This window comes from Coregonus clupeaformis, chromosome 19, assembly GCF_020615455.1.
Source record: "Coregonus clupeaformis isolate EN_2021a chromosome 19, ASM2061545v1, whole genome shotgun sequence".
NCBI lineage: Eukaryota > Metazoa > Chordata > Actinopteri > Salmoniformes > Salmonidae > Coregonus > Coregonus clupeaformis.
The window spans coordinates 40,397,200-40,466,818 of NC_059210.1; the positions used below are offsets into that span (position 1 = coordinate 40,397,200).

The window sequence follows — 69,619 nt, forward strand, 5'->3', positions numbered from 1 at the left end:
AGTTGAATGACAACAAACACTTAATTGGAGAATCCCAACTGTTGACCAACGAAGGGGCGTAGACTTCAGCTACCGACTTCGGAATGCATCGAGAACATTTTTTGTGTGCACGAACAGCCGAAATAAACCTTGCCGAAGACCAAAACAAACAAAAACAAAATGTCATCATAATATATGTACAAACTGTTCCAGATGTGTAGCATGCGGACGCCTTAAGAGCTTTGTACACCTGGATTGTACAATATTTGCACATTATTCTTTTAGAAATTCTTCAAGCTCTGTCAAGTTGGTTGTTGATCATTGCTAGACAGCCATTTTCAAGTCTTGCCATAGATTTTCAAGCTGATTTAAGTCAAAACTGTAGCTAGGCCGCTCAGGAACATTCAATGTCGTCTTGGTGAGCAACTCCAGTGTAGATTTGGCATTGTGTTTTAGGTTATTGTCCTGCTGAAAGGTGAATTTGAATCTCCCAGTGTCTGTTGGACTGAACCAGGTTTTCCTCTAGGATTTTGCCTGCTCTTAGCTCTATTCCGTTTATTTTTATCCTAAAAAACTCCCTATTCCTTGACGAAGACAAGCATACCCATAACATAATGCAGCCACAACCATGCTTGAAAATATGGAGTGGTACTCAGTGATGTGTTGTGTTGGATTTGCCCCAAACATAACGCTTTGTATTCAGGACAGAAAGTTAATTTCTTTACTTTAGTGACTTATAACAGGATGCATGTTTTGGAATATTTGTATTCTGTACAGGCTTTCTTATTTTCTCTATGTAATTTAGGTTAGTATTGTGGGGTAACTACAATGTTGTTGATCCATTCTCAGTTTTCTCTTATCACATCCATTGAACTTTAACTGTTTTAAAGTCACCATTGGCCTCAAGGTGAAATCCCTGAGCGGTTTCCTTCCTCTCCGGCAACTGAGTTAGGAAGGACGCCTGTATCTTTGTATTGACTGGATGTATTGACACCATACAAAGTGTAATTAATAACTTCAATGGGATATTCAATGTCTGCTTTTTATTATATACCAATACCAGGCATTGGAGAACCTCCCTAGTTTTGTGGTTAAATCTGTGTTTGAAATTCACTGATCGACTGAGGAACCTTACGGATAATTGTATGTGTGGGGTACAGAGATGAGGTAGTCATTCAAAAATCATGTTAAACAATATTATTGCACACAGAGTAAGTCCATGCAATTTATTATGTGACTTGTTAAGCAAATCTTTACTCCTGAACTTATTTAGGCTTGCCATAACAAAGGGGTTGAATACTTATTGACTCAAGACATTTCAGCTTTTCATTTTTAATGAATTTGTAAACATTTATAAAAACATAATTGCACTTTGACATTATGGGGTATTGTGTGTAGGCCAGTGACACACAATCTCAATTGAATCCATTTAAAATTCAGGCTGTAACAACAAGATGTGGAATAAGTCAAGGGGTGTGAATACTTTCTGAAGGCACTGTAAGTGACACATTTTAAAAACTTGTATGACTGTATTCTCATTGTTACTGTTCAACGACTGGTATTAGGTGAAACTTAACATTATGAATGTTCTGCACCTATTTGCATTTCCGTGCACACAAATCAGAATCTGGAATGTCCCACAAGCAAAAGCAGAACAATGGCTAAGAATGTAAACAAACCTGTATCTAAACAGAGGCTGTCATCACAAGCTTAGATTTACAAGAAGTTCTAATGATCAGCAGATTAAATAAATACTGTTTTTAAAAAGGTTCCTGTTTGTCATACAAGCCTTTATTTTGAATTTGCTGCCAAATGCAAGGGTGGCACTAATATCTTTTCACAGATGAGGAAGTTAAAAACATTAAGAGGAAACATTCACCTAACAGTGACATTGAAGTCCCCAACCCTGGTTGTTCACCTTCTGTCACCACAATTGTTTTGTCTTTGTTGTCCACTTAATGACCCCAGTCTATTCTGTAAGGCTGATTATCAGCTCCAGCCAAGGTGACATTCACACACAAAATGTGTTTTAAAGATATCATTTATAGAGCTAGAATAGTGTCAGATATAGCGGTATTTACTCATACCACCTTACATACACATTGCAAAGGTGTTTCATATATTAGTCTGAACCCTCCAACAGCTTATCTGCCACAACCTTTTGTGTAAAATAAATTAGATAAAGCTATTAATGTGCTATTAATATTTCCCTTTCAAAACAGTGTCAAAGCGACACATTCAGAAATGTAAGATATAGAATGACTACTACAGGGTAATATTACTTGTAAAAAGAACATGGTTTGTTCATTATGGCTATCTTTGTCTATTTGGGTCATAAGTATATTACATTTACATTTTAGTCATTTAGCAGACGCTCTTATCCAGTGCGACTTACAGTTAGTGAGTGCATACATTTTTCATACTGTAGCTAGGCCACTCAGGAACATTCAATGTCATCTTGGTGAGCAACTCCAGTGCACATTGAATAAACATAAGAGGAAGTTTAGTAGACAGCATATAACCATTTGATTCCTTACCCCTTTTTTACATCAACAAATTGGAAAATAAATGGTTTTGCAAGTATCAGGGGGCTCATGATCTCTTTTCATGATTATTAATAGGAATATTCTGAGCCCTGACAGTTTGAGCCTCCCCAAATCCCATTTTCACCTTCAGTTTCTATTTCCCTGGCTGGAGTTTTATGTGGGTCTAGACCTGACAGACTTGGTATAATGGATTAAATTAAACATAATGAAATTTCTCCTGTCAGTATTCAGTGGTGAAGGCAAATTAAAGGAAATCACAGGGAGCCAAAGGAAGGCTTTATTGATCCTTTCTTTCACTCTGGGTAATAATAGTTCCATGGCTAATTGCATTTAACGTTTTAGTCATTTAGCAGACGCTCTAATCCAGAGCAGTTAGGGTTAGGTGACTTGCTCAAGGGCACATCGACAGATGTTTCACCTAGTCGGCTCGGGGATTCGAACCAGCGACATTTCGGTTACTGGGCCAATGCTCTTAAACACTATTCTACCTGCCGCCCTGTTGTATCTCATTTGTTCTGAAACAATGACGGTTGAAATACAATGAGCTTGACATCTATATATCTTAACGCTAAAAATACAGTGGGCCTTCTATAGAGCGTGTCTATCTACTATGTCAGTACAGTAAATCATTCTACAAAGTCTGTCATTCTGACCATACTGATGCAGTAAGGCAGCAGACACTGGGAGACAAATTCACCTTTCAGCAGGACATTAACATAACACAAGGCCAATTCTACACCCGAGTTGCTTACCAAGATGACATTGAATGTTACTGAGTGGCCTACATTTTAAATGTTTTGTCATTTAGCAGATGCTCTTATCCAGAGCGACATACAGTTAGTGAGTACATAAATTTTTCATACTGGCCCCCCGTGGGAATCGAACCCACAACCTTGGTGTTGCAAGCACCATGCTCTACCAACTGAGCTACAGGAGGCCCTAGGCCTAGTTACAGTTTCGACTTAAATCAGCTTGAAAATCTATGGCAAGACTTAACAATGGCTGACTAGCAATGATCAACAATCAACTTGACAGAGCTTGAAGAATTTTTTTAAATAATAAGGGGCATATCCAGGTTTGCAAAGCTCTTAGAGACTTACCCAAAAAGACTCACAGCTGTAATAGCCACCAAAGGTGTGTTTACAAAGAATTGACTCAGGGGTGTGAATACTTATGTAAATTAGATATTTCTGTATTTCATTTACAATAATTTTGCTAAAATGTCTAAAAACATATTTTCACACCCCTGACCCATAACTGTCATTATGAGTTATTGTGTGTAGATGGGTGAGAAGAATTCAGGCTGAAACTGTATGAAGGCACTGTATGTCCCCAGTAGGTCAGGTTCAGATTGATGAATGTGTTGGACTCAGAAATGTTGCACTATCTACAGTATGACATAGTAGCTGTCCAAGGAAGAAGTATAATTCTCAGGTTTGACATGGCACTCAATGCATACGTTTATGACACCATTTGTAGAACTGGGCTACTTTCACTGACATATTTAGTGGTTCATGTCCAGTAATATGTTCAGATTCATAGGCTACCTGTTTCTGATGCCAGCCCATGCTGGATGTTTAGCTGTCCAGCTACATCTGGAAATAAGGCATAATAGCCAACACCATTGGAGCTTAGCGAATGTCTATCCCTGACTCAGTGATACGGTTGACTCCAATCACTTGTTTGATGGATTTTCCTGATCACAGAGAGGTTGGGGCAGTGAAAGCCTTCTCCCTAGAGGGGGGAGGCCGGCCTTGTAATGGTTCTCTAGGAGGGGGTGGGCTGGTTGCTCTGCTTGAGTTTGATCCTAAAACACAGGTGCAGTGTAATTCCCCCTCAGTCTCTGAATCTGATCCATCCTTTACCTTCCCGTTTCTAAATTTGGCCATATCCAAACTAGTTTTTATTATCTAATGTATAGTCATGTTGGATTTGGACCCAAGCTCTAGTCTTGCTGTACTACCATACTTGCTGTTTCTCTTTCAATCTCAGTGAAGTGAATGGTAGGCTATTTTGGCATAAATGTGAAATACTGTCTAACGTAGCCTACTATAACAGAGTATGCATCATTATTATTATTACCATTTGATAACATAGTGGTTATAGTGTTGTTATTATAGTGTAAAACAGAGTGGTGGGAGGTACGAAATGTGAAGGAGGAGCATGAATCTTAGTTATTGTGGTTTATTAAAATTAGTTGCAGTAGCTTGTGCGTAATGTCTGGAGAATAAATCCCCTGTCTAAACATTCACAAATTGCCTGAAACGGCGCGAGGTGTCGGGGGACTGAAGAGGGGTCCCAACGGCGTCATGTAGAGCTGATCATTGTCTCTCACACTTTCTAAGTATCCATTACACAACAGTGAGCGAGGAAAGGAGTCGGGCCAGAGATATCAGCAGTCCATGTGAAGCAGCAGCGGTGCCCAGAGGGCTCTTCCTCTCAACGTCAACGATAACCAACTAAACTGAGTGCAGGAATACAAGCGTAAAGATGAGAACTTCTGTTCATTATATGAGTATTTTATGAGACGTGAACGTTTATATCGGGTGAATGTTTAGTGAACGGAATGAGGAAGAATAGTTTCCAAGTGTATGAGAATCAATGAGTTGACCGGGTGCTTTATCTCAACGCGAATTATTGTGTGCAAAAAAATCACTTTGATTTCACACTCCTTATTTGAGACACCATCGAAGAAACAATGAATGGAGGTCGGCATTTTCCACCAATTTAAACAACGGTATATGCGCTACATTTTTATTACTTTGCGGCACAACACCTATTTTGGGTGGAATTTCGGAGTCGGGCTTCTTCTTCTCGCCTTTGCGCTTTCCTCCTGTTCAGCAGATTAACTTGGAGGGATCCATGCAGTCGCGAAGGTTGGTATTGGCCATTTCTCAATAGCGGACAATTCGAGTATTTACAGAGAGATATTCCAGGCTAAAATCCAATTTTATAATTTCGTGGAGGCTTCTCATAATATTTGTCAATAGGTCATTTTCTTTTTCTTTTTTCTTAAATTTTTTTGTCAGTGGACTACAGGAGACTACTTCTATTGTCAAGCGTAATGGTAATCCACATTGTGTGTTGATTACCCTTATAATACATTTGCACTGCTTTGTGTACTATAGACCATTTCTTTACATTTTTGTGGCAAAAAAACAGCAATAGCCTACATAGTAGGCCTACAGACTACAAAAGTGAACTTGCAATACAAGTTGTCCAGCTGTAATAACATGTTTTAAATGTTATTAGGCCTATAAGTATGACAATTTGTTGAATAGGGTATGGCATTGCAATACAAATAGGCTACTTGTATAGCCTAAGGTCTATGGGTTATTGTAAATTCATAATTGTCTTAATATGATTCTATTAGACAATATCGTTGGCTTCTCTTTCACATTGCTAAAATCAAACCATTTACGCATGCATTATTCAGAAAAGAATGGAATTGGAAGCCTATCAGAAAACTTCCAATGGAGCGCCTATCATATTTGTGTTATGAATAAATAAAAAAGAGAACATGGGCTTCATTATTCGCTGTGATAGAAAGGAAATGGGGTGGTAGGCCTATCAGGATTCAATGTTGATGACTGACTGACAGTTGTGGGTTACAGTTGCGCTAAACCGCCAAATAATAGACCTGTGCACAAATGTAATGACAGATCAACTTGTCCCCGCACTCATAATGCCATGTGCGTTTGTCATGATGTGAGGTTTGATATCTAGAGTTAATACAGGCGCCATCTGTTGGAAAGTGTGAAGTATCTTCACCCGGTGTCGTATAAGCCAGATCATACAGTATGTGTCTATGGGCCAGATGCATTATTAGTGTAGGCCTATCTCCCCAAAATATATAATGAAAACAACTGGAACACTGTAGTAATTTTATGAATTTAAATAGACATGTAGGTCTAGGTATTTTAAGCCTAAGGATAGGCCCTACGTTTATATTTCAAGGTCAGTGATGACTAAAATGAAATCAAAAATCATTTTGGCCAATGAGACATCCATTTGTCCTATGGGCTGATTTAGCTTGGGGTGAATTTGGCACTACAGGAGGCATTACATGGGGGCTTTATACTGTAGGTCCCAATTGACTTGTGATATTGTAGGCCTACAGTGAGATGTGATTGAATGTTCTACAAGTCTAGGCTACATGTCAGTTAGCACACTACAAGTCTAGGCTACATGTCAGTTAGCACACTACAAGTCTAGGCTACATGTCAGTTACCATACATTCTTAAATAATGCAAAACACCTCCCAGTCCTTACAGAACATAAGTGAGTATGTTAAGAAATAAAGCACTATCAATGTAATACCACTCAAGTGGCCCAACCAAATGCCTAAACACATCCATGTAGTTTCAACAAACTATGCCGTTTAATCTGGTTTAATAATCATATTAACTTATAGCCATTGCCCATGTTCTATCTCTTTCCAGACAAATAGTTAGTCTGGATGGTATTTGGGGTTTTCCAGTAGGCTAATGTCCCCAGGGTTTTTCATCAACCCCAATAGACTAGTAAAAAAAAAAAAAATCTTAATGAACATCTGCTTACTTGTTTCTCAATTTTGTGCTACTGGCTGGCATACATTTTCTTTCAATTGTGATTTCATAAAGATGTTATGTATCATGTTACTAAAAGGTCAGTGCAAAGCATCAATGTTTGCTCCAATTTAAACCACAATAGCCTTCTATGTGTTTGGATCAACTGGACGATCAAATACCAACTATTGTGTTATGGAGGTTTCATTGAGAGTGCACCAACCAGCGTAAGATATCTTACTAGCCATTTGACACAGCTAAAAGAACACGTTTTGCTTGAGTACCTTTTTTGAGGAGAAATGCTATTATCCTTTTTTGCTGTTTATCTCTATAATTTGTAATTAAATTTCAATTCTCCACAGATTGTCATGAATAACATTTGACCATAATTATGTGTAGAAGTCATTCATTTTTGTAGGGAGTTAGTTTATTTCATCTAAAGGTGTTAAAACAGGTTGCTGATGCAAACCCTAATTGTTTGCAATGACCTCCCAACTCAATATTAGGAAGGTGTTCCTAATGTTTGGTATACTCAGCGTATAATCAGTCATGTTATCAGAGATTATGAGTCTGTTAAAGAATTGTCACAAAGACATAAAACAATATGAGTCAATAATACAGTATTAGCCTAAAGGGCGTATAGGCTACATGCTTATAAGTGGTACCTTTTGACATAGCCTATTTGACATTGTCAGGTGTCAGCCATGTGTCATTTTGTGTATTTTGTACTACTTTTAGCATGGTTAGCAAGGTTAATATGTTTCATAGTGGACTATAGGCTAAGTCAAGGCACAAGAGAAGTGAGATTCACCCATGCAGGCTTACCTGCCCCAACATAATTTACGCAACATATAAATAATATTATTTAGGTTAGCATGTTATGCAGCAGCAAAGCAAAACACTTTTGTTCCCATCAAACTATTGAGGCCCAACGTGACCTATGCTATAACGAACAAGTCCACACATTGAGGTGTAATTTGACACTCAGGAGGGGCCGAAGGCTTTAACAACGGTTCCTCATTGGTCCAGTCAGTAGTGTAGACTGCACCTTCTTGACACTCCCTAAAAGGAAGATCGATTGCCAGTTTTTACTGTTTGTTGAGGAATTCGAGTGCATTGAATAGGCTCCTAGAAAGAGGGCGAAAGTTACTTCGAGATTTCGAACCAAGTACTTGATCGAGGACATGACTGCATTACGTGACTTCAGATCTAATGTAGCCTACTGCTCCGGGTTATTCAACAAGATAGACGATACGAATATCTCCTAATTCATTTTTCTTTCACTTTCTTGATTTGATTCGACCAGAGAGAGGAGAGAAGTGCGACCCCGTGCTGGATGGATGGTTATGGGGAAGGGAGCAGCAGGACCTTCGGCGCTTGAAGTCGGCAAGATCCTTGTTTTTTTTCTTTGCCTGTTTCCTTCTGGTAAGACTTTGCAGTAGTTAGAGATACTAATTAAATCATGCGTCTGTTAACTGTATTAATATGATTATTATCTAGTTATTACAACCATTGTTTTGCATTATGCTAGCCCAGTTCCACGATGATGGCAACACTGAAAATTATATATTGTTGCATTGAAATAACATTAACAGATTTCACATTCAAACATCCTTATTACAGGAACCATTTTTTTTCACACTAAACTTTTTCAAGTTTTGCAGCGCACATAGCCTGAACAACCTGCCAGATGGATGTATAGGCATATACCTACATTATTTGTTAAACAAGACATGTAGTTGAGTTTATCAACAAAATGGAAGACTGACTTTATAAGTTGCATGTCAACACTGGTAAAACATACAATGTCAGAGACATGTGGAATCGACTGAGTCGGTACGTACAGCCAATGCTTTGGCGTTTATTGTGCTCCATGTTGTGGTGTATTCGTAATTTTAAAAAATCGTTACATCGGACTTTTTTGTTTCTATTGAATCATTTTACACAGCTCAAGCCTATGCTACTCAAGCGGTAGAACCCCGTAGTTGTGTTATGTTTGGGGGGAGGGGGATAGGGTTTACGGATTTTATCCTCCTTTTCTAAAGTAACCTATGGGTACTTGCCTTTTTCTTTTTCTGCATTTATTGCGTCGGTTTAAAAAAAGTTATAATGAAAAAGTTCGGGGAATCCCTGAATCCCATGCACATAGATTTTCTCCATCCGTTTATCTTATTTTTGGTTGGATGAACAATAAGCAATTCGTAACCATGCTTAGGTTATTTATTAAAACTCCTTGAGCCCCTTCTTCCTTTTAATGAGATGCACAAAAAGCCTATCTCCATGGCCTCGTAGAACTCAATTTGCACATTTACCGATCTTTATCGGTTTCTGTTTCAAGTCATTTACCGCCAAACAAAAAAGTGATAATGCAAGTGTTAGTTGTTGTTGACGTTTATTCAAGATTAAGATTAGTTTATTGCCACTTATCAGATTTGTGATAATAAATTCGTTTTGTTGCTGGGACTGGGAGGAGGGAGTGGTGTGTGCTGTTTGGGGTTGGAATAGTTGTGGTGGAATGGTAGAGTCATAATTATTAACTGGTTAAATAAAGGTTAAATACATAAAAAATAAACTGAAAGTGTTTTATGGTCATTGGTCAATAAGTTCTGAGGGAACGTTTGGTGGAGCAAAGCTACATGTAGACTCGTCCTAAACTGAAGTTTGTTTATTAGGGTGAAGTTAGTAGCTAGGAGCTTTTGAATTATTACATGTGCTCTTTCCTATACCCCCCACCACCATCCCCATACCATGCCACCCAAAGCAACTTAAATGTCAGGTCATGTAATTTAAGTCCTGGTGAATGCTTGTTGGAAGTTGCATTACTCTTTGATTAGGGCCTTCTGCAATGGACAGGTGGATATCTTATATCCAGTTTGACCTGTGGAATGGTGAGGCCTCTCTTCTGTTCCGCTCTCTGGTTCTGGAGCTAGTTTCTCTCCTGTTGGAGATATTTGGTGGAATTTTGATTTTCGTTACACTTGAAGTAAAAGTTATTTAATGGAAATAAATGCTCAATTTGTCTCGAGACACTGAAAAAACATGGAAAAAAATCAAAGAATGCTGCAGGGCTTTTTTGGATTATAGGAGTCGAAAGACAAGCCATTGCATAGGTTATTGTTTAAGGGTTTTAAACACACAGATAAGACTGTATAACACTTGCTTTCCTTTTGTTTCTTTAGTACATTAATTGTTCAACACATTGTTTAGTGATTGGATGAACAGTCCATTGTGGGTATTGGTTTGCCATTGTTGTGTGAACTATGGTCCTAATGTTTTCTTCTCCTCTCTACAGTGAGTCTGCAGTGTAAGATCCTCAAGTGTAACTCAGAGTTTTGGGCCTCCACCTCAAGCTCTGGCCCAGAGGAGGAGTTCTGTACGGCACTGCGGGCGTACAACAACTGTGTACGCCGCACCGCACGCACTTGCAGAGGCGACCTGGCCTACCACTCAGCCCAACATGGCATAGAGGACCTCATGAGCCAACACAACTGCTCCAAGGAGGGGCCTACAACCCAGCCTCGAGCCGGGACCCCCGCTCCACCCCCACCACCACAGCTCCAGCCTGACAGCCAGGAGCGCTCTGATGGGCCGGAGCAGTGTCACTACGAACGCAGCCTTCCTCGCCATTCCTCGCCACCCAACTACACCCACTGCGGCTTCTTTGGAGACCCGCACCTCCGTACCTTCAGCGATGACTTCCAGACCTGCAAGGTGGAGGGAGCCTGGCCGCTTATCCATAACAAATACCTGTCTGTTCAGGTGACCAACACACCTGTCGTGCCTGGCTCCTCTGCTACGGCCACCAGCAAGGTGAGAGGAGCCTCTACATCTCTCTATCATATTGAATCAATGTCATATTGACTGTATGTTGGGTACAGCACAGTTACAGAGTGTCTGGTGATGCTTGACATTGCTACTGATCAAGTATTATGTGATTATTTCATTGCCACAGACTGAATCCTTGAAAAACGACTCTCTTGAAGTAATATTTTACAACTTTCCTTATCATAGAAATACCAACAGACCTTGCAAAACGTCTGATAGCACCGGTCTTCTCACCGCTGCAGAGGAGTGTAGACATGCACTATCTAAGTAGAGAACAAAAAGATACAGGTAACTGCCAAAATAAAGGAAACACTTGAGTAAAGGAGGGATACAAAGTATATTGAAAGCAGGTGCTTCAACACAGGTGTGGTTCCTGAGTTAATTAAGCAATTAACATCCCATCATGCTTAGGGTCATGTATATAAATGCTGGGCAGGCAGGCCATTATTTTGGCTACCATGGCCATTTTAGGAAAGGGAACGTTTTGTTGTTTCTCCTGAGCAAGGCTGCTACTCCTCTATTTTTCCATTTACTTACTAAAGAAAGCCCTTTCAGGGAATGGGAGAGAATATTTCTGCCTGCTTGTTTGAAACAGTGAATGGAATGTTATTGGACAAATTGTACTGTAGTGATTTATTTGTAAGAGCTCTCAAATCAAGAAATATTATGATAAGTAAGACCTTCGTATGTAAGAGGTTGTGGGCCTCTTTAATGTGGTCAGAGAAGTAGGAGCAGCCGTGGGAATGTTTCACTGTGGACTCTGGTTAATGTTTGGATCAGTTCCATCGCAGACCAATAGGCAATACACAGAACAATTGTTGGGATCATGATAAGGTTTACAAATGATATGCCAGTATTATACTCGCAGTATAAACATCATGTGGACAGCCAAGACAAATGTTATGCCCACTTTATGTGTAGCAGTCCATACCGTAGCATTGTGTGTATGTTAGTTAGAAAATGTTGTTTTAACTAAGTGCTCAAGCCATACAAGAAACTGCAGATATTTTCTGCACATTAGTTGGCCCTGATACCTCATAAATTACCATTGTTTTGTTTCTACGGTACATTGGACGGCCTGAGGGCCGCCCCAGAAATGTATTTCACTAGAACATAAGGTGAAAACAAAGAACCCTGAGCATTTGTAGTCTGCAAAATCACGTAATATTAGGTCCACATTTGGTACGATTTTGGCAGTCGTGGTTGTGTGACCAATAGGCCTTCGTGCACTGTATCCTGACTGCAGGGTTTACACTGACATTTTGTCGTCAATCACGTAAAGAGAGAGACCAATTTTCCATCATCAGACCTAATGATGCACTTTAAGCATTCTGGCTTTTTTTTCTGTGCGCTTAAGGTAATGATATCATTACACAGCTGTACTTGGAAGCAAATTACACCACTTTTGAAGTTATTCAGTCTGGACAAAGGGAAAACAAGGCAGAAGCCTATGCCACCTGTACAAACAAGACTTCCCTGGTATAGATAGACCTGGGCATTGCTGGAGCTCTGCTTCATATGGGCTCCTGCTGCAGTGTATGGAATGGTCTGCTGTATGCACTACCTTCATTCAAGGGATGGGTTGATGAAACAGTTTGTTTCTTTATGCACATGGGGTTTTGTAGAGGTTTTTTCATGTTCTTAGATCAAGTTATCCTTCGAAAAGAGGGGTCAGTGGCAGGTAAAAAACAACTATTTTGGGAATGGGGGATTGCGGGGTGGGAGGATTGAGGGGTGGGTTGGGGGCTGGGTTGGCAGATGACTTGACTGGGTAATAACAGGGCATTTTGGTGCTAAACTTCCCCCTCCTGCCCCTGCCCCCTATTTGAGATCAGAGCCTATCGGCTGTCCCGGGGTCACTTCTGAGACAACGGCTCACTGGCGTCCTAATGAAACCATGCAAGCGGAGAAGTGACCAGCCTTAGTTAATTAGCCACAGAGCAGAGCACGCTCTCCCCTACTGGCTCAGTGCCACTCCCTGGAGCACAGTTCTGGGGTTCACAGGCAGGTTTTTCACCACTATGAATGGCTCTTCTTTGTGTCTACACACTGAGGCCCGATTTAACATGGCCTATACCCGTGTTTTCTGAGAGCGTTTACTTTGGCCTCCCCCATGTTGAGGCAGAGCTGAAATGTGACACTGAACTGGGGTGGTGGGGTAGATGGGTCTGCATTACACAAACTACTGGTGTTCTTAATGCCAAAGCACAAAGATTCCCCTCTGTCATTTGTGTAGCCCTACCACTAACTCTTGTCCACATAAACATTTAAATATAGAGAATCCATACCGTTTTTTTATTATTCAACTGCTGTTCAATGATTTAATAATTTGATATCTATATGTACCTTGCTATTTTCATCCTCAAAAGGCCTGACACATATTGAAACATATTGGCTATTGTTGTGCTGACTGCTAATTCTAATCTTCTCCTCTCTCTCTCTCTCGGTACAGTTGACAATCATCTTCAAGAACTTCCAGGAGTGTGTGGACCAGAAGATGTACCACGCGGAGACAGACGAGCTGCCTGCGGCGTTTGCCGACGGCTCCAAGAATGGTGGAGACCGCCACGGGGCCAACACGCTGCGCATCGTGGAGAAGGTGTCTGGGCAGCATGTGGAGATCCACGCACGCTACATCGGGACAACCATCGTGGTCCGGCAGGTGGGCCGATACCTGACCTTTGCTGTGCGGATGCCAGAGGAAGTAGTGAACTCTGTAGAAGACCGAGACAACCAGGACCTGTACCTTTGCCTGCACGGCTGCCCCGCCAACCAGCGCATCGACTTCAGGACATTCAGGGACCGTGCAGTGGAGGGCCACGGCCCAGGCAAGAGCAGGATGGGCAGCCAGCCCCATGGGTTTACGTATCAGGCTGCCATGGCCAAGTGTAAAGAGCGCCTCCCAGTGGAGGACCTGTACTTCCAGTCTTGTGTGTTCGACCTGTTTTCCTCTGGGGACATCAACTTCACCATGGCTGCCTACTATGCTTTTGAGGACGTGAAAATGCTCCACTCCAACAAGGACAAATACCACATTTTTGAAAAGGATGCATTCGGGAGTAATGCAGCGCCAAGGGGATCAGATTTGTTCTCGCTAGTCCTCCTCAACTGTCTGGCTGTGTTGTTGTGGATTGAGTGCTGCTGGGTTCATCTATAGTCCCCTGCCAACATTATCCTCATTATGCTAGCTGTCAGTGGGTGTGAAACAGTGCTCTCACCGTGTCATACTTCACCTCTACTGCTCTGTTCTCAGTGGCTGGTGGTCAGTCCAGACAGCAGGGCCGTCCATACCTCTGAGGGGACACAGCAGCCCATGTGCAATCAAACTCATCCCAGCCCATGGTCTCATTGTTGTCATCATGTGTTGACTTACATCTGGTGGAGAGATGAGCTCTCTGCTCCCACCTATCATTGCGTTCATTCAGCTGGTTTAAGGACTAGTCCTTTGATTAAAGGAGCAGTGGTGAGAGAGGAGAGCCCAGGAGCCCCAGCACTTTGGATATCCACCTGGGATTAATTCCTACATTCCCACTGGGACTGCATGGGAAGCAAGACGAGATGATCTCTTGCAGAAAGAAGAGTTTGCTGATCGCCTCTCCTCACTGGTGCCAAGCCAGTGGAGCTCTCTGTGGCTCATGGGTCTGGGCTAGAGGACATGACAGGGGCTTTTGTTAACTTCTGTCCAGAAGGAGCTCACTGTTTGATGAGCTTCCAGCTTTGGAAAAGCCTGAGCTTTTTGGAGAAAGCGCTCGGCCAAAAGGATGTCAGAGCAGCGAGTGACAGTCTAGTCTGCTGTGGAGGTTAATAGGTCATAACGCCAGGTCTTTTGTAAGATTGTGTGTGTGTGTGTGTGGTTGTGCCCCTCTGTGGTTTAGTGTGTCAGCCAGAACGGGCTGTCTTGAATATTGGCGTTTAAAGTGTTAATTATGATAAATGTATTTTTGTATAGGGTGTAATTAAGATGTTAATAAGAAAACAAGCCCTTTACAAACTTTACCAAGGGCACACATAATGCAGAAACCCAGATCACGTTTACAGAGTATATCTTATCCCTTCATTCAACCGATCAACCAACCAACATGTACCATGGCCAGGAAATTGATTTCTACAGGTCGTTTGTGAATGATTTGTCACTTTTTATAGGCAGTCAACAGTTCCCCGCAGATGTAGGTATCATGGCCATGTATTTGGTTTGAGAAATATATAGTCTTTCTGACCACTCTGTAGAGAGCAGAGAGTAGGTCCTGTATCAGAGGAGGTTGGTGGGAGGAGCCATAGGAGGACGGGCTCATTGTAATGGCTGGAATGGAATAGCTGTCAAATCCAAAAGTGGCACCGGGCGTTATACCTATTGTGGACATTGCCATTGGATGCGCCGAGTCGCATTAGTAGAAATCCTATGCAGCTGTTACAAGTTTGAACACTGGCATGTGTGATGTAATCTACACCTTGATTAGGCTATTCTCATAATTTTTATATAGCCTACACTTTCTCGTTCTTAATATGTAACGCTGGTGGAGGGGTGTGGCTTTGTGACAAAACACCAGCTATGCAGTGTCGGCTAGCGCGGTTTAATGGTTGATCTGATTTAATCTAGGCCTAAGTATTTGAACTTTTGATTGTGTAGAACGCTGGAAGGTGCTAAATGAACTTAGTGGATAGACTTATTCAGAGCATTATATGGCAAATAAGCTGTCAGTTTAAGGTTTTGAATTGTACCTTTTGCGATATGCAGGACCCGTGTGACGTGCATGCATCTACAGTACCATTTTGATTTGTTGTAGTTTCCCTATTGCATTGTTTCTGTTCATAGTAATAATTTCATTCACTAGTAAGCCTAAATCTTGAGGAGGCTTAGGTACTAATACTCAGAAGGCCTGCTATATATGAACAAGACATTTAACCTAAATTCTGGTTTGATCTTGATTTTCATTATTTGTTGTATAACCAAGTAAAGCTCAAAGGATAAAACCTTGTCAGACGATTTGCTTCATTTTCCCCCCTTCTATTTCATCTCGGTAGAATATATTTAGATTTTACCCTCATCTATCCAACATCTTAACAAGGTAATATATCCCTACACTGAAGTGTTTGGCAGGCCTAACTACTGCTATGGGAGCATGTACTGGTGCAGTTTGTTCTTAGTCTGACAAAAAAAGTTGATCAAATAAACAAACATGATTGTAACATTGAATCATGTTTTTATAGATGTAATTTGTATTATGAGTTTGCTATATGGTTCTACATGTGTAATGTGAGATTGTATATACGTTTGTGAGTTTGTAAAATATTGTATTTTATCTGTGTTGAATATATCACTACAGTTTTGAATATGAGAAAGGGTTTGGTGAATGTGACCTTTTTATTTTAAAATAATTTTATGAAAACGGGCCTAGTGTTCAGCTATCTATCAATGGCAGGGATCCTATCCTGGTTACTGTAGTTTCAGAGCATTCTGTTGCTTGCTCAGGAGCAGACACAAGTTAACCTGGATTCCATCCAGGCGGATATCTAAAAAGGGAATACAATAAAGTTTTTTTTTTTTTGGTGTTCATGTTTTTAATTTTAAAGCACTTTATGTTCTCTTCACTTAGCTCTTACTTGGTTTGAACTTGATTGTGAATAGAGGTTGTCAGATTTGTAACGGTAGAAAATATGGCATTAAAACACTTGGCCGAATGGCAGAAGCCAGAAAGATCAAACTGTGTTTGTATGTAGGACAAAAGCGGTGCCACCCACCAACTGTTTATATTGTAAATTATTTATTAAATAAAAGATAAGTGTCTCGTTAACTTTGTGGGTGATGTCTCTATCTTGTGGTAAACCTCTTACTTTGTTTCATAGTGATAATGAAACATTAACCAATGATGAGCATTTTTTAAAATCTGGATTCCCAGTGGCGAGGTTGGGTTAGGGTACTTGATTTGCTTCGTTACACTGCCACCTGGTGTAAGCATTGTGTAAGGGTATGATTAAGTGATAATGCCCGAGCAGCTGGTGTTTTAAGGATATATTGGCACGGGTGTTGTTCGTCGAGGGCCGGCAAACCGTGCCAATATATCCTCCAAACACCGGCTTCGAGGGCATTATCACTTTTATACAACGGGTTACCAACATATTCAAATAATGATTGACATATTTTCATTAAAAACGTTATTTTGATTAATGTATTCATACTATTTCATCCTTCCACAAGAGATAGTCCCGACACAAATCTAGGGTTGCTAGAGACGCGACCCAGTCGTTCAGTCTTTTTGTTCTGTATCTATAGACGAGACTCAGTCCTTCAGTCTTTTTGTTCTGTATCTATGGACGCGACCCAGTCGTTCGTTCTAAATGTTCCATTGCCATACTGGCTGGCAACGTTCTTATCCCTTGCTTGCTAGCTAGCCAACTACGGCTAATTTACAGTCACGTCAAAAAGTGCAGCCAGAATAACAGCAAAATAGCTGCATTTGCATTTGTTTAAGGTGTTTTCTAGTGACATTTATTTGGATACATCCATAACAATGAGCTAATGAGGCGCGATTTCGCCTGGCATAGTAAATGTGCTCACTCGTCAGGACACTGTTGTTCAGAGGAGCTAGCCAACAACACAGCTACAGTCACACAATCACGTGTAACTGAAGCTGGAAAGACTGCAAATTAGCTGCATTTCGTTTTACCTTTTTTCAATTAACCTTTCTTTTTGTATATATCCATAAAAATGATGCCAGATGATTCATGATTTCGACTGGCTGAGAAACACTGCCTGCCTGTCTGTCTGGTCCCGACACGTTCATTACTATGGGACAGCAGGAGATCGAATTTGAATATTGAAACAATGTTGCAAATGTCGGAGTCAGACAGCAAGGTTAATACAAATCTCCGCTGTTGAAAACGCAATGTTAGTCTAAAAGAAATGTGTGCTAATGTCTAGATGCTTTTTATAGTGGATATCAACTTTATAAATTGCCTGGCTAGGCTGATGAGACAGTGGATTGCGCAGTCAAATGGAACAGAGTAAATAGGCATTTTAATGTCACAGATTTAGCCTGTGGCAATTTGTGGAATAGACACCGGCTGGAATGCGGTTTTAACCAATCAGCATTCAGGATTATACCCACCCGTTGTATAAATACATTTAAAAACAGCCCAGACATTCTTATCATACAACACATGCATCTCTGATGAGCCATAATAATCCAGGTGGATGCTTTTAGTGATAGCCATGTATGTTGTATATATAGCATAATTGTTGCGGGGAGGATCAAGATCCCCAAAGGCAAAGACCTTTATTATAATCAGACCGTTTTAGGATGACACCCAATTATAAGTGTCAGACTGTCAATCTAAAATGTCTCAAGAAATCAGTAATTAATTTGGAAGTTTTTGCTGAGATATTAGGCGCGCAATTTCACATTTTTAGGAGTTTGGTGGAGCGATGGGGTGAGGTTGTGTTCCTCTAAGCGGGGAGGTAAGCTTGGCTTCTTGGCTTCTTCTTTATATGTGTCGAGTAAAGCTTAAACCATGCATTTAGATTGTAGGTAGGTATTGTAGGTAGTTTATCCAGGAAGTTATTGTAGGTAGTTATTGTAGGTAAGTATTGTAGTGTATTCGGCTGAGCCCGGTGAAGCACGAGGCTAGCTAGCTAACCCACTACTGGACCATTAAAGCTAACTAGTTAGCGGGTAGCAACACCGCAGCCACTGCTAGCTGGCCAACTATACCAGCTAGCAGTACTGTAGCAACTAAATACATTTAAACGGAACGATTTGATTAGTGTAAAGTTAGCTAGCTACATAGATGTCTTGGTATCAAAGACAAAGGTGTAGTATAGAGAAACTATCGAGGTTAGCTAGCCAGCTACATTTTCAAACAGTCAACACCGCAGCCACTGCTAGCTAGCCAACATTACCAGCTAGCAGTACTGTATCATTATAGTCAATGAGAATTTTGCAACGTAAGCTTCACTTTCTGAACATTCGAGATGTGTAGTCCACTTGTGTAGCTAGCATGACTGACTTTGTGCTAGCTAGCCAACGTTTAATTACTTCTGCGTTATGAAAGGAACTAGACACGGACATGAATGATCCATTGGTAGTTTGTTGTAACCAAGTATTGGTGCTAAACTGTGTGTTATTGGATACTAGCATGCTAGTTAGCTATGGCGTCATAGGATACGGTGCCCTGGGCGGTTTTCACAGAAGAATACTGTACCAAGTTAGCTAGCTGAATAAACTAAGTTAGTCTATTCCTGGAAACATTGAACTACTGTAGATTACAGCAATTATAATTTCTAAAGTGGAAGTTGGTAGAGTTGTATTTGAGTGTTTCAGTGAAAGGTTAGTGAGGGAGGCCTCGCTTCCCCAGATGTTTAGTTAATTTCATTCCGATCTCTTTTGCATTAGTGTAGCCTTTTCTGTAGCCTGTCAACTATGTGTCTGTCTATTCCTGTTCTCTCCTCTCCGCACAGGCCATACAAACGCCTCACACCGCGTGGCTGCTGCCTCTCTAACCTGGTGGTCCCTGCACGCACGACCCACGTGGAGTTCGAGGTCTCCGGCAGCCTCTGAAACTGCCGTTCTGCGGCCAACAAGGCAGAGTTCATCTCAGCCTATGCTACCCTCCAGTCCCTCGACGGAAACATGGATTACCACAAAAAACACTGCTACTCCTACTGCTCTCTCCTCGTCTGACCATGTGTTCTCACATACCCCGAGAGCATCTGGTCAGCGGGGCGGTGTCACAGGAATTCTCATCTCTCCCAAATGGACATTCTCTCTTTCTCCCCTGACCCATCTGTCTATCTCCTCATTTGAATTCCATGCTGTCACAGTCACTAGCCCATTCAAGCTTAACATCCTTATCATTTATCGCCCTCCAGGTTCCCTTGGAGAGTTCATCAATGAGCTTGATGCCTTGATACGTTCCTTTCCTGAGGATGGCTCACCCCTCACAGTTCTGGGTGACTTTAACCTCCCTATGTCTACCTTTGACTCATTTCACTCTGCCTCCTTCTTTCCACTCCTCTCCTCTTTTGACCTCACCCTCTCACCGTCTCCCCCTTCTCACAAGGCAGGCAATATGCTTGACCTCATCTTTACTAGATGCTGTTCTTCTACTAATCTCACTGCAACTCCCCTCCAAGTCTCCGACCACTACTTTGTATCATTTTCTCTCTCCTCCAACACTACTCACTCTGCCCCTACTCAGATGGTAATGCGCCGTCGCGACCTTCGCTCTCTCTCTCCCGCTACTCTCTCCTCTTCCATCCTATCATCTCTTCCCTCTGCTCAATCCTTCTCCCTCCAATCTCCTGATTCTGCCTCCTCAACCCTCCTCTTCTCCCTTTCTGCATCTTTTGACTCTCTATGTCCCCTATCCTCCCGGCCGGCTCGGACCTCCACTCCAGCTCCTTGGCTTGACGACTCATTGCGAGCTCACAGAACAGGGCTCCGGGCAGCCGAGCGGAAATGGAGGAAAACTAGACTCCCTGCCGACCAGTCATCTTTTCACTCCCTCCTCTCTACATTTTCTTCCTCTGTTTCTGCTGCTAAAGCCACTTTCTACCACTCTAAATTTCAAGCCTCTGCCTCTAACCCTAGGAAGCTCTTTGCTACCTTCTCCTCCCTGCTGAATCCTCCTCCTCCCCCTCCCTCCTCCCTCTCTGTGGATGACTTCGTCAACCATTTTGAAAAGAAGGTTGACGACATCCGATCCTCATTTATTAAGTCAAATGACACTGCTGGTCCTGCTCACACTGCCCTACCCTATGCTTTGACTTCTTTCTCCCCTCTCTCTCCAGATGAATTCTTGAGACTTGTGACGGCCGGCCGCCCAACAACCTGCCCGCTTGACCCTATCCCCTCCTCTCTTCTCCAGACCATTTCCGGAGACCTTCTCCCTTACCTCATCTCGCTCATCAACTCATCCTTGACCACTGGCTATGTCCCTTCCGTCTTCAAGAGAGCGAGAGTTGCACCCCTTATCAAAAAACCTACACTCAATACCTCCGATGTCAACAACTACAGACCAGTATCCCTTCTTTCTTTTCTTTCCAAAACTCTTGAGCGTGCCGTCTTTAGCCAACTCTCTTGCTATCTCTCTCAGAATGACCTTCTTGATCCAAACCAGTCAGGTTTCAAGACTGGTCATTCAACTGAGACTGCTCTTCTCTGTGTCACGGAGGCTCTCCGCACTGCTAAAGCTAACTCTCTCTCCTCTGCTCTCATCCTTCTAGACCTATCTGCTGCCTTTGATACTGTGAACCATCAGATCCTCCTCTCCACCCTCTCCGAGTTGGGCATCTCCGGCGCGGCTCACTCTTGGATTGACTGCCCGCTCCATGATCTCGCCATCACGGTTGACAACTCCGTTGTGTCCTCCTCATAGAGTGCAAAGAACCTTGGCGTGACCCTGGACAACACCCTGTCGTTCTCCGCTAACATCAAAGCGGTGACCCGATCCTGTAGGTTCATGCTCTACAACATTCGCAGAGTACGACCCTATTTTACACAGGAAGCGGCACAGGTCCTAATCCAGGCACTTGTCATCTCCCGTCTGGATTACTGCAACTCGCTGTTGGCTGGGCTCCCTGCCTGTGCCATTAAACCCCTACAACTCATCCAGAACGCTGCAGCCCGTCTGGTGTTCAACCTTCCCAAGTTCTCTCACGTCACCCCGCTCCTCCGCACACTCCACTGGCTTCCAGTTGAAGCCCGCATCTGCTACAAGACCATGGTGCTTGCCTACGGAGCTGTGAGGGGAACGGCACCTCCGTACCTTCAGGCTCTGATCAGTCCCTACACCCAAACGAGGGCATTGCGTTCATCCACCTCTGGCCTGCTGGCCCCCCTACCTCTGCGGAAGCACAGTTCCCGCTCAGCCCTGTCAAAACTGTTCGCTGCTCTGGCACCCCAATGGTGGAACAAGCTCCCTTATGACGCCAGGACAGCGGAGTCACTCACCACCTTCCGGAGACACTTGAAACCCCACCTCTTTAAGGAATACCTGGGATAGGATAAAAGTAATCCTTCTACCCTCCCCCTACCCCACCAGAAAAAATATTTTTTTTATATATATTGTAAAGTGGTTGTCCCACTGGCTATCATAAAGGTGAATGCACCAATTTGTAAGTCGCTCTGGATAAGAGCGTCTGCTAAATGACAAATGTAAAATGTTTGGTGAAGTATTTCTCAAGTTACATTTTTTTTGCATAAAAACGAGTCCTCTATCTCAATGACAACAGGAAGGGTGTGTTCATAAATTCAATCTGGAGTGCCAGAGTGCACCTGGGGCGTTCGTAAACTCAGAGCTTTGTCAGATTGTCCATTCGTAAATTCAGAGCATTCTGCTCTCGGAGCATTCAGAGCGCACACTGGACGCTCTTGTCGAGGAGTAGGGTTGATCCGAGCGTTCTGACCTCACAACGACAGTCAACCACCCAAGCTACCTGGCTAACATTGGCTAGCCTGCTAGCTACTTCCAGACACAAACACCTCACCTCACTCTGACCATTTTACTCGCCCTAGCAGAGCTAGTAGGGCTGTTTTCATGTTATTCAGAGCGTTGGTGACCGTGCTGCTAGCAACAATTTAATTACGCTCTTTTGCCAACGTTTACTGACACCGGCCATATTCAACTGGTGTTGATCGTTCGTAAATTCCTCAGTTATTCTGCACTTTGGCACACTCCGACCAGTGCTCTGAAATCGGGAGTAGATAGCCAGAGCGAATTTCCGAACGAACCATTAATTGAAGAATCCCTACTATTGACCAACAAAGGTATATAGACTTCGGCTACCGAAAAAAAACCTTGCCGAAGACCAAAACGAAAAATATATAATATATATACACACACACGAACTTGTCATACTATATGCACGAACTGTTCCAGATGGGCAGCATGCGGATGGACGCCTTTAGTCTTAAGACTCTACTGGATGAATAAACAACAGTGAACATACGTTTTATAATGTAGGAAAGTTTAATACATATATGTCTATAAACATATTGACAGTACATTTCACGTGGAGTGGCTTTCTCACAAATATAAATTATTTAGGCTTGTTTTTAAGAATACAGGTCCAGGGACTGTAGCGTGGAGAAAAGGAAGGTGGAGTTGGTTGGCTATTCCTTGTAACAGATCTGCCCACAGAGGACATAACATTGATTCACCTGTGTAAATAACTTTTGGGGAGTTGCAGAAGAAAATGACAAACAATATCATTTTGTTCCCACCACCAGTCTTCGCTTAACAAGCATGCCACATTACACAATCCATTGAGAAAAATCTCAAAACATGACTGTTTAATACTGCATCATCTCTGTAGTAGAGTACAGTAATGTCCATGAAGCCATCCCACTTGGCACACACACTGGTTGAATCAACGTTGTTTCCACGTCATTTCAATGAAATTAAGTTGAATTGACATCTGTGTCCAGTGGGATATACAGTATGAACATATACACAGAAATAAGGCACAAATGGAGAAGCACACCAAAACACCAGCAATCAGAAGAACCAGAGCAGGGCCAGTCTCTGGTTTGGCACTAAAACAGACTGACCAATAACAGCTTGTCATTAACCACATCCGTAAACACTCAAGAGTCCCTTAGAAAATCTACCAGTGGTTATGCAGTCGCTGGGAATCACACAACCTTTTAACTATAAAAAAATGAAAAAATGATTTCCAGAGTCTTCTCAAACATAGCTCAATACTTTTATGGGTGGAATAAACTGGTAGAGTGCAGTACTAATAGTGCAATGTAAGATGCAAAAGTACCATTCATACATAAGACAGAGAGAAATATGGTTGAAATGGCTAATTCTTTGCACATCTACAAATAAATGTTGTTAGGGATCGCATAAACATAGTCATAGTGTTCTTCTGAAGCTTTGCACAAGGAATTACCTTAAATACTGTTTATTAACATGTCCTTCTCATTAGGTCCTTAACTTATTAGTGGGTCAGTGGTTATCATAAACAAAAAAGAAAATGGCAATGATGAATGTCTTTACAGAAGAATGATTATCAACACTAATGACAAATGCTCATTAAACATTTTAAATAGTAATTTTGAGAACTTGGTACTGGCTTGACTAACTTCCTATTCGTCTTCAATTTAGACAGAAAGATGCACTTATTTTGATTTGGGGAAGAAGGTGCATCTCTCTATGAAATTATGATAGTTTCATAACCAGGTCAAGATGAATAAACATTTGAAGGTACGGATGACATCATGATCAACATTCATTTTATTATTATAATGGCATAAAGCTAAACACAAAAAATAAAAGTATTTGGGAATAATCCCATACCGCTAACATTTAAAAGGCCAAATACTTCAGACACTTTAATGTTTCCAGATCAGTCAACATCATCAACCTTTCCGGCATCGTAATCTTTCCCCACATAATAGTCCATGGGACTAACTATCCATAGGCATTCTACAGACTCAGCAATCACACTGACTGATCATCTGTCATTTCAACTAAAGAAAAAACGTTTCTTTGTGTGATACATATTTCAGGATGCTGAACTCTTTTCTACATGGGCACAGACAAAGGTCGTTACCACAGTCACACCTGGGGGAGGGGTTTGGAGAGTTTGGTGTTTTCTGGTAAACAGAGTATTTGTCAATTCCGTTTCCGACTGTGAGGGTATGTCTGGCCAAGCGAACCAGTGAGTAGCCAGCCCAGACCTGTCCTTCAGCAGCATGTGGAGTTCCCACAGTGTTCCTCACCTGGACAAAACACCTTTCCCTTCAGTGACAGGCCTCATGTCATCCTGTTGTTCCAGTTTAAATCAGCCCCAGCTGCTTTCTGCTCTGCAGTCCGCTCTGCGGTTGGCGAGCGTGAGTCCTGGGGGGACTTCTGAGCCTGTGAGGACCGTGGGTCCAGCAGGGGAGGGGGTTTGTTGTCTGGATAGGGCCGGGTGAAGTGTTCTGGCCCTGTCGGCCCCCTTTGCTCCAGCATCCTCCCCCTGAAGTCCTGGGGATGGCCTCCTCCACTCCTGAAGTCTTGGGGAGGACGGAAGTCATCGCCGCGTCTCCGCTTCGCGTCTGGATGTCTGAAGCGAGAGGGATGATGTCTTACAAAGCTTACTACTACAGAGCTACAAGCTACCACAACACTTACGGTTTTAGCATTAAATTCCAATACTGACAAATACAAATCTAGACATTATTGGTTTCGAAAGATGAGGCCTAATTGTGAGTGTTTCTCACCTGTCGTAATATGCCCGCCGGTCCCTGTGATCCTGGTCGTTGTCATACTGGTCATATGGCCTCTTCCGAGGGGAGTTGCTGCTACCGCTACGGTAACTACTAGAGCTGCTGCGGTAGGAGTCTTCACGTGGACGACGGTCGCCATAGTGATGGTCCTTATACCGATGGGCATCATATGGATGATGTCGCTCGCCTTGCCAGGACTGGTTGCTATTTCCAGGGTAGTTGTATTTACGATCTCTCTGCCAATCTCCTCGATCTGTCATCATGAGATAAAATACAGTGGGCCATGAGATATGTCGTGCTCATATCTAAAATTAGAAATCCCCACAATTGCTGCCAAGTTGTAGAGTTGCATATTTCAGATTGGATAAGACCAAATAAACAGCTCTTACCATCATTTCCAAAGTGTCTGTTGTTGGACTTGTTGTAGCCTTCTCTGTGGTGACCATGGGGGGATGTGGGAGAGGGGCGAGGCATGCCTGGATGAGACTTAGACGATGGCTGGGTGCTGGTGGAGTCTCGACTGGAACCTGACGGCTCTGCTCTGAAAGGCTTCTTCCTGCCCGACGGGTCATCCCCCTTTTTTCTATGCTCCTTCTGAAAATTAGCAAAGGACAATGGAAGGGTTAAGCAGAGGACTGAGCAAAAATATCAGATAAATGATTGGCTGACTGTACTTGTTATAAAAACCTGCGAGTTTTGATTAGTGCTGAGCGATTAGTGCTTTTTGAGGTCGGTTAGATTATTAAAAAGTAATAATAGTTTTCAGTTTCAATAAAAAATTATGAATTAAATGTATTATGAAATAATGACGTTACAATGATTTTACATTTACGTCATTTAGACATATTAATTTCAGTTAGTTGTTTAATAACCGGAAAACCCCAGAAAGGTCGGTTAAATTGCTCATCACTAGGTTTGATACTGGGAGAAAAGAGATCACCTCACCTCCTCCTCCTGAGACCGCTTCTTCTGAGCCATCTTGTACAGCTTGTGAAGCTTCCTCGCGCCGAACTCCGTGAACTTGGACACAAATATCCAGAGATTCCTGCCAAACAAAGAGAGACATCTTGGTAAGAGTTACCCTCAATATGGAGAACGATTTTAATGAAACTCAAATGGTATCAGAATTAAAAACATAGATTGACCTAAATAACCAGGGAGTAGGTTTCATAATCAAACCTTCAGTGCACATATAACTTATGGTTGAATGAGGGTTTACCGACGCCATGTTTTGACATGCTCTGGGTCGCTGTAGGCTTTAAGGCACTCAGTGATGCGGTCTCCTATCTTCAGCAGGCAGGTGCGTGTGTGTTGGAGCTGCTCCTGAACAGACAGGCCCTCGTCAGGCTTATCCAGCTGTTTCAGGGCCTTCTTCACCGGCCTCATGCGCTCCTTACACTGGATGGAGACACACACAGTTTACGAGCTCTTGGTCAAAAATGATCCATGTGTTTCAAATATCCTCAGCTGTACAGATGTAGGATCTGAATTTGATCCAGTTTGCTACTGCAGGAAAATAATCATGCAGCAACAGGAAATGTGAATTATAACTTTTGTAGGGGTTAATACATTTTTCATTAGGACAAACTTTAGAAGCCTTTTAAAAACGAAAACACACTACAAGTTTAGCCATGGTAGATTGGCCATATAACCACACCCCCTCTGGCCTTATTGCTTAAATGTAAAATGTTATTAACACCTACATTAGTCTTGTATGTAGTGAATAATATATCCTTATCCTGTCCACGTCAGTAGTGACATGGTGTAATAACTCACTATGCTGAAGGTCTCCTGGTCCAGCTCGTCATCGTCCTCTCCAATGGGAACAGGGTCACTCCCAGCAGTAATGTGGACCGGCCCCTGGGGCTTCTTCCCTTTGGCTCCTTTAGCCTGAGACACAGACAAACAGACACCACTCAGCAGGGCAACACAGATCTCCACACAAACACCTGCACAGTGACACTTCACCCTGGTGGTCCAAGAACAATCTGATAACCTAATCTGTACATCCACCTTCCAACAAAAGTTCCCCATTTGTTCAGAAACAGGAAAGGTTAGTGGGTGTGAAATTATACACTACCGCAGCACAATGCATAAAGTTCACGACTTCTAAAGTACCTTTTCTTTTTTTGTCTTGGGACGTTTTTTGTCTTTGTCCACCTCTTTCTCTTTTTTAGGAGTTCCCTGTTTTTCTTTGTTCTCTTTGTTATCCTTCTTCTTCTGTCTCTTCTTTGTGGGAGTTTTTTCTGTCCCGTCATCCTAGTTAAATAAAAAACACAGAAAGGTAAATAAGTAAACCAGTTCTGGTGGACTACAAAGACTACATCGTGTTACCATTGTGTTCTCTTTCCCGGTATTCTGTAACCAAGGGGAAATTCCCTTGTGAAAAGGCAGGTGGTTGATAGGCAGGTTGTGCTGGGTCTTTTGAGGTGACTTACCCTCACCTCCCCTTCCTCGGAGGGGTTGTCTGACAGGCGAGGGGAGGAGATGTCATTGCCCTGCTCATCTTTAGGGGCCTTGTTCTCTTTCTTCACCCGAGGCTTCCTCTTCCTCACTTTGGCCTGAGGGGGGTGAGATATGATCAGCCAAGGGGTTATGTACTCTACTGTGAAGAGACCATTCCCAGACAGAATGTAAGGTATGAAGAGCATTATTGAATGGATTTGCATATAGATATTCCAAGGGTTCAGATGCATAGGCATTCCCTATGGTCATGATAAACAGAGCAGTGAGGTCTTTGCTTACCTCCTCCTTAGTGACATCGTTACTGTCCACTTCTTTCTTCAACATCTTCAGAAGGTAGTCTGTTCTGCCCTGCAACTGCTTCCCTTGGGGTTTCTTTTCTGGGTCACCGGGGAGAATCTGGAATACAGATTTGAATACAATTTGTTACCAGAAGAATAAAAATGTTACCAGGAGCCAATCTAACACACACACAGCTTCATTGAGTTCCACAGCTATCTGAGAAATGTGTGATTCTGACATTCTGATGGTTACCTTGTCTGCAAGTTTGAGATCCGGATCTGTCTTCATCAGATCCCAGTTGCCGTAGCCATGCTCATAGACCCCCAGCAACAGTTGAGTGTCATCCTGCAGATCCCAGTCCACGTCAAAGTGAGGCACCTTCACTCTGCAGGTCAGTTGGAACCTATGGCAGGAGGAGGAGAGGTGGTCAAACCCTCTGCTACTTCTGCCCATCAAGATGATGCCCTGGTGTCTGCATCTGTTGTTACAACTTTAACCCTTTACACTCGTGGGAATTGGCCGATAGGGATACATTGAAATGTTTCTTACAGAAGAAACATGGAAATGCATAATCATGGTAGTAATTAAAAGGTTATAGTTAGGAGATTATGGTAAATTATTAGACTAAAGGTGCGGACACAACAGTTCACCTGATAAGACTGAATCCAAACATTACACTGTTGATTTTATGTTGATTTAACATTTACTGTGCTTTTAGTCGCATTTGTTGATAATGAAATCTGAAAATACTCTGCATACATTCAGTAACATGGTAAGAATATTATTAGAACATTTGGGGTAGTTGCAACTTAAAAAATGACAAGGGTTTGAGTGAGAGATCAAACGGGTCTCCAAGTGGCCACACAACTCTCCAAAGTGTGCACTTTTATGATTCAAAGAAGTCTTCATCTATAAGTTGCTTTTTTGAGCTCTCCTAGCTATGCCATTGAGGAATTAGAGCAAGCACACTTGTAGTTGTTTTGAACACAGCCCTGCAATCCAAAATCTATTATAAATCGCAATCTGGGTCACGTGGGCATCATTTGAAAGCTTGTTCTTTTGCCAAAATGACTAGCTGTATTATAAAATACGATCTTACATTGTTAAGACTTTCACAAGGAAATTCAGAGAAGCATATCGTAATTTTGGTGGGCGTAGAGTCATGAGTGCATTGACGCGTGGTCCGTGGCATATTTTCTTCACAATACAGCAAACATTCTAATCAGGACAACTCAGAGTATAACGCCATGTCATCTTTTAACTGTACATTAAACATAGTGATCATAAACGTTGACATGAGTTTTATGATATGGAAATGTGAAGTGTACATTTGGACTCACAGATGTTTGGCTTACTTGTACGGCATCAAAACCGGTATTTATTATAATCCTCAACTTCTCATCTTTCAAAATACTTTGAGTACTCTTAAATTTACAGCATTTCCCTCACTCAGACATCAAAACATTTGCTGAAGTTGCCCAATTAGCGGGAGGGATGGGAGCAACTTCTTGTCGCGTGCGGTGCTCAAGTTCAGAACAGCTGTCACTCAAAACCCATACAGAGCTGTGAAGTGGAGAACCTAAGCTCTGTCGTCACACATAGCATGTCGTCACATATAGCATATTACTGTACAGCCACTGTGTTTTGATTTACTCACTTATTATTGTCCAAATCTGCCATTTTCAACCCGTATAGGAATATTTATGTTCTGTGCATATTGTTTCACAGGCCTCAGATATACCTGCAATGGCATCTTACTTGTTTCTCTCAGCAGGATTAGCTGGCACAACTTTGTGCAGTGGCTCAAACTCCTCCTCATGCTGAATGATGGACTTGGCATTGACCTGCACTCCTGAGATCTTGATGTTTATACCTCTGCGCTTCCCAGGACCTTTGGCTAAAGGAACAGGGTATACATGAGTAAAAACATTACAACACACTTATTGTGAGCCATAATTCCCCAAAAACTGAGTCAGACAGACACACCTTCACTGGGGTTCTCTCTGAGGTGCTCTTCGTGCTCTTGGACAGCCGTCACACAACTGTTGTGGATCAGCTCTCCCAGTCTCTTCAGGTCTGCCTGAGATTTTTCCACCAGCTCAGAGTCCCGGGCAATGCACTCTAGCCTTTCAAGCGGAGCTCCAAATTTCTTGTAAGCCTTGATAAACCTGATAAAGGAAAGAGTAAAACATTAACCAAGCGTTTAATAAAACATTGAGAAATCATTCAGTCTAATGAATAAAGAGACCTACATACTGTACCTGCGGATCTCTGCATCAGTGAAACCCTCCACGTTGTTCTTGCGGGCTCTGGGCCTGCCTCTCCTCTTTGGCTTCTTGTCATCACCGCTGTCGTCAGTCTCGCTCTCAGAGCCTGAAGAGCGGTGCTTCAGCTTGGAGCCAACGTCACTGTCACTGTCGTTGGCCTGGGCCTGCAAGACACAAGACTACTTTCAGACACAACAAGCAAAACCTATTTCCTATTGAATGTAGTTCCAAGTGCCTTTTTGTGTTATGGATACTTCTGAATGCTTAAATGTTTAATGATGTGGGTTTAGTATAATATGAAATAAAATCATGATAAAATCTAATCATCAATAATTATAATTTAATCACCATATTGAATAAATTTTGAGATTACTCTTCTATGCATTTCATGAATTTAGATCATCTTCAACAGGAGAGGATATTATCTGTGTGATATAAATACCTACTGCTGCATCGCAAGGGACAGCGCTGCTATAAATCCTAATGATTCATTAAGGAAGCTTCTTATGCGGTAGATTCACACAAACAGTGGAATCACCTACACTGAGGCAGGCAGTAAAAACCTCATTACTCATGACCACCCCATCAGATCCCCCTGACTGAGAGCAGGAGAGTACACAGCTCAGCAGCGCACACACTCCCTAGGGGAGCCCCTTCACACACACAGCCAACTGTGCTGCACCATGGAGCAGTCACATCTCTCTCCAGCTCTAGAGAGGAGATTTAACGTGAGAGGTGTGTGTATGTGTTCTCTCCTGCTAACCCTTTTATTGGAGCTCCTGCTCCTGGGCAGCATGTAGACGTCCTCCATCTCCTTCTGCTTCTGCTCCTCCTCCAGCTTCCGCCTCTGGTCCTCAGGGATGATGTCGTCCCAGTCAGGCACCGTCCGCTCCACCAGGTCTGGAGCACTCTCCTCCATGTTGGAGAAGTTGGCCACCTGGAGGGACACACAGAACACATGTACTGTCTAAGACTGGGAATAGAGTGGCTAGTGTATTAGCTAGAACAGTAGCTAAAGGTTTTACTACAGGTATTGTTAAAATCAGACTCAGAGTTGGATCAACTTCTAGGTACCTTGAACTGAGAGAGAAGCTCATCTGTGGCACTTGATCCCTGGTCGCTTTCTCTGGTTTCAGCCAACCGCAAGATCTCATCAATATCCATCTCCTATGAGGGCCAATAGAGAACAGAAAGTTAAATTACAAGGAACACAACACAGACATTCTGCAAATATGGAAATATGAAAATCTATCATTCATACTCTTACATATATCGGTTTCAACTCTCTTCAGAGCACATAATCAATAGAAATGTGTGTCTCTATGTACCGTAGGTTCAGTCTCCTCTCCCTCTGCCTCTTTGAAAAGATCTTCAGCTCCAAACTTCAGGATGGCAGTCAACTCATCTTTGTTGAATGGGTTGGAACTGTGAACAGAAGTTGATGTTAAGTTAAGAATCTGAGGAACCTCATGTTTTCAGCAGTTATTAGTCAAACATAAAGATATATCCAGACTAACAGATTCCATGTTAAAGTTTCCTTACTTAGAATTTCCAGAGTTGTTATCCAGTACAGTTCGACCAGTGGTGTCCATTCTCTGAATAACAAGATGGTCCAAAACCATCTTCTTCTTGGCTCTCTCAATAATGTCTTCCTCCACAGATCCTTTTGTGACCAAGCGATAGATATTCACCTGTTCAGCGAGACAAAGGAGATTTTAAATCAAATCACATTTTATTGGTCACATACACATATTTAGCAGATGTTATTGCGGGTGTAGCAAAATGTTTGTGTCTTACTTGGAAAGTTGGCAAAGACCAACATTTCCATGACGGCTCTGCCAAAACGATTATGTGTCACAGTTTTTATTAGTTCAGTTCAAATTAGCAGAATCAATTCAGCTTGTGCTTAGCCAAGCCAGCCCTCCATACTAATCACTATGGGTCTAGTTGTGGTTACCTGTTTCTTCTGGCCAATCCTGTGAGCCCTGGCCTGAGCCTGCAGGTCGTTCTGAGGATTCCAGTCAGAGTCAAAGATGACCACAGTGTCTGCAGATGCCAGGTTGATCCCCAGCCCTCCAGCCCTGGTGGATAGCAGAAAACAGAAGTCCTGGACAGAGAGGATAAATTATTATATACAAAACTAACCACCTTACATAGTGCATCACAGCCGACCTGATGAACATCGCAAAGGAATTTAATGCTTGAAGTTGAAAACATGTCAAGAGTGATAATTGTTCATGTGGCTTTTATTGTATGGTAATCAGATATCAGATGTGTTGATATCACTTCTTAAAGAAAATGGGGTTTTACTTAACAGAATATCATAACTTCTACGTAGAAAATCTTAACACTCAAAGAAAATGAGATTCTAGTATCAATATGGTAATCTTGACGGTGTATACATCTCCTGGCGCATAAACAATCACAGAGTAAGTGAAACCCATACCAACTGAGCTCTGACGCAAATACAGAGCTGACAAACACTGAAATGATCAACCCCTCCAATCTGCAACAGCTAAAACATGACATAGTACAGATTACATACCTCAGAGCCTTCAGCATTAAAGTGGTCAAGTGCCTGTTTTCGTATTTCTCCCTTTATGGAACCGTCCAGGCGCTGAGAAGAGAGGGAAGGAGAGAGACCTCAGGCCTTGGAACCTTGCCGAAACTCCCACCACCCTAAGATCCCACTTAGCAACGCTCAGCTATACATGGCATTATACCATCCATCCATCAGGCAAGCAGCATATTGTCAAAGAGCATTACAGCAGTAGAACTGTCTACAGTGATTTACCCATGCTAAGGCCCAGCGTGAAGACACAGTGGTCACTCTGGCTTTGGGGACCAGCCAGTCCCCATAAAAAATAACTTGAGGATAAAAATAACTTTATACACGATCAGTCTGCCAGCGCATGTATGCAGCAAAACTGATACATGAGCCGGTTAACACCAGAGTTGACACCAACACTGCTCCAATATCTCAACAGCTCCTCTACTGTAAACGCCCTCACTAAGTCAATATAATAAATATGGAATAACATATAATGGAGATGTAAAAGAACCAACAACAAGAAGAAGTCATACTGAATACAAGAAGAACAGGAGGTACACTACTGAAGGTTTGGACCTGCTGCCTTGCCATCCCCTGGGCTGTGTTATACCCTACCTGGAATGGGTAGCGCTTCAGGGCCAGGTACTCAGCCAGGATGTCCAACATCCGCACCATCTGGGAGAAGATGAGGACTCGGTTGCCCCTCTCCCGAAGTCTGGTCAGCAGCTTGTCCAGTAGCACCAGCTTCCCACTGCCCCTCACCAACGCCTGAAATACACACAAGGTCAGAGGTCAAATCTGTTCTCCACCCCTAACAAACCAATATATTAGTGTGGATTGCATTTAATCATGCTATTCCATATTAATCAACGTTCAAAACGGAAAAAACAGAGGAGATAATTAGTTCACGGTCTTATCATTTGCAAGGTAGAGACTAATTCACATAACACATATTTTAATGTGTTGAGCTGAGCTCTTATTGCTGGTCCTACCTGCAGGTGCTCCTGTTGAGTGTCACACTCCTCCTCGGGCTGCTTGATGAGGAAACCATGGTTAGTGCACTTCTTTAGCTCCATGACGATGTTGAGGAAACCAGAGGAGCTGCCTCGGGTGCCTTTCTGCAGGGCTCTGAAGTTCCTGGTCAGAATCCACCTGAAACAAGCACCAAACACACCACCAGTTAACTTCAGGTATAAGGAGTAAGACGGTTTAGATACTGCTCAAATCATCTGTCCAGACAGGCAGACATTGATAGAGAGAAAAGCTACATATGAGGGAACATACTTGTAGTACTGCTTCTGCACGGCGGACATGTCCACACGAAGGATCTGTTCTACCTTAGCAGGCAGGGATTTCTCCACATCCTTCTTGACACGCCTCAGGAGGAAGGGCTCAAGGACTTTGTGGAGGCTCTGGTAGCCATTGTCAGTCCCTTTACCATGCTCGCTTTCAAAATCTTCCCAATTCTCAAACCTTCAGAGGGGGAAAGTACAATTGGATTAGGATAAGATTACTGTAAATGAATACAAATGTACAAGTTGTTCTTCAAAGCCAGAATGTGCCAACGTTTATATGATGTATTTAATAGAGAGGAGAAGTACATACTTGTCAGGCATGAGGAAGTGCAGAAGGGACCACAGCTCTTTGAGAGAGTTCTGCAGTGGCGTCCCTGTGATTAGAAGTCTGTGGTTGGACCGGAACTCGATCAGGGTTTTGTACAACAGGGAGTCGTCATTCTTCAGCCTGTGAGCTTCGTCCACACCCAGGAAGGCCCAGTTTATGTTCCCCAACACTGCCTATGGACAGATCACACATTGAGTGAGTGTAGAGTTGCATTCAATCAAACAATTCACTTTTTATGTTCTTAACAATTAAAATAAAGATTTGTACTATTTTGGCAAGTACAAATCCAAGCTCATATCTAAATATATCAGTCTGAAAATACTTACAAGCAATACTGATGCCTTACCTTGTCTTTCAGTAGAATTTCATACGTGGTTATAAGTGCATTGAACTTTATTCTCTTTGTCTGATGGCATACCCACTCATAGTCACGGATCTGTTGAGCACAAAAGCAAAGCAGAGGGGAACATTTACTTTTGGTTGGGCAAAAGATCACAACGCTTCTTTAGAGTTCTGTAAAGAGCAGATTTCCGTACCGATTTTCTGCTCATCACATCTCCCAGGTAGACCACCACGTTCATGTCGGGGGCCCAGGTGTCAAACTCTCTCTGCCAGGAGGTGAGGGTGGACAGGGGCACCACCACCAGGGAGGGCCCATACAGCTGGTGCTGGTGGAACATGTAGGACAGGAACGAGATGGTCTGGATGGTTTTCCCCAGACCCATCTCATCAGCCAGGATCACACTATTGCACCTGAAAAACACAGACCATGGAGTCTTATTAGTGCGTTTTCAAACATTACATTCAAACTATCTAAATGGCAGGTAATTGACAGTACACCTCAGTATAGTATCAGTATATCCATAAAATGTGATGTTCAAATCTATAATAATCAGTTTCTCAATACAGCGTTCCTCATGACTTGATGTGTACCTGCACCAAGAGTGAGCCAGCCAGTTCAGTCCATCTAGCTGGTAATCTCTCAGCTGCAGGTTCTCATCCCCAATGTACGATGGCTGCTTCTTTAGTGCAACAAATCTGGGCCTCTGTTTCAACACCTGAAATTAGAGTTAGAAAATCACTGCACTGTTCTGAAATGACTATAGCTATAGTTCTTGTGTTCTAGCTGATATTAGTAAACTTTAAATAAACCATTTGTGATAGGATACCATGTGCAATCTATCTAGTAGGGACACTTTCCTCACTCACTTTGCAGTCTTTGGAGGGAACTGTTTTGCTGGAGTTCCTGTTGGTGAAGCTGTCTATACAGTGCTGGAACTTCTTCCCCAGCAGAGCTCCATCCTCCCAGCTGCACTCTGAATAGGGCAGGCCCATCCACTTACACAGGTACTCAGGCTCATTGGACGACGACGCATTCTTGTGGCTGTGAGCTGATGTACAGTGAAAACAACATCTTTAGTTAAAGTGCTTTTCAGAATAAAAATGTGCTGAGTATGATAATGATGAAGATATGATCATGATAATGTTGATGAGGATATGAGGAACTTACAGGGGAAATCAGAGGGTCCCTGTGTCTTCCCGGTTTTAGTCGCTGAAAAATAAAATCTCAAATTACATTCCCCAAATCCAATTCTCTAAATATATGATACAGCATGTGAAATATTTTTGATAAGCAAGAGGGTAAGTCTGTTGTAATAATCACATTCTGTCAAACAAATCTATTTTAATTGTTGAACGATTGCTGCTAGTCAATGAAGACTAATTTCAAAGGCATTTAGTTTCTTACCAATGACTCTTTCCAAAATGTGGAACTGCTTATTTAAGTCAGTGGTTAGCTCTTGTTGGCAGTTGTAGTATTCTGAATCCTCAGGGGATGCTTTGTTCAACCTTTGGAAGACAATCAGTGTCAGTAACAGAACTCATCAACAGTGAAAGGTAAAACTTAAGTGGTATGTAACTATGTGTACAAAACAAACCCTCACCAAGCATTGAGCTCACTGTTTTTCTTCTTGAAGTTCTCTAGTTTCTTGAGTCCCTTGACCTTCTGTTGAGGGAGGGAGTCGATGCTCTCCCAGGTGTTGTGGATATAGGACCAGCCTTTCCACTTGATCAGGTAATGGGTCTCTCCTTCATCCTTCTCAGGGTCAAAGTCTGCTCCTGGATCCCCATTTTCCTCCACAGCATACTGGGTAGTGGAAGCACCACAGGCTAAAATGGATAAACGCACAAAATTCGGACAATAATATTGTCAATATCTGCATATTATTCGCAGTTTAAATTCCTAACCAGGGGGCAGCCTCTAGTAAACAGATGTCTCGTCTAGCAGGGTAATATCAGCACCTCTGATGCTAGCCACAAGTTTTGTTGCCTTCACTTTCAACACCTGCTGGCAATGTCTAACTAGATGGATTAACACGATACAGGTGAGATACCAACAATAAGATACCAAGTGAGGATGCATCACCTCCTTTTTTGCCTGTTCTGGTGTCCATGATCTTCTCAATGGTCTCACTGTCATCTTCCGGCTCTACCTCAGCTCCCTCCATCTCTATCAGGTCGTCAGAATCCGTCTCAAAGTCATTCTGGTCCTCCTTGTAACTGGAACAAACCAACATAATGCATGTCATGCACAGTAATGTGACAGAAGCAATGTGGAACAGCAACACTTTCCTTCATATTTTAGATTGAACTAGTGAAACAATGACACACCTGACTTTGGCAGCCAGCCTTCGCCGGGTTTGTCTCTTTGGGGTATCTTCATCATCGTCGTCATCATCATCTTCCTCCACAGATGACTCTTGTTTCCTGGTTTTCCTTCCCTTCGGAGGCTGCTGTTTTTTGATTGTAGATGATTTGGTCTGTGGTCTAAAATATTGAGTCAAATACACACACATGTATACCACTTCTAACCACTCTGCAAGACAGCCTACTTACTAGTTTTTATCTAACAGCTCTAGCGGACTATAATCCCCCCGAACAACCTGACTCACACCAATGGCCTTGAGACAGCTTTCAAACCTCTGACCTCAGCAATATGAATAATATTGGTGATAAGGTTACGGTGAATGTCTTCATTAAATGCCTTTAGAGCACTAAGTGCTCAATTGGGGGAAATCCTAAAGTCAACCCACAAAAGGTGACACTCCAAAAACACTTAACATGTAACTGGTATGTTAGTTAGTGAGCTTTAATTAGAACATCCATTTGGTTGACTTTGGGATTTTTAACCGTTATTTTGTAATCCTTCTGAGTCTAAATGTAATTATAAACTGGGTGGTTTGAGCCCTGAATGCTGATTGGCTGACAGCCATGGTATATCAGAATGTATACCACAGGTATAACAAAACATTTATTTTTACTGCTCTAATTACATTGGTAACCAGTATATAATAGCAATAAGGCACCTCAGGGGGTTGTGATATATGGCCAATTTTGCATAATTATCAGATTTGAATTTACAGATTTCATATTTTGTATGTGACTGAAGGCTAAAAAGAAACCCAGTCATACAGAACTTTCAAGGCCAAAAATGCACTACTATAGCTAGTTTCTGATCGCACACAATGTAAATGAAAGTGGACAGATTAGCTGTCTGAAGGCAAGGCTTCACTACATCCTTACCTTCTAGCAGGAAGTCGTCTGGATCTAACTTTTTTCTCTTCATGCTCACTGTCTGCACTGCTGGCATCATCATCTTCCTGCTCCTCCTCCTCCTCATCATCATCATCATCATCATCATCCGAGTCATCACCTTTCCAGGTATTTCTTACAACACAGAAATACAACAAGTTCAACCTTTGGGCTTATAATGGCTCTACACCTGGCTTAGGGTGCTCTGGTTAGCCAGGTTTGATCAGAAATCTAAACATAAACTAAGGTATGAAGACCACCTCAGTCTTATTGGCTGGAACTCCTAATGAGCCACTTTAGACAAGCACAAACACCCACATATGTATGAAAATGGCAAGGACACAACCAACATTTTTTTTTGTAGATAAGTAGCAAATATATACAGTACCAGTCAAAGTTTGGACACGCCTACTAATTCCAGGTTTATTAAATTTTTTACATTGTACAATAATACTGAAGACATCAAAACTATGAAATAACACATAGGGAATCATGTAGTAACCAAAAAAGTGTTAAACAAATCAAAATATATTTTATATTTGAGATTCTTCAAAGTAGCCACCCTTTGCTTTGATGACAGTTTTGCAACACTCTTGGCATTCTCTCAACCAGCTTCATGAGGTAGTCACCTGGAATGCATTTCAATTAACAGGTGTGCCTTCTTAAAAGTTAATTTGTGGAATTTCTTTCCTTCTTAATGCTTTTGAGCCAATCAGTTGTGTTGTGACAAGGTATGAGTGGTATACAGAAGATAGCCCTATTTGGTAAAAGACCAAGTCCATATTATGGCAAGAACATCTCAAATAAGCATAGAGAAACGAGAGTCCATCATTACTTTAAGACATGAAGGTCAGTCAATACAGAAGATTTCAAGAACTTTGAAAGTTTCTTCAAGTGCAGTCACAAAAACCATCAAGTGCTATGATGAAACTGGATCTCATGAGGAACGCCACAGGAAAGGAAGACCCAGAGATACCTCTGCTGCAGAGGATAAGTTCATTGGAGTTACCTGCCCCAGAAATTGCAGCCCAAATAAATGCTTCACAGAGTTCAAGTAACAGACACATCTCAACATCAACTGTTCAGAGGAGACTGCGTGAATCAGGCCTTCATGGTTGAATTGCTGCAAAGAAACCACTACTAAAGGACACCAATAAGATGAAGAGACTTGCTTGGGCCAAGAAACACGAGCAATGGACATAAGACCAGTGTAAATCTGTCCTGTGGTCTGATGAGTCCAAATTTGAGATTTTTTGTTCCAACCGCCATGTCTTTGTGAGACGCAGAGTAGGTGAACGAATGATCTCCACATGTGTGGTTCCCACCGTGATGCATGGAGGAGGAGGTGTGATAGTGCTTTGCTGGTGACATTGTCTGTGATTTATTTAGAATTCAAGGCACACTTAACCAGCATGGCTACCACAGCATTCTGCAGCGATACACCATCCCACCTGGTTTGGGCTTAGTGGGACTATCATTTGTTTTTCAACAGGACAATGACCCCACACACCTCCAGGCTGTGTAAGGGCTATTTTACCAAGAAGGAGAGTGATGGAGTGCTGCATCAGATGGCCTGGCCTCCACAATCACACGACCTGAACCAAATTGAGATGGTTTGGGATGATTCGGACCGCAGAGTGAAGGAAAAGCAGCCAAGTGCTCAGCATATGTGGGAACACCTTCAAGACTGTTGGAAAGGGATTCCAGGTGAAGCTGGTTAAGAGAATGCCAAGAGTGTGCAAAGCTGTCCTCAAGACAAAGGGTGGCTATTTGAAGAATCTCAAATATATTTTGATTTGTTTAATACTTTTTTGGTTACTACATGATTCCATGTGTTATTTCATAGTTTTGATGTCTTTACTATTATTCTACAATGTAGAAAATAGTTAAAATAAAGAAAAACTCTTGAATGAGTAGGTGTGTCCAACCTTTCGACTGGTACTGTGTATATATATATATATATATATATATATATATATATATATATTTATTATCTCACAAAAGTGAGTACACCCCTCACATTTTTGTAAATATTTGAGTATATATTTTCTTGTGACACTGACGAAATGACACTTTGCTACAATGTAAAGTAGTGAGTGTACAGCTTGTATAACAGTGTACATTTGCTGTCCCCTCAAAATAACTCAACACAGCCATTAATGTCTAACCCGCTGACAACAAAAGTGAGTACACCCCTAAGTGAAAATGTCCAAATTGGGCCCAATTAGCCATTTTCCCTCCCCGATGTCACGTGACCCATTAGTGTTACAAGGTCTCAGGTGTGAATGGGGAGCAGGTGTGTTCAATTTGGTGTCATCGCTCTCACACTCCCTCATACGGGTCACAGGAAGTTCAACATGGCACCTCATGGCAAAGAACTCTCTGAGGATCTGAAAAAAAGAATTGTTGCTCTACATAAAAGATGGCCTGGGCTATAGGAAGATTGCCAAGACCCTGAAACTGAGCTGCAGCACGGTCGCCAAGACCATACAGCGGTTTAACAGGACAGGTTCCACTCAGAACAGGCCTCGCCATGGTCGACCAAAGAAGTTGAGTGCACGTGTTCAGCGTCATATCCAGAGGTTGTCTTTGGGAAATAGACGTATGAGTGCTGCCAGCATTGTTGCAGAGGTTGAAGGGGTGGGGGGGTCAGCCTGTCAGTGCTCAGACCATACACCGCACAGTGCATCAAATTGGTCTGCATGGCTGTCGTCCCAAAAGGAAGCCTCTTCTAAAGATGATGCACAAGAAAGCCCGCAAACAGTTTGCTGAAGACAAGCAGACTAAGGACATGGATTACTGGAACCATGTCCTGTGGTCTGATGAGACCAAGATAAACTTATTTGGTTTACATGGTGTCAAGCATGTGTGGCGGCAACCAGGTGAGGAGTACAAAGACAAGTGTGTCTTGCCTACAGTCAAGCATGGTGGTGGGACTGCATGAGTGCTGCCGGCACTGGGGAGCTACAGTTCATTGAGGGAACCATGAATGCCAACATGTACTGTGACATACTGAAGCAGAGCATGATCCCCTCCCTTCGGAGACTGGGCCGCAGGGCAGTATTCTAACATGATAACGACACCAAACACACCTCAAAGACGACCACTTGAAATGAATGAAATAATAAACATCAAATAATCTCAATACTCACTCTTTCTTCTTTTGTCGTGGTACTTTTCTTTTAGGACATTCACCTTCTGAGTCACTGCTACCCTGCAAATGTGTTGAAATTAATTACATCTCAATGAGAAATTAGGCTTTGCATTGCTTTGCCGTTACGCGTTGCAGCTACATTGAATGAGACGCCAATAAATCGACATCATATCCACTAGATGGTGCAACTTCTGCACGTGCAAACCCCTTTGAGGAAAAAATACATTTTCAGTGGGGTCGGACTTTTAGTACATGGAAGTTTGTTCTATGGATTTCCATTCAGCAGTATTTCATGTTGCACTTCTTACCCCAGCTCCAATATTGAGACGAGCAGGTTCTTGCCTACTGCGATTTGATCGCCTGACCCCATAGACATCTGGATGCTCTTCCCACATCTGGAAACAAAAATCAAATTAGATCATTGCATCTTTGCCTTCACTTTCTCCTTGTCATTTTCAGTCTCCATCCCAATTGAGGCATGACTCCTTTTCTAAATATGCACAGAGTCCACGCATCAAAGCTGTTGTGTAATTGATGGTGTGAAATATTTGTTTCCAAAATTTCAAGGGCCTTTCAGCCCTACAAAATACAACTCAGGAAAACCAGTTTGGAGTACAGGCCCTGCTTTGTTTACCTTCTTTACATCTGCCAGATTGTCTTTCTTTTTAACTGGTGGTTTGTCGTTGACCTCTGCTAAGGCCTGCTGGGATTCACTCTGAGACCCGGACTGGCTCCCAGATTCAGAGGAACTGTTGGACTCTCCAGAGTGGTGCGATCTTCTCCTCTCCCTGCCCTGTTCACTCTCCGACTGACTCCCAGACTCCGACCCAGAGTGGTTCGAGTCTTCTGAGGCCGAATTGCTATGGTATCAAAAATATGTGGAGTTTCAGTCTAAAAACATTACTGCATTACTTATACTGAACAAAAATATAAAACACAACAAGCAGCAATTAATGATTTTACTGAGTTACAGTTCATATAAGGAAATCAGTCAATTGAAATAAATTAATCAGGCCCTAATCCATGGATTTCACATGACTGGGCAGGGGCATAGGCCCACCCAATTGGGAGCCAGGCCCAGCCAATCAGAATGGGTTTTTTCCCCACAAAAGGGCTTTATTACAGACAGAAATATTCCTCAGTTACATCAGCTGTCCAGGTGGCTGGTCTAAGACGATCCCACAGGTGAAGAAGCCGGGTGTGGAGGTCCTGGGATGGCATGGTTAAACGTGGTCTGCGGTTGTGAGGCCGGTTGGACGTACTGACAAATTCAGGCCAATTGCATGCTCCCTCAAAACTTGAGACATCTGTGGCATTGTGTGACAAAACTGCACATTTTAGAGTGGCCTTTTATTGTCCCCAGCACAAGGCACACTTGTGTAATGATCATGCTCTTTTTAAATCAGCTTCTTGATATGCCACACCTGTCAGGTGGATGGATTATCTTGGCAAAGGAGAAATGTTCACTAACAGGGATGTAAACAAATTTGTGCACAAGATTTGAGAGAAATAAGCTTTTTGTGCGTATAGAAAGATTCTGGGATCTTTTATTTCAGCTCATGAAACATGGGACCAACACTTTACATGTTGCGTTTATATTTTTGTTCAGTATAGTACCACCCTTTTATACTGCTGGATTTTCATTTGAGAAGCTATGCAATCATTGCCTTTTTCAATAAAAAGCCCAGTTTATTTACAGTTTCTCCGACCTCCCACCTACTATTGTCAAACACTGATTTGGCTCAACAAATTAAGATTAGGATCACTTTATTCTTCCAATTGTACACAAGGTCTAATGGAAAATTTGACTCTCACTTCATCCCAACCCCTCTGAAAGACATACATACAGGTTGGAGAGGTCGGAGCAGTGGGCTGACACACTAGGTGCCTATGGAGCAGTTGTTATGGTGGGTTAAGTGCCTTTCTCAAGGGCACAACAGCAGGCAATTGCATCTAGGATTTGTATGTAGGAAATGTTAACCTAGGCCAGGGGTATTCAACTCTTAACCTACGAGGTCCGGTGCCTGCTGGTTGTCTGTTCTACCTGAATGAATTGCACCCACCTGGTGTCCCAGGTCTAAATCAGTTCCTGATTAGAGGGGAACAATAAACAAATGCAGTGGAACCTGAGTTCGAGGTACAGAGTTGAGTTTGAGGGACCTAGGCCTATAACACAAAGTAGAAAAAGCTGCAGAACGTGTGACATGTTAAATAAACGGAGTATGGAGTTCCTGTAGTATTGAAAAGACTACACACAAAACGCCGCTAATGCCTTTCGTGGAGAGGAAACCGAAGACTCATATCACCATAGTGTGCTCAGATTAACTTTGGTAATAACAAGCCCATTCTCTCAAACCAATCCTCTTGCACTGATCTTTAAAAATACTTCACAACATAAGCCCATGCAGGAGAACTTGCTGGAGGTAACCTAGAACAGTGGTTCTCAACCTGGGGTGCGTGTTATGTCCATATTATTATTGTCATGTTGAAAGACCTTTCCACAATTAGTAGAAAGAGGACGAAGGGAAGCGCTACTAAGGTACACAATAGTAAATGTTGGTAGACACTCCCTGACGAAGGCCATGCAGCCAAAACGCGTCGGAATTTTTAAAAACCTTGTTTCTATTGAACATGCCATACTAATAAAGGCATTTTAATTAATTATGTGAAGAGTGCCTTGGTCCTCCTTTCTTTTTGATGACCTTTCCACAATATTAAAAAGTTTCCCACACTAAAATTATCTTTGTATTCATTCAATTCCTAAAATAGCCTACAAACTTTCACAAACTACATTACCTGCTGTAAAACAGTAGAGGGAGCCAAATAAGTCCTATGGGTGCACGTCCCACATCAGGGCTGCGTTCAGCACGTTTTTACGTTCTGGAACGTTCAATTTCGGAAATGGTGCTGTACTGAACGAGTGGAAAAATGGGGAGGGTTTGTGGGTTGGGGAACGCTGTCAGCATGGCCACTGCCCTTTAAATGCATCACTCATCGCTTCAAGCCACACCCACCAAACGGGAGCAAACGTACCTCAAAAGTCTGTTCAAGACCGTTTTGGGGAAACGTGTCGTTCAGTAGAAACCGTTCCGCAATGTAGAAAACGTTCAAGCGAACTGAAAGCACCTCAGTACACAGGGCCAACAGCGACCCAACCAAACATGAAGCACCTACTGAGATTCTATCAAACAACCAATTATAACATCTAGATCTTAAGTAATATTCACCTCAAGAGCACATCACAACCTATAATATAATTTGTCAATGCAAACATAATAATTTAACTAATGTATGTAAACCATGACAAAAAAATGCCCTGATTCATTCAAAACACTCCACATTATTAGTGATCTAACCAAATATTCCATATTCATACTGTACTTTAAATGCAAACTAAAAAATATTATTATATTTAAATGGAATCTCTTATAATGTAACCAGAACACAAATTACTGCAAAATGTATTTATTTAACTGTAATTCTTAAATCATAAGCCAAGCAAATTACGCAAGGGAGTAAACCAGTCTATGCCCCATATTGTGTTAGTTTGCTGTACTACCATGATGGAATGTGCAGTACCCTGAACAGACTAAAGGGGGTACCTACAACCAGATCATATCCACAGTCAAGACAACCTTGAATGGTTCCGAAATGGAGCAGGCTGCTACAATAGAACCAAAACAATTCCTTCATTTGTAGCCATGCTTTACTACCATTGTTTAGTCCCTTATGACATAGAATTGCTGTAGTTATATGAATACAATGAATAGCTATAGGTAAATTTGGACAGTCTATAATTAATGTTCTATTAGATATCTTATTAATAATGAAATGTTGATATAACCATTCAGATAATAAAAAAAATGTTTTAATAATTAAGTTCTTATTGTGATATCAAAACGTATTGGATTGTGATATTAAAAAGTTATTGTAATTTATCCACTCAGTCACCCAACGACAAATGCTCAAACCCCTTCCTCTAGTGAGAATGCAGCTGCTGCTGACCAAGCAAGCGCATGAGCAGGTGACTCCCTCCCTCCATTGAGTGAGGTCAGACATGGGCTGGACAAAAAAATGAACTGAACTACTACAGGCTGGTGGGTTGCTAGGTGAGGAATGAGCCAATCGCAGCTCAAAAGACAAGCCTCTGACCATTGAAACACTTCCTGTTCCTGTTTCCTGTAGTTCTGAGCACACAGTTCTAATGCATAAAGTCATATAGGCTATGCAGCAAAAAGCAAGAGCCATTTTGTGACTTAAAAGTGGACTCCACTTCATGCAATGCATTTCAAAAGAACATTTAATAAAGTGATCTGCTCTCAGTGTATCTTGCTTCTATGTGCTTGAAAATAAGTCCTCTTTCAGGACGAGAGCAGTCAAAAGTGTGGTAGAAGATTAGGATTTTTGGGGACAGACTTTAAAATGTGCATGGTTACTAAAATGGCTGCCAACAAGACAGCAAATGAACTAGCACAGCATTTCTTGGTTGACAGCATGTCTTCATGTCATGTTTTTCTGACCCATTATCAATTTAATTCAGGACTAGGGTCAGTTAGCTGAAAAGTTCGCATTTGACAAAATCTAAAAACAAATGTAATGCTTATCTCTTGAGCAACCCAAGTAGGCCTGTAGTTTAAGTAGTCATGTAAGCCTATAGTTGTAGTAGTTGTCAGTGACATCTGACAGTTACAAAATATAGGCTATGTAATAGATGACAAATATGAGGTTGGCCCGATTAGGCTTTAATTATTATATCCAGTCATCAATAATACATTGGCCAACATATGACATTAGTAACTTCCATGACTGAAGTCTAAAACTATCATGGGTAGACCAGAGGTGTGAGCAATGTGCACTTACCATCCCCCAGAGTATGACATTATTTCAATATAATGGATAACCAATTGTCAGATGTCATGTTAAACTCAAGACTACCATTAGATTATGCAAGCAATAACATTTATTTGACAGTACAGACATGACTTTATCTCCCACATGGCCTCAAAATGAACTGAGCACATGAGATCCTTTAATTAAGAAGATGTAGCACTTTTTATTGATGATGAAATGACATTGTTTTGTGTTCCTTCCGTTTTCCAACACAGAGAGATAACACATTTCAATCATTTGAATCCCAACTTTAGATTATACCTTTATCTGTAAAATAAAACACATTTTCAAGTCTGTGAGACCATGAAAACATCTGCAATACATGATATTTACCATCTTGGCACTTAGCTTCTGATTCCATGGAATAGTTATCAGCCTAAGAGGAACTCAATCACCAATACAGTTGATGTTGTACAGACCTCAAAACTGGTGAACAAGCACAGCTGAATTCACAGCTGAATTAAAGGATTATTGTGCATTGAGTACATCACACAATTTAATCAGAATAAGCTGTCCTATAAAATCAAAAATGTAGTTGAAGCATTGCCACATAGTTGATATTCTATTCATAATCAACCTAACTAATAAATTAGTGAACACCTAATGTGTGCAAAATTGAGCATGTCAATGGTTAGTCAGATGTGTACAAGTGAGGATCCCTTCAGAAAAATAGAGATGCATCGATTCCAATAACCCCACTGAAATTGTTCTCAATGGCATTGGAAATCTCATCAATAACATTGTTTCCACATATAAGGTAACGTGAATACATACGTTTTCAGTATAAACCTTATCTAAAAACTATTTCAAATGGCTATCCATAACAAACATGTTGCAAAAGTTAAATAAAACCTTAAAATGTACAAGAGGACTGACTATCAGTGAAACTAATATTAAGCCTCCCTCTCTTGCTGACAGAAACCTGTGACACATGAAGTAAGTTCTGAAGACAAGATATCCAGGAGGTAAATAGATCTACAACAGGCCAAATAGAAACTAAAATCTAGTGAACATTCAGTCAAGAGTGATTGTATGGCCTACTACACAATAAACAGTTCTCATTAAAATAATTCACTTACATTTTGGTAGCCAAAATCATAAACTAACATTTGTTTTAGTAGTCAACTGTTTCAAATGAAGACAGTGTCTTTAGACTTAAACTACATAGTTGTCAATGCAGATGAAAACAATTATAATGTGGATTAGATATTCATTTGAATATTTCCCTTCAGCCGCATATGTTGTTAACATGTGTAAATTAGAGGTGTCAAATGTTTTAAAAGGATAAGCATTGTATGTTCAAATGGTGCAATGCAGTATCGACTAATAAAGACAAGGTCATATTACATTGTAACGATAGACCAACAGATATTGAAATCATGCATTTGTTCATGGGAAAAAGCCATATAAAACTTTAGTTTGTGTACATGTGGGTAAATATGTAATACAAATAGCCTGAAAGTTCAGTCTTTAGTGTAACAAATGCTAAGAAAATTAGGGTGTGGCTTTAAAAACCAAGGTCATTGATTTGAAACTGGTACAAATCGGGAAAACTATGTAGCAAATGTGTTCACAGGTGATCAACCATGCATGTCAAGGTAAACAATCAAGACAGATGTCAAAAAAGTGAAAATATAGAAGATCATACCTTGATGCGTTGCTTTGAGTCGAACCTTCATTTTCTTGCTTTTTATTCTTATTCTTCATCGTCGTTTTATCTTGAAAACGTTTGATTTGATGATCTTATGTCCTGGTATTTACTGTCAAAAGTTAGAAGAGGGATGAACTATCATAAAAGTCCCATAAGATTGTTTTTGCTCAGAAGACAGTAAAAGCGTTGACGTTATGAAATAACAGACAACAGCATTGTGTCGGACGTTTAAAACTGGCATTTATATTAATATATACATTGTCGATTTATAAATAACAACTGATGACATTATGTTATAAAAAAGCCAAGTGTTTAGTGTATTTCAATTAGATTCACCGATCGAGCCACATGCACGAATTCTAACTGCGTCATCAGACAAAGGACGACTAAAATGTGATAAAATAACAACCGATTGTAGGCAACTTAGGTATTATAAAACGCTAACATACCTATTCCATGTACAGGAAGGTATAATGAAGTTAGATTCACATCCGCAAAAGTACAGACTATTTAATACTTATGACATTAAAATGAAAATAAATGGCATATAAAAAGGTTGAATGAAAATAAACATTAGGCACGAAAAACTAAATGTTGACAATAGGATAATGAAGACAACAAAAGTGATAGTGAGACGACAGGCTATAGCTCTTCACAGAGCACACTAAAAATGGAGGGGCGCCATGGCTGCCAAACCTAGGCAGAGAAAACAACGACTCGCGCACACACGCTGCATAACGGATCTACACGACGAAAAACGCATTAAATACCGCAGAAAACCTAATCTACTGTTCACTATAGTAATAATTGTTATTTTAAGTAAAAAAAATATTAATAGAGCGCCATATTCCAGCTTGATGTCATGAAAAAGAAAAGGACTGACGAAAGCCCAGTTAATTGTTCCCCTTCCCAAGGCTCATCCGCCATCTAGAGCTCCTTCCTAGCTCTGAAAGCTTTGCCTTTGATTGACGTTATTTCTATTTACCCCACACTCAGGTGATGTCCCAAAGTCCCACCCCCTTTATTTTGTATAAAAACGGCATAACTTTATTACATTTTTATTTTAAAAACTTTTTAAAAACTTTGCTTCACTTCAAGAGGATAGCCTTTGCCAAAGTCAGATCCATGTTGAAACAGAGGTTTGAAGTTGAACAACATTATTAAAAATATATTTTAAAAACACTGAGACCCATCACTTCCTGTTCAGACAGGAAATAAGACTTTAGGAGCCATTTTAGAGGCAAAGAACCTTGGACCATTTCAGTTCTTGCCAAAAGCTGTTTTAACTCTTTGTATTATGTAGCGCTATGTAGAACTGCAATGTATAACTCTTATTGGTTGAATTAATAGTATGGATTAGCCAGCCACTTCGCCATACCCTTTAACTTGACTTCAGTATTTTTGTGTGTGTTGCTAATCACGAAAGTCAGATTTTGTGGACAGAAGTCCTACCTAAAGTGTATAAGTTGTACCAAAAGTGTATGATGTAATAAACTTGAAATGATATTATCCCACCAGGGATGTAGTGGTACAAAAAAGGTAGGTTGCCAAGTATTGCTCGAGATGGAGACAAGTAACGAAAAACTTAAGCAAAAAATTTTAGCGTAATAGGTGTGTGAAGATTCCGAAATAAAAAGTTGCGTAAACTGTTACACTTGCATTTACCTTCTACCATATCCCTCGATCCTACGTAAAGCTAGTACTTACTAGCTAGCACTATTTATGTAATTTAACATTGTATTCCTTTACAAGGCAAATATATCATACCTTCCAGTAACAGGAGGCATTCAGCAGCCCCAGAAAATACCAGAAACTTCATTACATTTTCGTAAAATTGATTCAAAGTTTGTACTTAGAATTTTCACATTTAGCGAATAGACAATATAGTCTCGTAACAATCTTGGGTAGCATATTGATCAATCAAAGAGTCAGAATAGTGAAAAACATTTTTATTTAATATAAATAACAGCACATTAGGAAATCACAGAAGTAGAAAAGTACTCTGTAATTGAATGCAGTAAAAGCAACTATTACAATGGCCTATTCAAACAATTGAGTCCAAATAATCCCCAGCACATCCAAAGTACAAGAGTCCATGTAAAAGTTTAAGTAATTGCAATTGATGCATCTTTTCCAGTCAAATAAAATCCAGAAAAATCCAAGCAGTCAGCGTTTCAAAAATCCAATTAGCTCCCAAATCACATTCGCCATCTTGATGACAAAGCAGTTGTCTCCACTTCAATGTCCAGTAGAATGGGGTCTTTAATGGAATTAAGAAATAAAGAGGAAATGAGTCAAAAAACCCAATTACATTTAAGAATGAACTTTTGTCCAAACCCATCAGTTGGAATTTTCCGGCAAAAATAGCTTCAATAACGGCACAAAAGATTCCAATACTGAATAGCTAGCTAAAAGTCTAGTTGGTAATGAAACCCAGAAGTTAAAATGTCTGTATTACTGCAGTATGCGATGACAAATATCGCAATTAATCGAAGAAAAAAATAATAAATGTCTGAATCCTTAATCCCCATACATATAAACAGGTAATTTGCAAACTGATCGGACAAAATGTAAATATTTCAGCATTCTGCCCCATTTGCCCAAATGGCATTGTGTGCCCTTTTACTAGTGCAATTTATCGCTTTTAAAACACGAACAGAGATGCTCATGCTTTTCAAACATGAACGTAAGACAATGAAGTGAATAAATATTTATATGGAATACTAAAAGTAATGCAAGCGTTCTGTTCAAATTTCCACAACAAAACAAAAAAATTGGTTAAACCCTTTACTAAAGGCGGATTCTCGCGATAGTGTTTTAACGATGACATGGATGTCAAATATTTGTATGCTTCGTTCAACTGCTCCCCAGAAGTAGGAAACTCAAAACTATCTGAACCGGGAAACTCGGGAGTACAACTAATATTTCCTACTTGGGAGCTTATTGTGATCGGTTTTGGATGTCGGAAACTCGTAATTACGGCGATTCCGGGAGCTTTACAGATATATCCCAATCTTGAATTTCCGATCATTCAGAGCGCACATGAATGCAGCATTATGCAATTTAATAGCAACCATTCAACACATTTTACAGCTGAATAATTGGAAACAGCAACAAAGACAAAACAGGAAATACAACAAAATTGCATGCACAAGTAAAAGCTAAGCAAATGGAATGTTCTAACACGCCTGTTAATCGAAACGTATCACAGTTCAGTATAACTTATATTTGAATGTGGATCATGTAAATGAGTTATTTCTTTGAAAAGTATCCGATTTTAAAAACGAATTATGCAACCCGTGCCATGGTTTGTGATCTACTTCTGGGAATACACCATGTTCTTTAGATATAAAATACATTGGTGACATTAGATCTACTTCTGTGATTACACCATGTTCTTTAGATATAAAATAAATTGGTAACATTAACTTGATACGGTTTATTATTATTTTGCTGTCAGGCTTGGCAAAACTACTTAAACTGTCCATTAGGGGGTCCACAGGAATCAAATTGAGCACACGTTGGCATGAGTTAATCTCATAATCCTGCAAAGTTCCTTTTCCAACACTTTTGGACAACTGACATTGCTGAACCATTACGGTTGTATCTAAACTATTGCAGCTTGATTTGTAAACGAAGCACAAAACTACAACAATAGTAATCATGCATGAGTTAAACTGCACAAAATATGCTAAAATGTGCTTCATCTGCATGCACCCTGCCTCCAAAACTTCCACACATGACCAGCAGAGATTCACCAAGGAAGAGATGAAATCACAAAATCGGCATGTGGTATGTGAATAAAAACATTTTTTTCTCAAAATGGATTACACATTCACATGAACCAAGATAAACAAGGGGCAGGTTCCGACTCAAGATGTCAGTTCTTGACCAGCAGGTGACAAAGTTAGTTTTTGGAGGATCCTGCCAAGAAAACAACTGAATTCTTACAATGAAAATAATCTCATATTCTAAGTACAAGGAAATATCTCATTAGTTTCCGTTGGGCCTTTAGTTTGACGTTCTCGTTCAGGGGACATGCACAGAAAGCCATTAGTAGAGGTGGGTTGGGTCTAATTAATACAGGGTTAGTCCCCATTTCATATTTTACTAAAGAAAAGAAACTGGATATGTATCACAGAAGACCTGGCCTAAATGTGACAGTTTGACTTTCCCAATAAAGTGAAAAAATAGTGAATCATAATGGTAGTAGTATCTAGGTTACTTTATTATCCCATATGGGAAATTGATAGAATAGTATAATGCAGTAGTCTATGCATTATGTCAGAATACACTGACCTTACCATAGAGACTAAGTAATTTAAAAAAAGAGCTTCATCCATCTATTATGATTAAGTTTGTTAAAAAAGAGAGACTAAAGGATATATTTGGCCAGTTGTGAATAATCATAGTACATGTTGGCCTGGCATATGTCACAGGCAAGAAAATAATCAGGGAATATTTGAAAGATGGAGGAACTCTTGATGCTTAAAGAAGCTATCAAGAATGAATGAAAACTTCCAGCTTCTAGGGAAAATATGCTGCTTCTAGGGGACATATGGACATATTTTATATAAATGTTTTAAAAAAGGGAGTACTAAACTGTCTTGAATCATTGTGATATGATAGGATGCCCGTATACAAGGCTTATTATAACAAAGGGAGAGATGAGCAACTTTAAACTGATTTAGCTAAAGTGTTCCAACTTTCACTGGAACACACATCTTTCAATAATACTGAAAGATGAGGCAGAATTCCATGGTGGGAGATTTCTGTTGATTCAATTGGTTACAATCATTGCTCTAAATGATATCACTGGGAACCCTACTCCCATTACCAATAAATAGGCCTAGCTCTGGATTTTTATATGTGCTAAAGATCACATACTTTGTTACTTCAATGTTATGTAACAGAAGTAAAAATGTTTAAGAGATCGATTTAGTACAGAGTATTGACAAACTGTTATAGCCGATATTTGAAGATACATTCCATTTGTTACAGCACACAACAAAAGACATGACTTACACATAGCTGTCTTCTTATTTCATTGGGAGGGAATGGCACAGTTCATGCCTTGATTCTGTTAGGGATAAGAGGAATAATTAGGTGACCATCAAATACACCAGACCATGAGTTGTTTCATGAATACTCAGTCATACCGGCCACTAATAAATATGAAAATGTGGTCAACTCGGGAATGGAATTCCAAATCTAGGCTTTTACTTGGATTAAGTTTTTGCAAACCAAAAGATATGTTCTCCAAAATGTCACCTCTGAAATTATCAGGTTTCTTGGAGATATGCTTTATACTCCGGTCAAGTTGTGTATGCCAGAAAAAATATTGCTTTCCAACTTTTTATTTTACATTTGAATGACTCGCCAAAATGGCATTACAAAATTCTGCAACCCCAGTTTACGAGTTGTGACGTTATATTACTTTGCACATTTTCAAACAAATAATTTAAAAGATTGTCATAAAATATATCAATTATTATGATAACCATGTTTCATATGAACAGAATACTACACGGCATCTTCTTGATTGGTAATGTAGCTAATTTGACCAACTGTCAACATTAGCAAGCTAGCTACTTTTTAGCAATTTTAGCTAGCTTATTTGCCAGCATCTTAGTATAAAACGTTTACTACATTAACTCATCTCATTCATCCCAAATCATTCCGACTTCTAAAAAACGTCATACTTAAGTCGTATAGCAACTTCAACAACTGGTAAATACTCATTTCCAAGGAGCACTTGAACACCGGGATAATGCTAATGGCTACTTTTACGATAACGATCATACGTTTCAGGCCTAGGCATGATTGAGTTGAGCCAGATAAATAGGCATATTTTAAAAATACCTTTAATTTGCGGTGTTCTTTAATTGTCTGAGATCATTTATTTACCCATTAGCTAGCTAGCCATTTTTCCCTTCTGATGTATGGATGTCAGTTACAGGATAAACAGCACATTTTGCAAGCACTTAACAGAGACCTTGTGCACTGCAATGTAACCATATGCATCCAGAATCAAATTCCGAAAATAAGTAACAAATCGCAAACGTAACAGGAACCCTCTCATCTTTGAAAATTTGAAGCAGCGTCATGTTAGCTACATGAGGAGCTAACCGTAATAGTGAGTTGTGTTGCCCTCTTGTGGTCTTAATGAGCACTGCCCGCAAGTGTTCACTTGCACATAAAAAAAATACAAAATCTTATTAACTCTTTCTTGTAGTGTTGTCACGATACTAGGAAGTAACGAAGCAAAGGAAACAAAACATGAAGCAGACTACATTTATTGACGAAAACAGTCCTAACATTGGGGGGGGGGGGGAGGGGCAAATGCCTGATGTCACCCGGAGTCACATTTGTTTATTTTGCAAGCTATAGAACACAATATTTTACAAAAGTAGGTTTTTAAGGACCATAGAGTTTAGTCTGCTTCATGTTTTCTTTTTTGCCAAGGAAAATCTGGTATTGTAGTATTGCGATACTGGTATCGTGACACTACTTTCTTGTGTTTATTTTGTTCTTCTTTCAAGTAATGAACGGGCGCAGACTAATGCCAAGTGCGTACACAATGCAAATGTTTTGTTACAATGTACTAGTGTTAGGATACAAGGTTTATTAAACACATCCATATTTTTCACATTAAAAACATTTCCCTATTTTGTCCTTAATGTTATTCAAATGTGTCATGCATTCAGGTTTTATTATCTGCTCTGTCTTTAATTAAAGGAAACACTTTATACTTACAAGTCTTGGTCATTCCAATCCCCCTAGTCATCAATTTGGTGGATCGTCCGGATGACAAACTTCAAAAGTACAAATACAAAAGTGAAAACATGCCAACAGCCCAACCTATTGGTTAGTCTTATATAGCAGTAAGGATAATCATACTCGCTTAATTAAACACTCACTAATATTAATCATTAATATTAATAAAATACCCCCACAAACTTACATTTTTTCAAATATCAAAACATTGGTATTCTTCTTTCAGCCCATTTTTCTATCTTCAATGGTTCCTGAAATAAATAAAATATGAAAATTGATTATTATAACAATTATTATAAATGTTACAACATCTGGCAGAATGCCATCAATTTTTCTGATTAGAGATTATATACATCTTTACAGAATTTGATATTAAAATGTTACTACAAATGCTACAGAGGCAACCATATACATGACTAAGTGGGTAAAAAAAAATCTAATAATATCTACCCAGAATTAATTGTTGATATAAAACCATTTGTATTAAGGCAACTGATCTGCACTTACATTTCGAATGCATGCATGTCAAAAAATACTATTCATCTTGAAAAACATAAATATGCATTGTGGCCATTGATACAATCACTTGTGTGTGTATCAAAATTCAGACATAAAATGTATTACAATGTTTAATGGCACCAGAGACCTTTATGTTAAGCTTTAATAAAGATGATAACACAGCATCAACTTGATTACATGAAATATCTATGAAACACAAATCTCATCCTCACTGTATGGACATATTTCAATAACCTGGCCAGGATAGCATTAGCATTTGTGTCTTGGAAGAGGGTGCATTTCTTAATAATTCCTCTATGAATTGTGATGAAGTGAATAGTTTTGTATTTGTCAAGTGTGAAAAACCTACTCCCAAATCTCATCTTCATAACAGCTTGAAAAAATAACCTAAAAACGATTTATGAAATGTTTTCAGTGGCTTTTATTTCCATTCTGTACCACAACGAGTTAAAAGGCAACACCCTATTTTAAATTTTCGAAAAATAGCTTATATATGCTCCTCAAGACATGGCAGTTTCATTTGAACATAATAAATATTTGGTGTTATATGTATAGAAAGCACATAAAGAACATTATCGAACATATTGATTTACCTTCATTTTAATTAATTATTAATTGTTGTTAAAATTAGCCAAAATATTACATTAGGCATAATTACATGTCTGGAACTTTTTTCAACATCTAATAACTAAACCTGGCAATAAAGCCTTTTCTAATAGATATATCTTATTTTTTATTAAATGTTGTACGGAAAAACATCGAAATTCACTCATATAATATATAAATCTCTTGAAATCACATTATAATGCTTCATACTCTCATCTTACTCTCGACCCACTCAAATAAAAAATGAATGTGAAGGTGTACTCAATTTAGTTAATTTCTCTCTGTTCATTTCAGACAAGGGCATTTGCCCTTTCAAGGACAAAGCACATTTTAAATGCGTAGGTTCTAGAACTCGAAAGTGTACCCAATCATATATGTTGCTTTGTATTTGACTTAGGCTAACGCAACACAACATATCTTTCTCTACTCATCCCACGAATTAGAATTTCAACCACCCCGACATCCAGTCAGAAAATTGTTTTTCTTTTTCATTCTTGGCAGGGGACCCACCATGGCCATTTTTACAACAGACCGTCGAACCCTCGCTCTTACCACCATATTGCCACATCTTCTAAACGCGTCTTTATATTGGAAAACTATGTTTTTCTTTCAGATTCTTACCCATATGTGAGGCGGGCGCCATCCCTTGTCTTCTACCCGCGCGGCCGCCGCATTACTTGCTGATTTTTGTATTTTATCGGGATCTTCTCCCTGACAGTTGTCCTTCTCTCTGCCATACTGTGCTGGAGTCTCGTCTCTTCGGTCTGTCCTTCTCCTTACGTCTGCCTGAACTGTTATCCTATTCAATACAGCTCTGCCCCTCTTTTTCAACGTAAGCGCATACAACTTCCTCTAAAACACACCAGCATTCTGGGTAGCAGAAACTCTACTCTGAAGGTTTACATAATTACAATGAATCTATTCATTGAAGTCAATATGCAACATTGTGCTCGACATTTTGAAATGTATCGAATGTTAGTTACAACGAGGAGGAAGGATACATTGTTGCAAGATTCTCCTACAGTATGAAAATGTATGCACTCACTAAGTCGCTCTGGATAAGAGCGTCTACTAAATGACGTAAATGTATTATCCAAATATTTATCCTCAAAGGGTTATTTATGTCTGTTATGCATTTAAATACACCTTTTTTGTTCCTCCTAAGAAATGTTGTGTTTATGAAGACCATTTAACGGCAAGATGTAAACAAACGTCATTAGTGAAATAGTTTGTAGTTTTGAATATCAAACACACTTGAAGTTGTTGTTAATTCCTCCTGTCCTGTATATTTCACTAAACATTTCAGTAGACACTTATTACATAATGTGTTGCAAAGCCCTATATTAAATTCAATAATTCTTGAACAGTATATACACTACCGTTCAAAAGTTTGGGGTCACTTAGAAATGTCCTTGTTTTCGAAAGAAAAGCAAATTTTTTGTCCATTAAAATAACATCAAAATGATCAGAAATACAGTGTAGACATTGTTAATGTTGTAAATTGCTATTGTAGCTGGAAATTGCTGATTTTTAATGGAAAATCTACAGAGGCCCATTATCAGCAACCATCAGTCTTGTGTTCTAATGGCACGTTGTGTTTGCTAATCCAAGTTTATCATTTTAAAAGGCTAATTGATCATTAGAATACCCTTTTGCAATTATGTTAGCACAGCTGAAAACTGTTGTGCTGATTAAAGAAGCAATAAAACTGGCCTTCTTGAGACTAGTTGAGTCTCTGGAGCATCAGCAATTGTGGGTTTGATTACAGGCTAAAAATGACCAGAAACAATTAACTTTCTTCTGAAACTATATATTCTTGTTCTGAGAAATGAAGACTGTTCCATGCGAGAAATTGCCAAGAAACTGAAGATCTCGTACAACGCTGTGTACTACTCCCTTCACAGAACAGCGCAAACTGGCTCTAACCAGAATAGAAAGAGGAGTGGGAGGCCCCGGTGCACAACTGAGCAAGAGGACAAATACATTAGAGTGTCTAGGTTGAGAAACAGACGCCTCACAGGTCCTCAACTGGCAGCTTCATTAAATAGTACCCGCAAAACACCAGTCTCAACGTCAACAGTGAAGAGGCGACTCTGGGATGCTGAACTTCTAGGCATAGTTGCAAAGAAAAAGCCATATCTCAGACTGGCCAATAAAAAGAAAAGAAAAGATTAAGATGGGCAAATGAACACAGACACTGGACAGAGGAAGATTGGAAAAAAGTGTTATGGACAGAAGAATTGAAGTTTGAGGTGTTCGGATCACAAAGAAGAACATTTGTGAGACGCAGACCAAATTAAAAGATGCTGGAGGAGTGCTTGATGCCATCTGTCAAGCATGGTGGAGGCAATGTGATGGTCTGGGGGTGCTTTGGTGGTGGTAAAGTGGAAGATTTGTACAGGGTAAAAGGGATCTTGAAGAAGGAAGGCTATCACTCCATTTTGCAATGCCATGCCATACCCTGTGGACGGCACTTGATTGGAACCAATTTCCTTCTACAACAGTACATTGACCCAAAGCACAGCTCAAAACTATGCAAGATCTATTTAGGGAAGAAGCAGTCAGCTGGTATTCTGTCTATAATGGAGAGGCCAGCACAGTTACTGGATCTCAACCCTATTGAGTTGTTGTGGGAGCAGTTTGACCATATGGTACGTAAGAAGTGCCCATCAAGCCAATCCAATTTGTGGGAGGTGCTTCAGGAAGCATGGGGTGAAATCTCTTCAGATTACCTCAACAAATTGACAACTAGAATGCGAAAGGTCTGCAAGGCTGTAATTGCTGCAAATGGAGGATTCTTTGACGAAAGCAAAATTTGAAGGACACTATTATTTCTGACCTAGTCAATGACTACATTTCCTATGAATTTGGCTATATTCCCTATTCAAACTCATTTCATGTATGTTTTTCATGGAAAACAAGAATTTCTAAGTGACCCCAAACTTTTGAACGGTAGTGTATATAGATGTCAAAATCTACCAGTGTCAACTAATGTAGGCTCAACAGGGATTTCAGAGTTCAACAAATGAGCCGCTACCACATTTGTAATTGTTTACCTAAGATAGTGTGATATAATTGCTAATATTGATAATGACTTGTATTGATATGACCAATAATATGCATTGACCATGTAAGAATCACTTACATACAGATATAATCGAAGAAATCATGCATAGACTGTAACTGCTTTGCTTTGCAAGAAGCAGCAATAACATACACGCCATTTTGAATGTCCTGTTCAGTCCATGGTACTCCACCCCCATCTCCAACCAATAAGATGAAAGCCGGAACAGCTCTTGTTGTTTTGCAGTGGAAGATTTTCTTTAAAAAGAACCACAGCCTAGCAACAAGAGCTGTAAGCCCTCATTCAAATAAAAAACTTTACCCTTCCTTCCCTGCTTGGGAGGATCACAGATCTCGCCAGACTGGATAAACCTAAAAATACATGGTGCAAATCATACTATTAGATAGTGATCATCCCAAAGAGAGAAGAAGGAGACAGGGTGTGGAGGTCAATAGTATTGTAATCACACCAGAATCGTCTTTGCACTGGAAAAACAAAAAGGTGCCAGATGAGCTTGAAGTAGAAGTTACGCGTCGCTACAGATCTTGGATCAGATTACCCTACCAAACCCTAGCTTTAATAACTAGGGGAAGATAAATCTGATCCTGTATCAGTGGTTAGTGGCAGTAACGGTGATTGGGTGAAATCACTGGGGAAGCCAGAAAAAAAGGCATATTACAACCTATGTGTTGTGATAATTGCGTTGTTTGCTCTATAACCTGTTAATTCATATGCCTTGCAAGTGTGATATTTAAGTGATACTGCCCGAGAAGCCGGTGTTTGGAGGACATATTGGCATGGGTGTTGTTAGGCCTGAGACGAAGTCGAGAGCCGGAAAACCGTGCCATTATATCCTCCAAACACCGGCTACAGGGCATTATCACTTATATATCACGGTCGCAAGGCATATGAATTAACATATATACAACGGGTTACCAATATAATGATTTACATATTTTCATTAAAAACGTTATTTTGATTAATTTATTCATACTATTTCATCCTTTCGCAGGATATAGTTCCGACACAAATCTAGGGTTGCTACCCAAGCCGGCTGGTCGTTCATTCTATCGATTCGGTTGCCAGAGACACGACCCAGTCGTTCAGTCTTTTTGTTCTGTATCTATGGACGCGACCCAGTCGTTCGTTCTAAATGTTCTATTGCCATACTGGCTGGCAATGATCTTCTCCCTTGCTTGCTAGCTAGCTAGCCAACTATGGCCAACTTACAGTCACGTCAAACAGTGCAGCCAGAATAACAACAATGTAGCTTCATTTGTATTTGTTTAAGATGTTTTCTAGTGACATTTATCTGGATACATCCATAACAATGAGCTAATGAGGCGCGATTTCACCTGGCATAGAAAATGTGCTCTCTCGTCGTAACACAATCACTTCAAACTGAAGCTGGAAAGATTGCAAAGCAGCTGCACTTTGTTAGTTTTACCTGTTTTCTATCGACATTACTTTGTATATATATCCATAGAAATTATACTGATTCATGATTTCGACTGGCTGAGAAAAGCTTACTGCCTGTCTCATCCCAACTACCAACACGTTCATTACTATGTTGCAAATGTCGGAGAGACAGACAGCAAGGTTTATACAAAAAATCTCCGCCGTTGAAAACTAAATGTTAGTCTAAAAGAAATGTCAGATAATGTCTAGATTCTTTTTATAGAGGAGATCAAGTTTATAAATTCAACCACACCTTTGTTTTATCACAAAACCGGATAGCAACATCTGTCCCGTTTAGTTCACAAAGCATATTGCATGTAACAGACAGTTACATGACCTACAGCATGGTCAAGCAAATGTTTCTGACATTTTGGACCACTAAACAACTATTGATTTAGAACCACAGAGAGTTACCGCAAGTCGCAAAGAAAACAGGAGCTGCCTCCACTATTTCAGCAAAATTTCAACATCATCAAATCACCTCTGCTTAGTCTAATACAGTGACAACTAAAAGATAACAAAAACAATTTAGTCCAATCAACGTAAGCTAAATATGACGTGGCTGCGGTTCTGATTTCTGTGTGCGTGTACGTTCGTGCAAGTAGAAAAATATGTTGACTCAACCTACTTGTAGAGAAACGTCAATGCCATCCTCCTCTCTTTCATGTTGACGAAACTGTTTATCACTCTGTCATACAGTAGTACAGCTTTTATTTTTTGTTGTCCTAGACTACCTGGCTAAAATGCTTGCTTTTTGAATTAATGGTTGGATCAGAATCGCTGTTATAATCATTGGCCAGTACAGAGAATTACGTGAAACGACAAGTCCAAATCCCTATCTCCACCATGGCTAATTTAGGAAAGGGCCAATTTTAGCTAGCTAGCTAGCCACCGGAGGACAACACAACGAGATGCAACAATTCAAGTTGTTTCTGTCAATTACTTATGCTCTTAAACTCTCTAAACTGGCTTCCTTTTACACTTTCTTTTGGTGCGCCAGGACTTAGATTAGCTCAATGCTGATTGGCTCATTTTTCTACTTTTTTTAATCAAGGGAGGCCAAATGCGTTCCATTCAATGCTTCGGGCAGCAACAATGTCATACTCGTTTGGACCAGACAGCCTCAAATAGATTGCCTACACGTAGAGAGACAGAGGGGCGCTGTTTCGCTCGCTCGGAAGCTTTCTCCGGCGAGATACATTCAGCCTCATGCGAATTGAAGGAACATTATGAAACAGAGAGACGAAAGATACATTATTTTATATGTTTTTTTTGTTGGGTTTTTTTGTCAATTTTTTGGGGAAGCCTGGCTTCCCTTGGCATCCATGAATACATGCCACTGGTTAGGGGTCAGTTCTACTGCTGAAGTCTAGAAAGACACTGCACATTGTAATGGACAGAGGAGATATGAATGCAACATTGATTAAACTTGTTATTGTTGGACATTACAAAATATAGCTTACAGTTTTTTACAGTGGCCCATAAAATCATGACGGTAGCTGATTACAAGTGATTGTTTACACATGCTTTAGAAATAAAGCATTTCTAGTCAATATGCCTATTTATGTAGATTTTGATTATTTTAACTGCTAGCTTGTCTTGTAATAGACTGAAAGACTAGACCCCAGTTCCCTGTCAGTTCTCGTTGCTGAAGCCCTCATTCACTGGTTTGAATACCAGCTGTCCAGGAACCAGATTTATTAGTTTTCGGCCTTGGTGTCCGACTTACAATTCCTGCGAAACAGACAGCAGATCTGATAAAAAAACAAATATGCAGACGTTTTATTTTGATAAAACCAATAGTGTCAATCAAAGCTGCATTATATTTCTGTAAAATTCATAAACAAATCTAAAAGCAGCATTTGACAGTCCATAGTCATCACCATTCCACAATTCAAAGTCAACAGTCACGTTATGTAACCGGGCACCTAGAAAACGTTGGTACATAAATATTTTGCCAGCATTAAATTATATTTTACAAAAACAACATGGTAATCACCTTTATAGGTTGTGGTAATTTTATGGTATGATATTTAAGTGTTATTCTACAAGTCACAATGCAGGACATTATTCTTATAAACTTACTTAGAGCTTCAGCACATCCCAGAGTGAAATTTCACCCCTGGCCACAACCGAATCTAGCCGCTATCGAACAGTTGGAAAGCAACATGGTGAATAAATGCCGCCATCTAGTGTCTATTAGAGCGCAATTGGTTATAGATTCTCTCATTTTAACTTTTTGTGTAACCTTACACAACGTATCAGCTTGTCAACAATATATACCCTTCTTTGTGTTGCAAATGAATGCGTAAAATGTAGTGTTGTTTGAATCCCGGCCTGCTATGACCTGCTGGTTAAGGTTTGCAGGCTCCAGCTAAAGAGGCAATGCAAGGGGGATTAAACAGCAGCACTCGTTCAGTACTCACAACAAATATAAAAGCATTGGATTGGTGTAGGCATGGGCTAGAGGGAGTTTCCATATACCAGTCATTTCCTTTCAAAACATTTTTTTTTACTCCTGAATTTATTTAGGCTTGCCATAAAAGGGGTTAAATACTTATTGACTCAAGACATTTCAGCTTTTCATTTTTTATTAATTTGTAAACATAAAAAAAAAAAAAACATAATTCCACTTTGACATTCTGGGGTAGGCAATTGTTTAAAAAAATCTCAAATTCAGGCTGTAACACAACAAATCGTGGAAAAAGTAAAGGGGTGTGAATACTTTCTGAAGGCACTAACTGTGTGCTAACACTACACTACCCCCCCATATCATAACACTCCACCTAGTCAATTAGAGGGTAAATTGGAACGATTACCAAATTGCTTGTGTAGCACATGGGGATGTGTCCTGCAAACAAACATTATTTTTATAGTTTAAAAAAATGTACTTTGCAGTAGGCATTTAGAATTCTTCTTCTATGATATAATGGCTGTCCGCAAACCAACGTTAAAGGTGCATGCCGTCACCTACTGTGCTGGAGTGTGTGGTCAATCACGGTTTACAACATTTCTAAATCCTCCTACCTAACTCAGTCCTTCTGAGAAAATAGAAAAGAGCCCTACTAACTTCTAATAGACCCTCCCCAATCCCCCCAACCCCGTCCAACCTCAATGACCCTACATTTCAAAACCCTCTCTTCAACATTCTTACAACAATATAACACATGCTCCACCGTTTCATCGACCATACACTCCAGACACAAACCATTCACATGCTTGCCAACCAGATGTAATGACGAGTTCAATGTACAATGTCCTAAGCGCAATCGAGAAAACAACACCTCTTCCTTCCTAATCTGACCTTTGAATCTTGGTCCACCAACCTTTCTCTGGAGGGCATATAAATGCCGGCCATTGTCCTCAGAGTCCCATCTCTTCTGCCACACATCTATCCAAATGGCTCGGATCTTACATTTTGCCTCACCTCTACCCAGTGGAACATTAATATCAATTATATCTAGTTTCAAAGCTCTTTTGGCTAACTGGTCTACAATTTCATTCCCTTCCACACCCAAATGTGCTGGGACCCAGCAGAATCTCACTACTACGCCCATTCTCTCAATTCTCCATAATAACATTAATACCTCCAATAGTAGGTCACTCCTATTAGATTTACCAGATGATAAACTATTCAATACAGATAGAGAATCTGAGCAAACTATAATTCTAACAGGTTGTACGTCCTCCACCCACTGGAGGGCAACTATTATCGGCAACAGTTCAACTGAGTATACTGACAGTTCATCAGTTAGTCTTCTACATATCTGCACATCAAATTCAGGAACGTAAACACCTGCTCCTGTGCGCCCACTATCTGGGTCCTTGGATCCATCTGTGAAAAGCAGTAAAAAAGCATAACAACTTCTAGCAATGTAATTGTCAACCAGATTCTCTATATCACTGACTCCTAACCAATCTTTCCTTTTCTCTACCAAGGTTAGCTCAACAACAGGATCTGGGAGTAACCATGGAGGAACATCCCCTATCACCACAGAAGGGCCAACCTCTAACTCCCTCAAACCACTCTCATCAAGGCGGCAGGTAGCTTAGTGGGTAAGAGCGTTGTGCCAGTAACCGAAAGGTCACTGGTTCTAATCCCCGAGCCGACTAGGTGAAAAATCTGTCGATGTGCCCTTGAGCAAGGCACTTAACCCTAATTGCTCCTGTAAGTCGCTCTGGATAAGAGCGTCTGCTAAATGACAAAAAAATAAAAAAATTTAAAAAATCAACAAGCTGTCCAACCAAAACCACTGCCTTGTCTACTAGGATATACAGTGGGGAGAACAAGTATTTGATACACTGCTGATTTTGCAGGTTTTCCTACTTACAAAGCATGTAGAGGTCTGTAATTTTTATCATAGGTACACTTCAACTGTGAGAGACGGAATCTAAAACAAAAATCTTAGAAAATCACATTGTATGATTTTTAAATAATTAATTTGCATTTTATTGCATGAGATAAGTATTTGATCACCTACCAACCAGTAAGAATTCCAGCTCTCACAGACCTGTTAGTTTTTCTTTAAGAAGCTCTCCTGTTCTCCACACATTACCTGTATTAACTGCACCTGTTTGAACTCGTTACCTGTATAAAAGAGACCTGTCCACACACTCAATCAAACAGACTCCAACCTCTCCACAATGGCCAAGACCCGAGAGCTGTGTAAGGACATCAGGGATACAATTGTAGACTTGCACAAGGCTGGGATGGGCTACAGGACAATAGGCAAGCAGCTTGGTGAGAAGGCAACAACTGTTGGCGCAATTATTAGAAAATGGAAGAAGTTCAAGATGACGGTCAATCACCCTCGGTCTGGGGCTCCATGCAAGATCTCACCTTGTGGAGCATCAATGATCATGAGGAAGGTGAGGGATCAGCCCAGAACTACACGGCAGGACCTGGTCAATGACCTGAAGAGAGCTGGGACCACAGTCTCAAAGAAAACCATTAGTAACACACTATGCCGTCATGGATTGCAGTCTCCCGAGTGGCGCAGGGGTCTAAGGCACTGCATCGCAGTGCTAGCTGTGCCACTAGAGATCCTGGTTCGAATCCAGGCTCTGCTGTAGCCGGCCGCAACCGGGAGACCAATGGGGTGGTGCACAATTGGCCCAGGGTAGGGGAGGGAATGGCCGGCAGGGAGGTAGCTCAGTTGGTAGAGCATGGCGTTTGCAACGCCAGGGTTGTGGGTTCGATTCCCACGGGGAGCCAGTATGAAAATAAAAAAAGAATAATTTATGCACTAACTGTAAGTCGCTCTGGATAAGAGCGTCTGCTAAATGACGTAAATGTAATGGATTAAAATCCTGCAGCGCACGCAAGGTCCCCCTGCTCAAGCCAGCGCATGTCCAGGCCTGTCTGAAGTTTGCCAATGACCATCTGGATGATCCAGAGGCGGAATGGGAGAAGGTCATGTGGTCTGATGAGACAAAAATAGAGCTTTTTTGGTCTAAACTCCACTCGCCGTGTTTGGAGGAAGAAGAAGGATGAGTACAACCCCAAGAACACCATCCCAACCGTGAAGCATGGAGGTGGAAACATCATTCTTTGGGGATGCTTTTCTGCAAAGAGGACAGGACGACTGCACTGTATTGAGGGGAGGATGGATGGGGCCATGTATCGCAAGATCTTGGCCAACAACCTCCTTCCCTCAGTAAGAGCATTGAAGATGGGTCGTGGCTGGGTCTTCCAGCATGACAACGACCCGAAACACACAGCCAGGGCAACTAAGGAGTGGCTCCGTAAGAAGCATCTCAAGGTCCTGGAGTGGCCTAGCCAGTCTCCAGACCTGAACCCAATAGAAAATCTTGGGAGGGAGCTGAAAGTCCGTATTGCCCAGCGACAGCCCCGAAACCTGAAGGATCTGGAGAAGGTCTGTATGGAGGAGTGGGCCAAAATCCCTGCTGCAGTGTGTGCAAACCTGGTCAAGAACTACAGGAAACGTATGATCTCTGTAATTGCAAACACAGGTTTCTGTACCAAATATTAAGTTCTGCTTTTCTGATGTATCAAATACTTATGTCATGCAAGAAAATGCAAATTAATTACTTAAAAATCATACAATGTGATTTTCTGGATTTTTGTTTTAGATTCCGTCTCTCACAGTTGAATTGTACCTATGATAAATATTACAGACCTCTACATGCTTTGTAAGTAGGAAAACCTGCAAAATCGGCAATGTATCAAATACTTGTTCTCCCCACTGTATATATATATATATATATATATATATATATTGTCATTTAGCAGGCGCCCTTATCCAGAGCGACTTACAGTTAGTGAGTGCATACATTTTCATACTGGCCCCCCGGAGGGAAACAAACTCACAACCCTGGCGTTGCAAGCGCCATGCTCTACCAACTGAGCTACAGGGGACTGTAGAACAGTAGCGGTGGGATGCTCAACCTCACAGCTTTTCAACCTAACCAATAAGCTAAAAAAAAAAATACGCCGTATATCCAAAGGCATCTCACCTGCCTCCACTAGTAAGGCACATACAGATGTTGATTTAAATGCACCAATACATACAGTTGAAATCGGAAGTTTACATACACCTTAGCCAAATACATTTAAACTCAGTTTCTCACAATTCCTGACATTTTTATCCTAGTAAAATTGATCTGTCTTAGGTCAGTTAGGATCACCACTTTATTTTAAGAATGTGAAATGTCAGAATAATAGTAGAGAGAATGATTTCTTTCAGCTTTTATTTCTTTCATCACATTCCCAGTGGGTCAGAAGTTTACATACACTCAATTAGTATTTGGTAGCATTGCCTTTAAATTGTTTAACTTGGGTCCAACGTTTCGTGTAGACTTCCACAAGCTTCCCACAATAAGTTTGGTGAATTTTGGCCCAGTCTTCCTGACAGAGCTGGTGTAACTGAGTCAGGTTTGTAGGCATCCTTGCTCGCACACGCTTTTCAGTTCTGCCCACACATTTTCTATAGGATTGAGGTCAGGGCTTTGTGATGGCCACTCCAATACTCCAATTCTCCAAGGTGGTCCTCTGTAGCTCAGCTGGTAGAGCACAGCGCTTGTAACGCCAAGGTAGTGGGTTCGATCCCCGGGACCACCCATACACAAAAAAAATTATGCACGCATGACTGTAAGTTGCTTTGGATAAAAGCGTCTGCTAAATGGCATATTAAATACCTTGACTTTGTTGTCCTTAAGCCATTTTGCCACAACTTTGGAAGTATGCTTGGGGTCATTGTCCATTTGGAAGATCCATTTGCGACCAAGCTTTAACTTCCTGACTGATGTCTTGAGATGTTGCTTCAATGTATCCACATCATTTTCCTTCCTCATGATGCCATCTATTTTGTGAAGTGCACCAGTCCCTCCTGCAGAAAAGCCCCCCGACAGCATGATGCTGCCACCCCCGTGCTTTATGGTTGGGATGGTGTTCTTCGGCTTCCAAGCCCCCCTTTTTCCTCCAAACTTAACGATGGTCATTATGGCCAAATAGTTCAATTTTTGTTTCATCAGACCAGAGGACATTTCTCCAAAAAGTACGATCTTTGTCCCCATGTACAGTTGCAAACCGTACACTGGCTTTTTGATGGCGGTTTTGGAGCAGTGGTTCTTCCTTGCTGAGTGGCCTTTCAGGTTATGTCGATATAGGACTCGTTTTACTGTGGATATAGATACTTTTGTACCTGTTTCCTCCAGCATCTTCACAAGGTCCTTTGCTGTTGTTCTGGGATTGATTTGCACTTTTCGCACCAAGGTACATTCATCTCTAGGAGACAGAACGCGTCTCCTTCCTGAGCGGTATGACGGCTGCGTGGTCCCATGGTGTTTATACTTGCGTACTATTGTTTGTACAGATGAACGTGGTACCTTCAGGCGTTTGGAAATTGCTCCCAAGGATGAACCAGACTTGTCTACAATTTTCTTTCTGAGGTCTTGGCTGATTTCTTTTGATTTTCCCATGATGTCAAGCAAAGAGGCACTGAGTTTGAAGGTAGGCCTTGAAATACATCCACAGGTACACCACCAATTGACTCAAATGATGTCAATTAGCCTATCAGAAGCTTCTAAAGCCATGACATCATTTTCTGGAATTTTCCAAGCTGTTTAAAGGCACAGTCAACTTAGTGTATGTAAACTTCTGACCCACTGGAATTGTGATACAGTGAATTATAAGTGAAATAATCTGTCTGTAAACAGTTGTTGGAAAAATTACTTGTGTCATGCACAAAGTAGATGTCCTAACCGACTTGCCAAAACGATAGTTTGTTAACAAGAAATGTATGGAGTGGTTGAAAAATGAGTTTTAATGACTCCAACCTAAGTGTACGTAAACTTCCGACTTCAACTGTACATACTGGATTCTGTCCAGCTTCTGAAGCCAAGTCTTCGCCGCTGTTCCATAAACTATACACCCGTAATCAATTGTCGTCCTGAGCAGAGCTCTATAAATATCAATCAACGATTATCTGTCAGCACCACATTCATAACCAGAGACCGAGCGCATAAGATTCACCACCTTCTTACACTTTGTTTAAACATTTATGACATGATCTTTCCATGTATATCGCTCATTGAACCATAGACCCAAATATGTGTACTTAGAAACCCTCCCCATAGGCTGTCCATACAGAAACAACTGTATATTATCAGCAACTTTCTTCTTCGAGAAGAACATACAACAAGACTTCGCCACTGACAATTTAAAACCCCAGTCAATTGACCATCTTTCAACATCCACTATAGTTTGTTGAATAGATTTGATCACAAGAGACATTCCTTCCCCTCTTCCAAATAGCTCCATCATCAGTATATAGGGAAGCCCCAATACCCCTACCTACATTAGAAAACACATCGTTAATCATAATGTTGAACAAAATAGGACTGATAGCACTGCCTTGAGGAATACCATTGTCAACTCCATAGGCATCAGATAGAATGGATCCTATTTTAACTTGAAAATAGGGATTACATAAGGCCAAAACACAGTTATATAATCTCCATCTTAATCAGTAGGCCTTCTCTCTGTCATAAGCCTTTTCAATGTCAAAAAAGACAGTAGCCATTACTTCTTTCATGACCAGAGTTTTTTCATGCATCCAAAGTAGATCTACCTTTACGGAATCCACTTTGACATTGACTGAATAAACCTCTATGTTCCAGGAAATATGACAATCTATTGACTATCATCTTTTCCATCAATTTAAACAAGTTAGAGGTCAGTGTTTTTGGTCTATAACTATCAGCATATGAAGGGTCCTTACCAGGCTACAAAAGGTAATATTACTGCATGTTTCCAACCAGAAGGTATAACCCCCTCACTCTAAATCTTATTAAATAATCCCAGGAGAACATGTATGACCTCATCAGGTAGATGCTTAAACATTACATAGCACAAATGATCATGACCTGGGGCTGTATATCCACAGCCTATTAAGGCTGAACGCATGTATGGTAAAATCAGCATCCAAAGAAGAGTCAACAGTATTCCTTTTCTTATATACATTAACATGAGCATTTAAAATCTCACACCTGTGTTGCTTATATACTTCATCCAAAGTAACCCCTCTATGTACCCTAGCAAATGTCTTCCCCAACAAGTCAGCTTTTTCTTTATCAGTTACGGCCATTT

At 40.7% G+C, this 69,619-nt stretch overlaps 2 protein-coding genes across 6 annotated transcripts; one reads left to right on the plus strand and one right to left on the minus strand.

Annotated features, from left to right (window-relative positions):
* The first annotated feature begins 4,793 nt into the window (after nucleotides 1-4,793).
* LOC121531900 (repulsive guidance molecule A-like) lies at nucleotides 4,794-16,689 on the plus strand. The gene is made up of 4 exons (XM_041837443.2): nucleotides 4,794-5,401; nucleotides 8,379-8,497; nucleotides 10,365-10,882; nucleotides 13,350-16,689. Exons 1-4 carry the CDS (start codon nucleotides 5,388-5,390, stop codon nucleotides 14,052-14,054), a joined length of 1,356 nt encoding a protein of 451 aa, XP_041693377.1. The 5' UTR covers nucleotides 4,794-5,387; the 3' UTR covers nucleotides 14,055-16,689.
* A 6,152-nt stretch (nucleotides 16,690-22,841) lies between these two features.
* Nucleotides 22,842-60,677, minus strand: LOC121531901 (chromodomain-helicase-DNA-binding protein 2-like). 5 transcript variants are annotated; one of them, XM_045204962.1, is made up of 42 exons: nucleotides 56,109-56,872; nucleotides 54,550-54,613; nucleotides 54,342-54,400; nucleotides 52,611-52,665; nucleotides 48,035-49,845; nucleotides 47,583-47,694; nucleotides 41,679-41,904; nucleotides 41,353-41,439; nucleotides 41,043-41,104; nucleotides 37,882-38,025; nucleotides 36,970-37,125; nucleotides 36,725-36,858; nucleotides 36,243-36,468; nucleotides 36,047-36,147; nucleotides 35,810-35,851; nucleotides 35,500-35,690; nucleotides 35,233-35,357; nucleotides 34,836-35,052; nucleotides 34,646-34,735; nucleotides 34,282-34,472; nucleotides 33,961-34,149; nucleotides 33,669-33,828; nucleotides 33,292-33,444; nucleotides 32,671-32,742; nucleotides 32,083-32,232; nucleotides 31,668-31,816; nucleotides 31,454-31,550; nucleotides 31,200-31,292; nucleotides 30,889-31,062; nucleotides 30,120-30,289; nucleotides 29,845-30,026; nucleotides 29,617-29,755; nucleotides 28,111-28,261; nucleotides 27,859-27,975; nucleotides 27,552-27,674; nucleotides 27,232-27,372; nucleotides 26,890-27,003; nucleotides 26,333-26,511; nucleotides 26,059-26,158; nucleotides 25,503-25,707; nucleotides 25,108-25,366; nucleotides 22,842-24,950 (listed from the first exon to the last, which is right to left on the minus strand). In XM_045204962.1, the coding sequence occupies exons 6-42, from the start codon at nucleotides 47,639-47,641 to the stop codon at nucleotides 24,659-24,661; spliced, it is 5,460 nt and encodes a 1,819-aa protein (XP_045060897.1). In that variant the 5' UTR covers nucleotides 47,642-47,694; nucleotides 48,035-49,845; nucleotides 52,611-52,665; nucleotides 54,342-54,400; nucleotides 54,550-54,613; nucleotides 56,109-56,872; the 3' UTR covers nucleotides 22,842-24,658. The 5 variants fall into 5 exon arrangements, with proteins under 5 accessions (XP_045060897.1, XP_045060899.1, XP_045060900.1 ...); XM_045204964.1 differs by lacking the exon at nucleotides 56,109-56,872 and adding an exon at nucleotides 60,638-60,677 and having other exon boundaries at nucleotides 47,583-49,845; XM_045204965.1 differs by having other exon boundaries at nucleotides 35,509-35,690; nucleotides 47,583-49,845; nucleotides 56,109-56,873.
* Nucleotides 60,678-69,619: the final 8,942 nt, after the last annotated feature.

Coding starts and splice junctions, on each gene's coding strand:
- LOC121531900 (XM_041837443.2), top strand. Junction 8,498..10,364: donor TCTTTGCCTGTTTCCTTCTG/GTAAGACTTTGC, acceptor TCCTCTCTACAG/TGAGTCTGCAGTGTAAGATC. Junction 10,883..13,349: donor CTGCTACGGCCACCAGCAAG/GTGAGAGGAGCC, acceptor CTCTCGGTACAG/TTGACAATCATCTTCAAGAA.
- LOC121531901 (XM_045204964.1), bottom strand. CDS start 47,641: ATGAAGAATAAGAATAAAAAGCAAGAAAATGAAGGTTCGACTCAAAGC. Junction 30,027..30,119: donor ACTGATGCAGAGATCCGCAG/GTACAGTATGTA, acceptor TTCCTTTATCAG/GTTTATCAAGGCTTACAAGA. Junction 27,675..27,858: donor ACGATGTCACTAAGGAGGAG/GTAAGCAAAGAC, acceptor CACCCCCCTCAG/GCCAAAGTGAGGAAGAGGAA.